Below are 72,089 nucleotides of genomic sequence, written 5' to 3' on the forward strand. Positions count from 1 at the left end.
GGTCCAAGTGAACAAAGTCAGAGTGACTGATGTGATGCTCAACCAAATCCTATGTCTTTGAGCGTAGACAATGAGAGCAAATCTTATCCAGAGTTGGATGAGTCAGCTTTACTTGTAGCCCAAGTCAAGCTGCCGCGTGTGTTTGAAATCTGACCGTTGGACATATGTCAGTTCCTTAATGACCCAGTGTCATTTCAGACAAATCAGGCCGGGTTGCCTCCTGGCTATAAATAGCCCACCCCCTACACCATAAATTGGTGGCTGCTTAGAGTTAGTGCACGGCTTTTGTCGTTTGAGAGCAACCCACCTCCGAAGCATTTGAGAGAGAGATCCTTGCGAGGACAAAGCCCAAAACACCCAGAGCCCAAAGAGTGTTTGGCATCACTAAAGTCTTTCTGTCCGTGTGATCTGAAGACTTGTTACACTTGAGGACTGTGAATCCTCCAGCCGGTTGGGAGTCGCGTTCTGAGTATCCAAGAGTCATTGTGGATTGCCGGTGAACGAAGTCTGTGAAGGTTTGGAAGTCTACCTTGAATACTTACTAGAGTGATTGGGCGAGGACTAAGTGTCCTTAGCTCAAGGGGAATAAGGTGAAGACGCGGTCTTCTGAGTTAAATCTCAGCCTCCCTAACCAGACGTACAGTTGTCACAGCAACTGGAACTGGTCCAACAAATCCCTGTCCTCACCAAGGAACTGGTTCTATCTCTTACTTCTCTTTACTTTCAGTTTGTCTTCATGAACTCATTGCATGCTTGCATTATCTGTTTGACTTCACTGTGTGACGACTATTGTTGTTTGGCTTCATACTATCTTCCACCTTGATTCATACTACCTAGCTGCTAATAGTCTTCGTGCTTTAACTTCATTGAATACCTGACTATGGCCTGTCTAGTGTAGTCTACCTTCCGCTGCATGTCAATAGGTTCATTTCTATTGTTTGTCTTCGAAACTCCCATGTTTTGAAGACTTCCATAAAAATCGCCTATTCACCCCGCCCCCCCTATAGTCGATAACTAGCACTTTCACTAACCCATGAAAAATTAACTGAGCTTTCAACGCAATGCCCAAGTACATAACGTGTGTACTACTAGTAATAAATCAACTAGTTGGTCTTCACATGAATTTTCTCTTTCTTGGCTTCAACTTCCGATGCTTAGCTTGCTTTGCCAAAGTCCTTGCTTTCCGATGAATACGTGTCTTGGATGTGCTTTTCGCCGATTGATTTGCCTGCATTCGTGTCATAGACAAGAGGCCACTGCCTCCAGGGACTCGGTCCTGATTTTTTTTTCCAAACATATCCCGTGCCTCACACACTACTGGAATCAGCTAATTTGCCATCTGCCAGCTCTTTGCCGTCTGCTAGCTGACGGCAAAGAAGCTCTTTGCCATCAGCTACCCAAAAGCAAACGGCAAAGAAATGGCAGACGACAAAACAGGTCTTTGCCATCTGCGAGCTCTTTGCCGTCTCTGCTAGCAGACGGCAAAGAGACATAAAGGCGGACGGCAAAGAGAGAGGTGGCCCCCACCCCCCGCCCGTTTGGAAAAAACTTAACGCCCCACCTCTTTGCCGTCTGCTAGCAGACGGCAAAGAGACATGAAGGCGGACGGCAAAGATTGGCGGACGGCAAAGAGGAGAGTACCTAACGGCCCCTACCCCCCCCCCCCCCCCGCGCCCGTTACTCTCCCTCTCTCCTCCCCGACGAGCCCCGCCACCACATCCCACCCCACCGCCGCCGCCCGCCGCCGCCCCGCCACACGGCGCCGCCCCGTCGCCCCCTCCGCCCCGTCGCCCCCCCACCCACCGCCCGGCGCAGCCCCGTCGTCCCCTCCGCCCCATCGCCCCCCACCCCTCCGCCCCGTCGCCCCCTCCGCCCCGTCGCCCCCCACCCCTCCGCCCCGTCGCCCCCTCCGCCCCGTCGCCCCCCACCCCTCCGCCCGGCCAGCGCCACCCCGCCGCCCCAGAGTTGTGGCCCCGTCGCCACCATCGCCCGGCCAGCGCCCCTCCGTCGACGAGCAACCCCACCGCCCGGCGCCCCTGGGCCCTGCCAGCGTGCCACAGGCCTCCCACCCCTGCCGCAGGTGAGCCCCGGTCGCACCCCTCTTCTCCTTTTTTCTGTTTTTTCTGTTTTTTAGTTTAGATTACTTTTAGTTTAGTTTTATATTTAGTTTAGTTTAGATTACTTTTAGTTTGGTTTTATATTTAGTTTAGTTTAGATTACTTTTAGTTTGGTCTTAGGTTTAGTTTAGTTTTAGGTTTATGTTTAGTAATGAAAAAAACTAAGAATAATTAGAAGAAGAGGAGGAGAAGAAGAATAGCTAGGTTTAGGTGTAGTTTTTTCCTGTTTTGTTTTAGGTTACTTAATGCTAGGTTTAAGAAGAGGAAAAAGGAGAAGAAGAATAAGAAGAAGAAGAAGAAGAAGAAGAAGAGGAGGAGGAGGAGGAGGAGAAGAAAGAAGAAGAAGAAGAAGAAGAAGAAGAAGAAGAAGAAGAAGAAGAAGAAGAAGAAGAAGAAGAAGAAGAAGAAGAAGAAGAAGAAGAAGAAGAAGAAGAAGAAGAAGAAGAAGAAGAAGAAGAAGAAGAAGAAGAAGAAGAAAGAGGAGAGGAGGAGGAGGAGGAGGAGGAGGAGAAAGCTAGAGGAGAGGAGGAGAAGACCCCGACCACCGACACCCCGACACCTGACACCCCGACCACCGACACCCCGACCCCGACGACCGACACCCCCACCCCGACGCGACACCCCGACACGACACCCCGACACGACACCCCGGCACGACACCCCGACACGACACGACACGACACCCCGACACGACACGACACCCCGACCCCGACACGACACCCCGACACGACACCCCGACCCCGACACCCTGACACCACACCCACCCTTACCCCGACCACCGACACCCCGACACCACACCCCGACCCACACCCCGACCCCGACCCCGACACCCTGATAGGGTCATATATTTGTGAATTATTAGTTAGGTCATATATTTTTTGATTTTGTTATGAAAACATCATATATAATTGTGTTGATCGGGTAGATTTAAATGTGCAGTTGTTTCATCGCTGCGAGGTTTGGTGGTCGACGACCTCGCCGTGCGTTTGACGAGCTCTGCCCCTTCGTTCGTGGGTGAGCACAAATGACATGTCCTCCTCCACCGTTAATTATTTGCTCTGTTCCGGTGTTCGTGCCGATGAAACTTGATAGCTAGCTATATATGTGTCTTGAATCATCAGTATGCGTAACCAATATGTGTCTCCCATTCGAAAGCGTCATAGTTATAAATATGCATGCATTTGCATATTTATAACCTTGATTCTTTCGAATTGTCCAACGCTATCCATGGACAGCCCGAGTATGTTTAGATTAGGTTCGTTTTCCCATATGCTTTGCTCCGGGTCTGACGCATAAGTTTCGTCAGTGCCTCCCCTATTGTTCTCCGGGTACACATCCTCTCTATTTATTGCAGAGACGTGTATCAGGAGAACAGCGGGGAGGTGCTGCCGAAATTTTGCGTAGGATCCGGAGCATAGCATGGGAAAATGAACCCAATCTAAACATGGCACAAAACGGGCAAAAGAACCGAACTAGATGCAGATGGGAATCTGATGATTGTACACACATCGGATGGTCTTGCGTGGAAAAAGTTTGATGAATTACATGCTGACAAAGCGGCAGATCCGAGGCATCCTCGAGTCGGCATCAGCACGGATGGGTTCAGTGTGTTTGGTATGACGGCAGCCCAATACAGTTGTTGGCCCGTATTTGTCTTTCCACTCAATCTCCCCCCCGGATAGATTATGCAAAGAAAGAACATTTTCCTGACATTGATAATTCCAGGTCCCAACTATCCGAGGAAAAATATGAATGTGTACATGCAGCCGCTTAAGGACGAATTGCAAGAAGCCTGGGATAATGGGTTCAAGACATACGACGCCTATAGCAAACGGAACTTCATAATGCGTGTCTGGTACATGTACTCGACGCATGACTTGCCGGCGTATGCGCTATTCGTTGGCTGGTGTGTGCATGGAAGGTTCCCGTGCCCCACATGCAAGGGAGCTCTTGAGTTTCGTTGGCTTCAGGCCGGTCGCAAGTTTTCTTGCTTCGACATGCATAGACAGTTCCTGAATCCTCGCCATAAGTTCAGGAAAGACAAGAAGAACTTCATCAGAGGTAGAGTTGTCAAAAACTCTGCACCACCTGCATTGACAGGCCAACAGACCCTGGATCAGTTAAACGCTCTCGAGCCAGATCCAGAGCGTCCAGGGTACTTCAAGGGGTATAATTCTAAGCACGCCTGGACTCACAAAACATGCTTATGGGATCTGCCTTACTTCAAAGACCTCCTTTGCCCACACAACATCGACGTGATGCACACTGAGAAGAATATCGCCGAGGCACTTTTTGGTACATTGTTCGGCATAGATGGGAAGTCAAAGGATAATACTAAGGCTAGAGTCGATCTGGAGGCGCTATGTGATAGGCCATTACAAAACATGAAAGAACCGAAAGGAAAGCAGAACTGGACGAAGCCAAAGGCATGGTTCAATCTTGGAAGGCCAGCTATGAGGGAAATTATCTTGTGGGTGAAAATGCAGTTGATGTTCCCCGATGGGTATGCAGCGAATCTAAAGAGGGGAGCCAGTCTTGATAAATTGAAGATACTTGGTCTCAAGAGTCATGATTGGCACATATGGATTGAGCGAGTAATGCCGGTGATGTTGCATGGCTTCATCCCTGAGGATGAATGGCTAGTACTGGCAGAACTCAGCTATTTCTTCTGTGTTCTTTGTGCGAAAGAACTATCGCCTGGCGTGCTAGAAGAAATGGAAGAGTTGGCGCCGGAGTTGATCTGCAAGTTAGAGAAGATCTTTCCACCGGGCTTCTTTAATCCAATGCAACATTTGATTTTGCATCTCCCGACCGAGGCAAAATTGGGGGGGGGGGCGTGCAAAATCGTTGGTGCTACCCAACTAAGAGGATGCAGAAGACGCTTTGACAAAAATGTAAAAATAAACGTAGAATTGAAGCATCGATGGCTGAGGCATTCATCACTGAGGAGGCGGCAAACTTCGTGACAGCACACTACGAAGCCAAAAATCGTCATTTGCATAATCCGAAGCCTCGGTACAATGCTGACGACCCTAAAAAGGGTGGATCCAACCTCAGCCTATTCAAAGGGAATCTCGCACCAGCCAGTGTTTCAAATCCAGTATCTTTGGTAACGAACAATGGCGGACCATTTCATTGTATATCTTCAACAACCTGATAGAAGTGCGGCCGTACATCGAGTAAGTTCTCGGTACATTGTTTCGCAACTTCTATTTCCTTTGAACTGCTCTTATTCCTGGATATTTCATACAGTCGATACGTCGCCTTACTCTCATATGGAGCGGTGATCCAAAAGGATTCTGTCGAAGAGTATGAGCTTCTCGCAAAGCAAGGAGGCGGCTATCCCGGTTTCATCTCTTGGTTCAAACAAACGGTAATTTCTATTAGACAATTTCATTTCATTCGCTAATTTGTGCGTAATGCAACAATCCTTTCATATTAAACTTGTAGGCTAATTCAGAGTCTATGGACGCCGAATTGAGACAAGTCGCTAATGGTTTTGACTATAAGGTCCGTTCATTTGACAAATACGACATCAACGGGTATCGCTTTCGTACCTATGGCAAAGAGCTATCTATGGCCGACCGAAAGTCTACAAATTGTTGTGTATCTGCTATCGGCGAAGGAGGTACCGAGTATTATGGGAGAGTTGAAGCAATTTATGAACTTCTATTCTATGGTGAAAACCCGCCGAATGTCGTAGTCTTCAAATGTTATTGGTTTCAGCCGAAGGAGACTAGAAGGACTCATGAACATATAGGGCTAGTTGAAATCAACCAAAGCACCCATTTAGATGTTCCTGATGTCTATATTACGGCTCAACAGGCGACCCAAGTATTCTATCTACCGTGGGCCTACCAATCTAATCCAAATCTGAAAGGTTGGGATGTCGTTTATGAAGTGCCGCCACGTGCTAGACTATCTCCCCCAAAGGAAGAGGATTATGAACCTCACATTAACCCAGACACATATGAAGGAGAATTCTTCCAAGAGACACGTCTTTCCAAAAAGCGTTTCAAGAACCGCTATACTTCACCCCAAAACATTGAAGTAGACAGCGACAGTGAATCCGACATCACCCCAGAGGAGGAACAAGAAGAGCCGGAACAAGAAGAGGTTACTGCTGCGGATGACCTGTCATTGCTTGACCGATTACGTCAAGGTGGCCTTCCACATGTTGATGCCACTGAACCCTATGAGCCCGTCATTGATTATAGTGATGATGATGATTATGCATTTATTGATGATACTGATCGAGATTATTAGTAGTGTCAGGTATTAAAATTTTTATGTTGTACTTGATGATGATACACTTAAGTGATACACATATTATTATTCATGTCGGTCTTTTTTTTATGTTGTACTAATTTCGTTTACTGTTTGTCATGGAAGGTGTTGAAAGATGGTGGGCGCTGGTCGGGAGCGCGCCAAGGCCCCTTCTTCGTCGGCGCGTGGTCTGAGGTCTTCCATTCCAGACGCACCTCTCCGCCGAGCGTTGCTGGACAGTATGGCGACACCGACGGGCCCTTCTTCATCGACCGCGGTGCCCAGCAGGGGACGAGGTAGGAAGAGAGGAGGTGGGGCACGTGGTCGCGGGAGAGGAGGTAGGGTGACTGCTACGGCGCCTTCCTCGCCGCCACCCCCAGCTGTTTCACCCGAGCACGTGACTGCTAGGGTGGACTCGTCCGAGGAGGAGGCTACACGGACTTCGGTCCACGAGCCTCCGGTCCACGGGTCTTGGGCCCACGAGCCTCGGGTCGACTGGCCTTCGGCCCACGAGAGTTCGGCCCACGAGACCCCGGAGGAGCACACGTCCGGAAGGGGTACCTGGCCGGATCAGCCCAAGGAGCCGAGTTAGCTCTAAAACGATCCATTTTACCTAAGTTAGCTCTAAAACGATCTGTACTTAGCTTACTTATGTCAAAAATTGCATAATTAGCTTAGTTAGCTCATAAATGATCCATTTTACCTAAGTTAGCTCTAAAATGACCCATTTTACCTTGGTTAGCTTATAAATGATCCAGTTCATCCAAGTTAGCTCAAAAATGGCCCATTTTACCTAGATTAGCTCCTAAATGATCCATTTTACCTACGTTAGCTTTAAAATGACCCATTTCACCTAGGTTAACTCCAAAATGACCCATCTTACCTAGGTTATCTCATAAACGATCCATTTCAACTAATTTAGCTCATAAACGATCCATTTCACCAAGTTAGCTCAAAAACGATCCATTTCACCTAAATTAGCTCTTAAATGATCCATTTCACCTAAGTTAGCTCAAAAAGATCCATTTCAACTAAATTAGCTCATAAATGATCCATTTCACCTAAGTTAGCTCAAAAACGATCCATTTCAACTAAGTTAGCTCATAAATGATCCATTTCACCTAAGTTAGCTAAAAAACGATCCATTTCACCTTAGTTACCTCAAAAACGATCCATTTGACCTTAGTTAGCTCATAAACGACCCATTTCAACTAAGTTAGCTCATAAATGATCCATTTCACCTTAGCTAGCTCATAAACGACCCATTTCAACTTAGTTAGCTCATATATGATCCATTTCACGTAAGTTAGCTCATAAATGGCATACTCTTCTTGTTCTAGTCTTCTTCTTGTTCTACTCTTCTTGTTCTAGTCTTCTTCTTGTTCTACTCTTCTTGTTCTAGTCTTCTTATTCTAGTCACCTATTTCTAACTTTCTTATTTTGCCATTTTGCAGATTTCATTCACTTCATGGAAGCTAGCTTGCTATGGAGTGCTTGTTTATGTATGGATGGAACTTGTTTATGTATGAATTGATGGATGGAACTTGCTTATGTAATATGTATGGATGGAACTTGCTTATGTATGAATGGATTGAACTTGCTTATGTATGAATGTATGGAACTTATGTGCTGGATATATGTGATATGAATGCCTGTGAAATATATCTATATATGTCATATATATTTGCTGTGAAAATTGCTGGATTTAATAAAAAACAGAAAAAAGAGCCAATATGCAGGCTCTTTGCCGTCTGCCACCGACGGCAACGGACTCTTTTCCGTCTGCCGCGGACGGTAAAGAAGCCACATGGCATCCAGTTGTGCTTCCTGGGAGCTGACCCATTTGGTCAGTTTGCCTACAGTGGCAGACGGCAAAGAGTAAACAATTTTTCCGTCAGCGGCGGACGGCAAAGGCCTGCCATGTAGTGACGTGTAGATGACATCATACGGCGGACAGCAAAGACACTAGAAAGTTTGCCGTCTGCCGCGGACGGCAAAGGCCTGCCGTTAGCCACTTAACAGACTGACAGCGCAATTATTGCCGTCCGCTCTCTTTGCCGTCCGCCGCAGACGGCAAAGGGCCTTTGCCGTCAGCCGCCCGGAAGTAGACGGCAAAGTAGATCTTTACCGTAGCCTACTTTGCCGGAGCCTTTTGCCGTCCGCGGCTGACGGCAAAGGCCTTTGCCATTCGCCCTTCATGCATTTGCCGTCCGCCGTGGCAGACGGCAAAATAGCTGATTCCTGTAGTGACATCTGGCTTCCAGCATATTCCGCTTCGAGCATCCTGTCCATGGCCTGCACAACGCACCAAGTGCACAGCTCCACAGGGTCGCACGCCTCCGCGCGCAACTGCCTGACTACGGGGGTGTTTGTTTCCAGGGACTTTTTGGGGTAGGGACTAGAAAAAGTCCCTCTTAAAGACTTTTTAACCAAACAGGAGGGACTACTAGGGACTAAAAGTTGCTTTTTGGGACTAAATGAAGAAGACTCTCAAGGAGAGTCTTTTTTGGGACTTCTCCAACAATGCCCCTCCCTGCACCCATTGCCCCGCCGCCCCATGGTGTTGTTTGGTTGTTATTTTTCTGTATACTATGGGTAATATGGTCATTTAATGACCTCTAGGGAGGGACTAGGGACTTTTTAGTCCTTGGAAACAAACAGGGAGGGACTTTTTAGGGACTAGGGACTTTTTAGTTGGGACTAGAAAAAGTCCTAGGACTTATGAACCAAACAGGGCCTACACAGATCGATTCGATCTGCCCCAGCCGCTGATTGCACAATCACTGCCGCCGCCACATACACGCTCCCAACCGTAGCGATCAGGTCTCGCCGAAAGAACGCGCCGCCACCGATGCTTACGCCTTTTATTGCTATACCAAAAAACGCCAACCTGTCAGATCGGCCCTTGTCCACACACGCCGCTCTATGGCAACATCTTTCGTACGAACAATGTTGATCCACGCCGAGCGCTTTTCTTCCTATGAATCGAATCAACGCCTCTGCAAAACTTCAGTCTTCAACCATAGCTCTGATACCACTTGTTAGAATAAATCCGAGGCATACCTTCGATCATCCGAGGACCAAGCAATCACACAAGCACGACACCAAGATTCGTTAACGAGGTTCACCGATATGGCTACATCCCCGGGGCCTGACAATGGGCGCTCCTCCCCACGACACCGCTACAATACCGCACCCGGTCACCCTGGACACTCGCACAAGCCGCTGGCTTCCCCTGCGTTCCGGTGCTATTATGTTGGCATAGGTTACATCGTGTGTCTACCCCCGCTATATATGAGAGGCCTAGGATACAAGTGTCCTACTTGGACACGACTCCATATCCTATCTAAACACAATGCTACTCAGAGTCCAACTGTAACCTACCTTGTACACAATATTCGAAACAACCCCAACGGTGTCGGTACTCCATTAGACTATGGGGTATGATCAAGGGCTGGCTCAAGCTCGACTACCTCGACATCTCATCCTGGATCACGATGCACTCCATCAAGGACTGGTGGCTCAACATGTCGGCCACCAACATGCCCAACCGAAAGGCGATGGCCTCCCTTACTATGCTGACCTGCTGGACCCTATGGTGCGAGAGAAATGCATGGGTTTTTCGTCACAAGTCGACACTTCCATCTGTGTTGCTTTCAAACATTCAGAACAATGCCAACCTTTGGGTAACCGCGGGCGCAAAGCACTTGGGTCAGATCATGCCGGGAGAGTAGTGGCCTTGTAATATTTCCTTTCGCTTTTCTTGTAAAAGCAACTCTAAACTCCTTCTTGATTAATGGATGAGGCAAATCTTTTGCCTCTATTTCAGAAAAAAAAAACCGTCTGGATGTAGTGCTTGGTTCCAAAGAACTCGACACCAATGTCCTTCTCGCCTGCGATGAACTTTGCAGGGACCGTGATCTTCGCACCGTGCCAGGGCGTGATAAGCCTCCAGTTCCTGCGTTGCACGTGAATTAGTGATGAGCTAGATAAAATATAAAGCATAGAAAGAAGAGAAGTACTAGTGAAGTTGAGTGGCCTGGTGAAGCCAGACCTCCGAAACTTTTCTGCGTGCTCACCTGAGTCGCCACAAGCTTTCAGATCATCGTCAGCTTTCATTCAGGGAACGAGTGCCAGCTTTGCATTCACAACAGAATTTGCTCATAATTTGCACAAGAGAACAAACGAGGCAAACTAGAGGACATGATATCTCTAGGATAGAAAACTGAACAATGTGCATCTGATTCATCTAAATTTCCAGGAAATAACATGATATTTTCCATGTACGAAAATCAACACTAGAGAACATGGGCAAATGACCAAGTCGACATGTGAATTGTGTGCGACTATGCGGGAAACATCTTGCCTATCCTGGCCGGCGTGGTACATGTTATATAGATGGGGTGCGAGCCCAGGTACGCATACAGGTTGTTGAGGAGTACATCTTGGAGGAGAAGAATACAAGAGATAAGAGATAAGAGGAGATTAAGATCACATGAGTATCCTGCCTAACTACTCCTCCTTCGGTTGACATATCCTCCTTGCTGTACACGCCAAGGGCCTGCACACACAATATTATGTCACGTTTAATACCCTCCCTTAATCACAACTTCATCAAGTTGAGATTATGCTTGAAGTCTTCAAAACTACTTGTGGGTAGAGCCTTGGTAAAACCATCTGCAACTTGGCCTTTGGAGTGAATAAACCGAATGTCTAAGAGCTTATTTGCAACTCTTTCTCGGACAAAATGAAAATCTATCTCAATGTGTTTTGTTCTAGCATGAAAGACTGGATTTGCTGATAGATAGGTAGCACCTAGATTGTCACACCATAAGCATGGAGGTCTAGTGCTTTTCATGCCTAGTTCCTTCAAAATAGACTGCACCAATATGATCTCTGTTGTTGCATTGGCCAACGCCTTGTATTCTGCTTCTGTGCTGGACCTGGAAATTGTGGCTTGCTCCCTTGCACACCAAGATATCAAGTTAGGTCCAAAGAATACTGCAAAACCACCAGTTGAGCGTCTGTCATCCAGACATCCTGCCCAGTCTGAGTCAGAGAAAGCACTGATAAGTGTAGAGGATGACTTGCTGAAATTTAGGCCAATGCTCAAGGTATTTTTCACATATCTTACTATACGCTTTGCAGCAGTTAAGTGAACTGTAGTAGGTGCATGGAGGAACTGACATACTTTGTTAACAGCAAATGAAATGTCTGGTCTGGTGAGTGTCAAGTACTGAAGTGCACCTACTAAGCTTCTGTATTTTGTACTATCTTCTGAGTCCAGAAGTTCTCCTTCAGCAAGAGATAAATTTTCTGTGCTAGATAAAGGAGTGGATGCAGGCTTACAACTTTGCAAACTAGACCTTTTTACTAGATCTGTTGCATAGTTTTCTTGAGAGAGGTGAAGGCCATCCTTGTGCTGCTTGACCTCAATCCCAAGAAAATAGTGTAGATCCCCTAGATCCTTGAGAGCAAATTCTGCACTCAAATCCTTCAACAGTCCTGTTATTGCTTCATCAGATGAGTTCGTCACAATGATATCATCAACATATATGAGAACAAATATTGATGTATTTGACTTGTTATAAATAAATAACGAAGTGTCAGACTTTGAAGGAACAAAACCAAGTGCTTGCATCTTTTTACTGAGACGAGAATACCATGCTCTTGGAGCCTGTTTCAGTCCATACAAGGCTTTGTCAAGTTTGCACACATGAGAAGGTGCACGTGCATTCACAAACCCAGGAGGTTGTTTCATGTAAAACTCTTCTTCCAGAACACCATGGAGGAACGCGTTCTGTACATCTAGCTGTCGTAGACTCCATCCCCTGGACACAACAATAGACAAAACAAGACGGATGGTGGCAGCTTTAACAACTGGACTAAACGTGTCCTCATAGTCAATACCATATCGTTGTTTACAGCCCTTTGCAACAAGTCTAGCCTTGTAGCAATCAATGGTTCCATCAGCTTTCCTTTTTATCCTGAAGACCCACTTACAGTCAATAAGATTTTTACCTTGTTGTGGGGGAACCAGATCATGGTGATGCATAGCAACGAGAGGGGAGAGTGTTGTCCACGTACCCTCGTAGACCGACAGCGGAAGCGTTATCACAACGCGGTTGATGTAGTCGTACGTCTTCACGATCCGACCGATCAAGTACCGAACGTACGGCACCTCCAAGTTCTACACACGTTCAGCTCAATGACGTCCCTCGAACTCCGATCCAGCCGAGTGTTGAGGGAGAGTTTCGTCAGCACGACGGCGTGGTGACGATGATGATGTTCCACCGACGCAGGGCTTCGCCTAAGCTCCGCGACGGTATTATCGAGGTGTAATCTGGTGGAGGGGGGCACTGCACACGGCTAAAATATCGTATATCAAAGTGTGTCCCTGGGGTGCCCCCTTGCCCCCGTATATAAAGGAGCAAGGGAGGAGGAGGCCGGCCCTAGGAGGGGGCGCACCAAGTGTGGAGTCCTACTAGGACTCCCTAGTCCTAGTAGGATTCCACCTCCCATATGGAATAGGAAAAGAGGAAGGGAAAAAGAGAAGGAAGGAAGGGGGCGCCCCCTTTCCCTAGTCCAATTCGGACCACACCAAGGGGAGGGGTGCGGCCACCCTTGAGGCCCTTTTCCTTCTTTCTCGTATGGCCCAATAAGGCCCAATACGTATTCCCGTAACTCTCCGGTACTCCGAAAAATACCCGAATCACTCGGAACCTTTCCGAAGTCGGAATATAGTCGTCCAATATATCGATCTTTACGTCTCGGCCATTTCGAGACTCCTCGTCATGTCCCCGATCTCATCCGGGACTCCGAACTCCTTCGGCACATCAACATACATAAACTCATAATAAAACTGTCATCGTAACGTTAAGCGTGCGGACCCTTTGGGTTCGAGAACTATGTAGACATGACCGAGACGCCTCTCCGGTCAATAACCAATAGCGGGACCTGGATGCCCATATTGGCTCCCACATATTCTACGAAGATCTTTATCGGTCAGACCGCATAACAACATACGTTGTTCCTTTTGTCATCGGTATGTTACTTGCCCGAGATTCGATCGTCGGTATCTCGATACCTAGTTCAATCTCGTTACCGGCAAGTCTCTTTACTCGTTCCGTAATACATCATCCCGCAACTAACTCATTAGTCACAATGCTTGCAAGGCTTATAGTGATGTGCATTACCGAGTGGGCCCAGAGATACCTCTCCGACAATCGGAGTGACAAATCCTAATCTCGAAATACGCCAACCCAACAAGTACCTTTGGAGACACCTGTAGAGCACCTTTATAATCACCCAGTTACGTTGTGACGTTTGGTAGCACACAAAGTGTTCCTCCGGTAAACGGGAGTTGCATAATCTCATAGTCATAGGAACATGTATAAGTCATGAAGAAAGCAATAGCAACATACTAAACGATCGGGTGCTAAGCTAACGTAATGGGTCAAGTCAATCACGTCATTCTCCTAATGAGGTGATCTCGTTAATCAAATGACAACTCATGTCTATGGCTAGGAAACATAACCATCTTTGATTAACGAGCTAGTCAAGTAGAGGCATACTAGTGACACTCTGTTTGTCTATGTATTCACACATGTATTATGTTTCCGGTTAATACAATTCTAGCATGAATAATAAACATTTATCATGATATAAGGAAATATATAATACTTTATTATTGCCTCTAGGGCATATTTCCTTCAGTCTCCCACTTGCACTAGAGTCAATAATCTAGTTCACATCACCATGTGATTAACACCCATAGTTCACATCTCTATGTGACCAACACTCAAAGGGTTTACTAGAGTCAATAATCTAGTTCACATCGCTATGTGATTAACACCCATAGTTCAGATCTCTATGTGACCAACACTCAAAGGGTTTACTAGAGTCAATAATCTAGTTCACATCGCTATGTGATTAACACCCAAAGAGTACTAAGGTGTGATCATGTTTTGATTGTGAGATAATTTTAGTCAACGGGTCTGTCACATTCAGATCCGTAAGTATTTTGCAAATATCTATGTCTACAATGCTCTTCACGGAGCTACTCTAGCTAATTGCTCCCACTTTCAATATGTATCTAGACCGAGACTTAGAGTCATCTAGATTTAGTGTCAAAACTTGCATCGACGTAACCCTTTACGACGAACCTTTTGTCACTTCCATAATCGAGAAACATATCCTTATTCCACTAAGGATAACTTTGACCGCTGTCCAGTGATCTACTCCTAGATCACTATTGTACTCCCTTGCCAAAATCAGTGTAGGGTATACAATAGATCTGGTACACAGCATGGCATACTTTATAGAACCTATGGCCAAGGCATAGGGAATGACTTTCATTCTCTTTCTATCTTCTGCCGTGGTCGGGCTTTGAGTCTTACTCAATTTCACACCTTGTAACACAGGAAAGAACTCTTTCTTTGACTGTTCTATTTTGAACTACTTCAAAATCTTGTTAAGGTATGTACTCATTGAAAAAACTTATCAAGCGTCTTGATCTATCTCTATAGATCTTGATGCTCAATATGTGAGCAACTTCACCGAGGTCTTTCTTTGAAAAACTCCTTTCAAACACTCCTTTATGCTTTGCAGAATAATTCTACATTATTTCCGATCAACAATATGTCATTCACATATACTTATCAGAAATGTTGTAGTGCTCCCACTCACTTTCTTGTAAATACAGGCTTCACCGCAAGTCTGTATAAAACTATATCCTTTGATCAACTTATCAAAGTGTATATTCCAACTCCGAGATGCTTGCACCAGTCCATAGATGGATCGCTGGAGCTTGCATATTTTGTTAGCACTTTTAGGATTGACAAAACCTCCTGGTTGCATCATATACAACTCTTCTTTAATAAATCCATTAAGGAATGCAGTTTTGTTTATCCATTTGCCATATTTCATAAAATGCGGCAATTGCTAACATGATTCAGACAGACTTAAGCATAGATACGAGTGAGAAACTCTCATCGTAGTCAACACCTTGAACTTGTCGAAAAACCTTTTTGCGACAATTCTAGCTTTGTAGATAGTAACACTACTATGAGCGTCCGTCTTCCTCTTGACGATCCGTATATTCTCAATTGCTTGCCGATCATCGGGCAAGTCAACCAAAGTCCACACTTTGTTCTCATACATGGATCTCATCTCAGATTTCATGGCCTCAAGCCATTTTGCGGAATCTGGGCTCACCATCGCTTCTTCATAGTTCGTAGGTTCGTCATGGTCTAGTAACATGACCTCCAGAACAGGATTGCCGTACCACTCTGGTGCGGATCTTGATCTAGTTGACCTACGAGGTTCAGTAATAACTTGATCTGAAGTTTCATGATCATCATCATTAACTTCCTCACTAATTGGTGTAGGAGTCATAGAAACAGATTTCTGTGATGAACTACTTTCCAATAAGGGAGCAGGTACAGTTACCTCATCAAGTTCTACTTTCCTCCCACTCACTTCTTTTGAGAGAAACTCCTTCTCTAGAAAGGATCCATTTTTAGCAACGAATGTCTTGCCTTCGGATCTGTGATAGAAGGTGTACCCAACTGTCTCCTATGGGTATCCTATGAAGACACATTTCTCCGATTTGGGTTTGAGCTTATCAGGATGAAACTTTTCCACATAAGCATCGCAACCCCAAAATTTTAAGAAACGACAACTTTGGTTTCTTGCCAAACCACAGTTCATAAGGCGTCGTCTCAACGGATTTTGATGGTACCCTATTTAACGTGAATGTAGCTGTCTCTAATGCATAACCCCAAAAATGATAGTGGTAGATCGGTAAGAGACATCATATATCGCACCATATCTAATAAAGTATGGTTACGATGTTCAGACACACCATTACACTGTGGTGTTCCAGGTGGCGTGAGTAGTGAAACTATTTCACATTGTTTTAACTGAAGGCCAAACTCGTAACTCAAATACTCTTCTCTACGATCAGATCGTAGAAACTTTATTTTTCTTGTTACGATGATTTTCCACTTCACTCTGAAATTATATGAACGTTTCAAATGTTTCATACTTATGTTTCATTAAGTAGATATACCCATATCTGCTCAAATCATCTGTGAAGGTCAGAAAATAATGATACCTGCTATGAGCCTCAATATTCATCGGACCACATACATCTGTATGTATGATTTCCAACAATCTGTTGCTCTCTCCATAGTTCCGGAGAACGGCGTTTCAGTCATCTTGCCCATGAGGCACGGTTCGCAAGCATCAAGTGATTCATAATCAAGTGATTCCAAAATCCCATCAGTATGGAGTTTCTTCATGCGCTTTACACCAATATGACCTAAACGGCAGTGCCACAAATAAGTTGCACTATCATTATTAATTTTGCATCTTTTGGCTTCAATATTATGAATATGTGTATCACTACGATCGAGATCCAACAAACCATTTTCGTTGGTGTGTATGACCATAGAAGGTTTTTATTCATGTAAATAGAACAACAATTGTTCTCTCACTTAAATGAATAACCGTATTGCAATAAACATGATCAAATCATATTCATGCTCAACGCAAACACCAAATAACACTTATTTAGTTTCAACACTAATCCCGAAAGTATAGGGAGTGTGCGATGATGATCATATCAATGTTGGAACTACTTCCTACACACATCGTCACCTCGCCTTTTACTAGTCTCTGTTTATACTGCAACTCCCGTTTCGAGTTACCACTCTTTAGCAACAGAACCAGTATCAAATACCGAGGGGTTGCTATAAACACTAGTAAAGTACACATCAATAACATGTATATCCAATATACCTTTGTTCACTTTGTCATCCTTCTTATCCACCAAATAGTTGGGGTAGTTCCGCTTCCAGTGACCAGTCCCTTTGCAGTAGAAGCACTTAGTCTCAAGCTTAGGACCAGACTTAGGCTTCTTCACTTGAGAAGCAACTTGCTTGCCGTTCCTCTTGAAGTTCCCCTTCTTCCCTTTGCCCTTTTCTTGAAACTAGTGGTCTCGTCAACCATCAACACTTGATGTTTTTCTTGATTTCTACCTTCGTCGATTTCAGCATCACGAAGAGCTCGGGAATTACTTTCGTCATCCCTTGCATACTATAGTTCATCACGAAGTTCTACTAACTTGGTGATGGTGACTAGAGAATTCTGTCAATCACTATTTTATCTGGAAGATAAACTCCCACTTGATTCAAGCGATTGTAGTACCCAGACAATCTGAGCACATGCTCACTAGTTGAGCGATTCTCCTCCATCTTTTAGCTATAGAACTTGTTGGAGATTTCATATCTCTCAACTCGGGTATTTGCTTGAAATATTAACTTCAACTCCTGGAACATCTCATATGGTCCATGACGTTCAAAACGTCTTTGAAGTCCCGATTCTAAGCCGTTAAGCATGGTGCACTAAACTATCAAGTAGTCATCATATTGAGCTAGCCAAACGTTCATAACGTCTGCATCTGCTCCTGCAATAGGTCTGTCACCTAGCGGTGCATCAAGGACATAATTTTTCTGTGCAGCAATGAGGATAATCCTCAGATCACGGATCCAATCCGCATCTTTGCTACTAACATCTTTCAACATAATTTTTCTCTAGGAACATATCAAAAATAAACACAGGGAAGCAACAACGCGAGCTATTGATCTATAACATAATTTGCAAAATACTATCAGGACTAAGTTCATGATAAATTTAAGTTCAATTAATCATATTACTTAAGAACTCCCACTTAGATTGATATCCCTCTAATCATCTAAGTGATTACGTGATCCAAATCAACTAAACCATGTCCGATCATCACGTGAGATGGAGTAGTTTCAATGGTGAACATCACTATGTTGATCATATCTACTATATGATTCATGCTCGACCTTTCGGTCTCTGTGTTCCGAGGCCATATCTGTACATATGCTAGGCTCGTCAAGTTTAACCTGAGTATTCCGCGTGTGCAACTGTTTTGCACCCGTTGTATTTGAACGTAGAGCCTATCACACCCGATCATCATGTGGTGTCTCAGCACGAAGAACTTTCGCAACGGTGCATACTCAGGGAGAACACTTTTATCTTGAAATTTTAGTGAGAGATCATCTTATAATGCTACCGTCAATCAAAGCAAGATAAGATGCATAAAGGATTAACATCACATGCAATCAATATAAGTGATATGATATGGCCATCATCATCTTGTGCTTGTGATCTCCATCTCCGAAGCACTGTGTTCGTGATCTCCATCTCCGAAGTACCGTGCTCGTGATCTCCATCTCCGAAGCACCGTCATGATCACCATCGTTACCGGCGCGACACCTTGATCTCCATCGTAGTATCGTTGTCGTCTCACCAACTAATTGCTTTTACGACTATCGCTACCGCTTAGTGATAAAGTAAAACTATTACATGGCGATTGCATCTCATACAATAAAGCGACAACCATATGGCTCCTGCCAGTTGCCGATAACTCGGTTACAAAAACATGATCATCTCATACAACAAATTATATCACATCATGTCTTGACCATATCACATCACAGCATGCCCTGCAAAAACAAGTTAGACGTCCTCTACTTTGTTGTTGCATGTTTTACGTGGCTGCTACGGGCTTAGCAAGAACCGTTCTTACCTACGCATCAAAACCACAACGATAGTTTGTCAAGTTGGTGCTGTTTTAACCTTCGCAAGGACCGGGCGTAGCCACACTCGGTTCAACTAAAGTGAGAGAGACAGACACCTGCCAGTCACCTTTAAGCAACGAGTGCTCCGAACGGTGAAACTAGTCTCGCGTAAGCGTACGTGTAATGTCGGTCCGGGCCGCTTCATCTCACAATACCGCTGAACCAAAGTATGACATGCTGGTAAGCAGTATGACTTATATCGCCCACAACTCACTTGTGTTCTACTCGTGCATAGCATCAACGCGTAAAACCAGGCTCGGATGCCACTGTTGGGGAACGTAGTAATTTCAAAAAAATTCCTACGCACACGCAAGATCATGGTGATGCATAGCAACGAGAGGGGAGAGTGTTGTCCACGTACCCTCGTAGACCGACAGCGGAAGCGTTATCACAACGCGGTTGATGTAGTCGTACGTCTTCACGATCCGACCGATCAAGTACCGAACGTACGGCACCTCCAAGTTCTACACACGTTCAGCTCGATGACGTCACTCGAACTCCGATCCAGCCGAGTGTTGAGGGAGAGTTTCGTCAGCACGATGACGTGGTGATGATGATGATGTTTCACCGACGCAGGGCTTCGCCTAAGCTCCGCGACGGTATTATCGAGGTGTAATCTGGTGGAGGGGGGCACCGCACACGGCTAAAATATCGTATATCAAAGTGTGTCCCTGGGGTGCCCCCTTGCCCCCGTATATAAAGGAGCAAGGGAGGAGGAGGCCGGCCCTAGGAGGGGGCGCACCAAGTGTGGAGTCCTACTAGGACTCCCTAGTCCTAGTAGGATTCCACCTCCCATATGGAATAGGAAAAGAGGAAGGGAAAAAGAGAAGGAAGGAAGGGGGCGCCCCCTTTCCCTAGTCCAATTCGGACCAGACCAAGGGGAGGGGTGCGGCCACCCTTGAGGCCCTTTTCCTTCTTTCCCGTATGGCCCAATAAGGCCCAATACGTATTCCCGTAACTCTCCGGTACTCCGAAAAATACCCGAATCACTCGGAACCTTTCCGAAGTCGGAATATAGTCGTCCAATATATCGATCTTTACATCTCGGCCATTTCGAGACTCCTCGTCATGTCCCCGATCTCATCCGGGACTCCGAACTCCTTCGGCACATCAACATACATAAACTCATAATAAAACTGTCATCGTAACGTTAAGCGTGCGGACCCTTTGGGTTCGAGAACTATGTAGACATGACCGAGACGCCTCTCCGGTCAATAACCAATAGCGGGACCTGGATGCCCATATTGGCTCCCACATATTCTACGAAGATCTTTATCGGTCAGACCGCATAACAACATACGTTGTTCCCTTTGTCATCGGTATGTTACTTGCCCGAGATTCGATCGTCGGTATCTCGATACCTAGTTCAATCTCGTTACCGGCAAGTCTCTTTACTCGTTCCGTAATACATCATCCCGCAACTAACTCATTAGTCACAATGCTTGCAAGGCTTATAGTGATGTGCATTACCGAGTGGGCCCAGAGATACCTCTCCGACAATCGGAGTGACAAATCCTAATCTCGAAATACGCCAACCCAACAAGTACCTTTGGAGACACCTGTAGAGCACCTTTATAATCACCCAGTTACGTTGTGACGTTTGGTAGCACACAAAGTGTTCCTCCGGTAAACGGGAGTTGCATAATCTCATAGTCATAGGAACATGTATAAGTCATGAAGAAAGCAATAGCAACATACTAAACGATCGGGTGCTAAGCTAACGTAATGGGTCAAGTCAATCACGTCATTCTCCTAATGAGGTGATCCCGTTAATCAAATGACAACTCATGTCTATGGCTAGGAAACATAACCATCTTTGATTAACGAGCTAGTCAAGTAGAGGCATACTAGTGACACTCTGTTTGTCTATGTATTCACACATGTATTATGTTTCCGGTTAATACAATTCTAGCATGAATAATAAACATTTATCATGATATAAGGAAATATATAATACTTTATTATTGCCTCTAGGGCATATTTCCTTCAACGCGTTCGCTGTCGAGGCTGGATCTTTTGCGGCCACCGACTGTTGCGCGAAGGGTGTTTGGCCAACAGAAGATCTGGGCCGGAGCGCATCATCATGGCCCCATGATCGCCTGGGCCCATCATTGGCAGGATCTGGCCCCGCATTTGTCTGGCGAACTGTAGCGTGCCGCTTGTAAACCCGCGGCTGGGCCTCAAGCCGCGCGCGGCTCGAGCCAGCGTCGGCCTGCCACCTGGTGGGTGGCGATTCGCGCGTGCGAGGAGAGGCGCCGCGGCCCGCCAGGGTCTGCCGCGTGGCTGGCGCAGAGTTGCCCGCGCGCCCACCTTCGGCTGTCGCGCCCGCACGCCCGCCTGCGCCTGTCGCGGCAGATTCACTGCCAGGCGCGGATCCCGGAGGAGATCGGCTGCGCTGCAGCTCCTGACCAGATCCCGAGGAAGATTTGTCCCCCAGGCCAGGGCACATGAAATACCGATCTGCTGCACTATTTTCTTTGCCATTTTCTGCAATTTTTGCACTGCTGTTTTCTGCATCATCACAAGGCTCGTGAAGGTTGTTAAGAGGGTTAGTCAACATATGATCATCACAATTATTAATGGCCCCTTGATCATAGCCAGAGAGATGAGATGGTAGAAGCAAGATTTCTTTGCGTAGGAGGGCACCGGCGTTAGGATGGAGATCCGCAAAGGGGAACTTGGTCTCATCGAAAACAACATCGCGAGAGATGTATACCCGACCAGTAGAGATGTCAAGGCACTTGACACCTTTGTGTTGAGCACTATACCCAAGAAAAGCACATTGCTTTGATCTAAACATGAGCTTACGATTGTTATAAGGACGGAGATTTGGCCAACAAGCACAGCCAAAGACACGAGGAGATGTGTAGTCTGGTTTGACGTGGAGGAGACGCTCTATGGGAGTTTCATTGTTGATGATACGCCTAGGTAACATGTTGATGATGTGAATGGCTGTAAGAAATGCCTCATCCCAAAATTTGAGAGGCATGGAGAGGCACCTGCTAGGAGAGCCAAACCGACTTCAACTATATGCCTATGCTTGCGTTCGGCTGACCCGTTTTGTTGTTGAGCGTGTGGGCAAGATACATGGTCAGATATGCCTATATTTTGGAAGAAGGAATTGAGTTTCTCGTATTCCCCCCACCCCCAATCGGATTGGACAGCTATGATCTTACTGTCAAACTTTCTTTCAACGAGTGCTTGAAAGTTTTGAAAAACTTGAAACACATCGGACCTTTTCTTAAGAAGGTAGATCCATGAGAATTTGCTGTAGTCATCGATAAAACTCACATAATATGTGTGTCTGCCGACAGAGGAGGGAGCAGGGCCCCACACATCACAAAAATCAATTGCGAAGGTTTGCGAAGGTAATTGATGACTCTTAGCACACTGACATGAATCAAAAATAGTTTCAATATTGCACTCACCAACAAACGGGAGCTTATTTTTCCTAAGCAATTTTTTAACCAAAGAAAAAGAGGCATGTCCTAAACGATCGTGCCATCGTATGGACGAAAGCTTGATAGCACCACAAGCTTGCTTATTGAATCTTCTAAACTCCGGAATCAATGGGTAGAGCCCTCGAACACATCTACCTCAATAGAGGATTTTGTTCGTTGCCTGATCCTTGATCAAAAAGAAATAAGGATGAAACTCGAGAAAAACATGATTGTCAATAGCAATTCTATGAACGGAAAAAAGATTTTTGTGGGCACTAGGAACATGCAAGATTCTTTTGAGATGAATTTTTCGACTAGGGGTATTAAAAATTGAATGGCTAATGTGACGTATACCCATACCTTCACCACTGGCCGTGTGGATTTGATCTTTGCCACGGTATTTCTCCTTCATGGTGACCTTCTCGAGCTCGTTGGTGATGTGGTTGGTGGCACCACTGTCGACGTACCAATTTGTGTCAACTCCATAGGAGCCATCGGCCGCCGCGGCAACCTTTTCTTCATCTTGCGAGGAGTCATCATCCTCCTCGTAGCGGTACCAGCAGTCCTTCGTCGTATGACCAGGCTTGCCGCAGATTTGGCAGCGAGGCATGTCCGGACAGGATTTGTTGGAGCCGCCACCGCGACGTCCTTTGGAGCTGCCGGAGCGTCCGCCGCCGCGAGGGTTGTTGGAGTAGCCACCACCGCCGGATCCAGACCTCCCCTTGCCACGGGGAGAGCCACGCGAACGAGGGCCGCCGCCGCGGCCCCTGGAAGCAGAGTTGGCCGACGACCTGATGCCGCCACTGGAGCCATGGTACTGTGCCATGCGCTGGTCAAAGTTACTAAGCATGGCAAAAAGCTCGTCAAGGGTTACCGGAGTAGCTCGGGCGTCCAAAGCATAGACCAGGGGCTGGTAATCTTGGTCTAGCCCGTGGATGATGTAGGACATGAGCTCGTCATCCTGGATGGACTTGTCGGCCGCGGCGAGTTCATCGGCAAGACCTCGCATGGCGGCGAAGTAGGAGGCTACCGATTGATTTCCCTTCTGCGCGTTGATCAGCGTTGTGCAGATGTTGTTGACGTGGCTGAGTGACTGCGACAAGAACATGCTTGCCAGTGCCACCCAGAGTTCCCGCACCATGGTGATCGTAGTCACCGTGACGAGCACCTCCTTGGAGAGGTTTTGGATCAGGCATCCAAGAACCTGTTGGTCCTCCCTCACCCAGATCGGATGAAGAGGATTCGGCCCAGAGGTCTCCTTCCCGGCGGCGTCCTTGGTGACAAGGACTTTGACCGGTTCGGTTGCCGTGCCGTCGACGTAGTGGAAGACGCCGGCGCCCCGCAGCTGCGGCGTGATCTGTGTTCGCCACAGAACATAGTTGGTGCGGGAGAGCTTCTCCAGGACTCCACCGCTGAGCGTCGGCTGGAAGGAGGCAGAGGAAGACATGGTTGCTGCGCACTTTTGGTGGAGATGGACTAGCTAGATTGATGGAGGAAGATTGCTCTAATACCATGTGCGACTATGCGGGAAACGTCTTGCCTATCCTGGCCGACGTGGTACGTGTTATATAGATCGGGTGTGAGCCCAGATACGCGTACAAGTTGTTGAGGAGTACATCTTGGAGGAGAAGAATACAAGAGATAAGAGATAAGAGGAGATTAAGATTACACGAGTATCCTGCCTAACTACTCCTCCTTCGGTTGACATATCCTCCTTGCTGTACACGCCAAGGGCCTGCGCACACAATATTATGTCACGTTTAACAAATTGTTCCGTAACAACACAATAGGTGCTGCACTACAAGCACCGCCAGTAGCACCACATGCCACTTCCATTTTGAAAACTTCATCTATAACAGAAAATATATATCCCCACAAAAAAAACAGAAAAAATATATGTGTTCACAATCACATCACCCTGCAAAAGAATTACTCTACCAACCAGCAGCAGTTACAAGATGGTAGAGTCTTTTTTGGAACTACAGGCCATGATACTTATGCCCATCTGAGCTGGAGGGACACCTATATGCACTGAATTTGCTGCTAATCGGAAAACGTGGAGGAGGCCCCAGCAGGGGCGCCGCCAAAGCATAGTATGTAAAGAACAGTTATATTGCTACAACCTGTTTGGGTGCTACCAGATTCCTCAAGATGCACACAATCATGAAATTATTACAGGGTGATTTAGCCCCACAACGCAAAAGTTATTTAGCCACGCAATACAAAAGGGGAAATAAAGTGAAGTATTCAAACAATCGGTGCCCGAAGTAAATAAAAACACATGGAAATAAAAGGCAACAAAACATGCAATTGAAGATCATCAAAGCGCTGTAATTCTAAGTGAAGGTCTCCACCTGGGGCGTCAGAAGAGCTCCAAGGACCACCATCCTCGATCGTCAACATGCCATCTGGATCGCATACAGGAGATGCTAAATCATACTTATCATCTCACTGAAGTGTTTCCCAAATGCCTCGAGCCGAATGTTTCCTAGATAAACTGCAAGTAGATAAACTATTGTCAAATACAATGTTGTCTAACAGAGCTAATCCGGTTTACCTCGGAGTTAACTTTGCTGCATTTATTATCCTTTGAATTAGAAGGCAAGATTAGACAACAAACAACACTTACCAGACAATGTACAAGTGAAACATGATAAATTTTATACAAAACTAGTCACTAAAACATACGAGCGATTTTTAGTACATATACCTTTTCCTTGATGTGAGCTAGTTTCATCTGGTTCTCTTCTAACTTACACCATCTATATAATTCAGGGCAGTTCGAAATATAAAGTTCTTGGAGGTTGGTGAGTATGCTCTCCGGTAAAGAAATGATGCCCTTGCAATAAGTGATTTTAAGTGTCTTAAGCAAGGTGAGTTCTCCTAACCATTGCGGTGGTGATGTCGACGTATTGCAAAAGTGCAGGTGGAGCGATTGCAGCTGTCTAAGCTGCCTCATGTTCTCATGCAATTCCTGTAGGTGACGGATGGATATTAAGTTCAGCTGCCGAAGAGATGTGAGCTCACCTAACCACTCTGGCAATTTTTCCAGGCTACGAAATTCCAGTGATTCAAGGGAGGTGAAGGCTCGGGAGATCTGTGGTGAGATGGTCAGATCATTGCAATCGGAGATAGTTAAATCACTAAGACGATGTAGGTGGTGAAGCAATCTCCACTGGTGCAAAGGCAACTCAGAGTATTCAACTTCTAGCTTACTCACAGAAGAAGATGAGGAGGAAGCAGCTGCGCTTGACGCACACTCTCCCCATGACGATAGCACATTGTCAGCACGTGATATACGCCAGATACTCAAGTTTAGCCAACGTGAGCTCATTTGCACCATCCTCGCCTATAGAGCATGCTGTGTTGAACTCTTCCAGGTTATGCATGTTGCTGAGAACAATCTTTCGTAGGTTGGGTAGTGGGACGAGTGTTGTTGGTAGGCTGCGGCAAAGCACACCCCACATCTCCAAACTCACAAGATTAGGAAGATATTTGTTTATATGCATAAACCAGTGCGGAAACATGACATCCTTGTAACGTGTTATCTTGAAATTCTTTACAGAGCTTGGTGGCACTAGCTCTGTTAGCAACTCCATGTGTTCCACAGAACTCACACCTCCGCTCCACTGCAATGACAATTCTTTAATTCTCTGTTTTTCCATCAACCTTATACTGCGTGCCTCTTCCACGGACCTCACATTTTCAAGATCGGCGATCCCCAAAACATCAGGATTTGTATGCTTAAGCCAGACAAGACTGCTGCTAGATTCACTATCAACCACACGCACAGGAAACCCTCCCTTTTGCGGGAACAACAAGCCAAAAAGCCTTGGAATATCCACTTTCCCCACATTTTCTGGAAGGCTAGCAATGTACTGGCAGCCGGAGAGGTTCAGCTTCTTGAGCCTGCTGAAACTTTCAGGTACACAGAAACCATAGTTATTAAAAGACATGTCCAGCTGCTCCAGATTAGGAAGGGTACCGATACAGTCAATGAAACTTTGGTTTGCTGATGGGATGTCCAATAAATAATAACCCTTGCAATGAGATATATTCAAATACCGGAGTTCCGTGAGTTTGCTGATGACCTCTGGCGGCCCTATGGGTCTTCCGCGACCTGATAAATTCAAATATTGGAGTTCATAAAGGGAACCCAGGGCTTTCGGTATCAATATAGACTCCGGTGATGCTTGGTATTCAGAAGATTCAGTAAACTCGGGGTTCCATGAAACATCGAGATACCTCAACTGTTTCAGTTGACCCATAGAATCAGGCAGCTTTTGTGCACAACATCTGCTTAAATCCAGGACAAGGAGGCATTTAGCCGGTGAAAAAGCTTCACCATTAAGCTGCAAGTAAGCACGGTCGAGAAAATGCAGTGCCCTTATCTTGGCGAGTGGAGTCACTGATGACTTAAATAGCTTGGCAAGTGGATTCATTGATGACATAAATAGCTTGGTGAGTGGATTCATTGATGACTTGAATAGCTTTCTATGATCTGTCAGCCATGCATATTGGCAGGCAGGACTCTCTACAATAATTTTATCAGCCAGAAATGATCTTGCGAGATCGTGCACCAGGTCATGCATGATCAAGAATCCATTATCGACGTCCATATAAGTCTGCATTAATAGTATGCACAGTATCAGACTTCAGAATTCGAAACAGCCTTCATGTTATTACGTATTTAACAGATTTCATTAACAACTAGACAAAAAAGGTAACCGAAAAAACATGCACACGTGAAGTCTAAAAATATAATGAGAACGGAAGGAGTAGAAGAGATGGATTTTCTGCTCTAGAGCACGGTAAATCCACACCTAAGGCAGTTCACAATGCTTTCTATATTTTCTCAACGAACCGACTAATCTCAAGGCCCCTACCTGACAAGTAAACTTCTTAACTGCGGAGCCGACAAGAGGCACAACCAGAGCTATGACAAAGGCAAAGCCGGTCCCTCGCTGACATAAACATGTGAACATTTGGCTTGTAGTCTTGAAATAATAATAATAGTAGATGATTATGCAGTCTTAGTTTCATATATTATATTTCAACTACATGATCGATAGTTCTAAAACAGACACATTAGTAAAACATTAGGTATCAATGATGTGTCAATTGCTGAATATCAGTATTTTGAGAACAGAAGTAGTATGTTGGGAGAGCTCCAATTTATGTAATAAGATTATTCCAACACAATGTAATGGTGTTGTCAACATTGCTACGAGAATATGCACCATATGATCTGCATAAGTTGAAGAAAACAAAAGATTATCCCCACAGAGGTATGCAGTAAGCAACCCATTAATTGTGACTTAAGATGTTAAAACGAAGTACCCGCAAAAAAAAAAGATATTAAAACGAAGGACATGTCTAAAAGCTGCCTAACGTATTCATTACTGTGGTAACTCACCCATTGTGACCTTGGATGTTCAAGGAAGCACATGCCAAAAAGATGACGAATATATTTATGACTGGTTTGTATATCAGAGAATGTCCTTGACGGCTCAACAAGTCCAAGAGCAATCCATTGGTGAGCTAGATCTTCTTTAGCTATCTTGTGACCTTTTGGAAAGGTTGCACAATAAGCAAAGCATAACTTCAAGTATTTATCCATAACGTGATAGCTTAGCAGCAAGGATGCATGAACATGATGAGTTGATTCTCCTGAGGCAAGCACGTCCCAGATCTCACTGTTGTTCACCGACACCCATTCATCAAATTCCATAGCATACAACATATACCCAATAGACTGGGCTGCTAAAGCCACACCTCCACACTTCTTTGCAATTTCCTTTCCGATCAATTCTAACTGCGCTCTTTCAGCTCTATTTTCAAATGAACTTTTATTTTTTATGATAGTCCAACAAATTTCATCTGTTAAGGGAGCTAGCTTATATGGCTTCACTGTGCCAGTGTGAATTTTATGTGCAACAGATTCTTCTCGTGTGGTTACTACCACCACCAATTTGCCGCCTTCACCCAGATTTAGCATACTCTCCAACTTTTTTAACTGAGGGGATTCCCTCTCCCACAGGTCATCTAAGATGATTAGAACCCTCTTACCAGAAAGGAGCTTTTGTAGGCTATTTTCTATCATCGGAAGGTCAGTATGCATACTCTTGCTACCGGATAGTTGTGTTATTATAGAATTCCCAATTTTCTTTAAATCAAATGTCTGGGACACATAGGTCCAAACCCGAGAGTACTCTTTGAACTGGAAATCATTGAAAACAAATTGTGCCATGGTTGTCTTCCCAATGCCTCCAATACCATATATCGAAAGGAAGGTGATCTCTTGTGTGGTACTCCCAGATAAATGAGCCATAATTTCCTGTTTTTCCATTTCCCTCCCTACGACTTCTGCTCCTATCTTTGCTGATGTTTCCCGGTGATCCCTGTTTTCAAGCAGACTAGGGGCATTTTCTTGCATGACAGTGAAATGGGTACGTTCTTTTGCAATCCCCTTCAAGTTCCCTCCCGTCTTCTTCCTCTTCTTGGCCCTCTCCAGCCCGGGAACACTGATTTGAGAGCAACGCTGCAAGGCAATAAATTTGATTTTAGTTCATCTTGACGTTTAAAGTAATGAAACACAATTTAACTTTCCTGTGAATAAGATAGGACATACGATTAGTACTTAGAAATCAAACAGACCAGGGGTGTGCTTCAGTACACCATCGGAAAAATGGCAAAAAAAGGGTAATTTCGCCCTTTGATATTAATTGTCAACCTTTTTACATAATACTAATAGTTAGCTTTTTAGTGGAAGAACTAATCCTTATTTTTATTTCTATTTTGAGGGGAACCGTGAGGGGAAGTATTAATCGTTAGCTAATCAATACTACATACACCAGCATGGCCCATTTCCAAATTCAAAGTCCAGAATCGAAAATCACATCCATCTTTGTTCCATTGGACTCTTGGCAAACCTTCAGGAAAAATACTCTGTCCAGTCATTTTAATGTGTAAGTACATGGAAAGATCAGACGAATTATCACGATTAAGATCCGGATAGATATGCTTTTATTCAGTAAGCTAAGTTATATAGAAGGTTTTGATTAACAAAACGTGAAAACCAGCAGGAAAAAGCTATACTATATGCCAGGTGAAAATGACGTGCACCTTAGAAAAAAGGCAGCATTTCCTGAAATTAAAAATGTGCTTCACATAGACTTGCCTGCTGAGACTCACCACCTTCACCGATTCAATTAAGTTCCCAACTGAATGCAACAGAGTGCCCCAAGGACAGATCCGCCCATGTTGGTTTAAGCCCACAGATTGACCATGCTATGGCAACTAGATTGAACTTGGTGGAAGATCATGGGCAAAACACAACGCACAGACACGGCAGGCATGTTGCTATTACATGGGTCACTCCTTTATTTATAGCAACCAAGTTACAATGACTCAATGATCAACAAGGTATGCTAATCCATCACAGAATAGTACTCCTTATACACGACCAAAGCCACGTGCAACTATGGCGTAGCTAAAACTAACATATGGCATCCAAGCCAAACAAAATATGGAAACCTCACGTTTTCTGACTCAAACTTAGCTAGGCAACTTTGGGTTATTTCCAACAGCCTCCTTGTTCCGATCACCCTATCCTCTAAGCCTGTCGGGTGCCTCATAGGAGTCCGATGCCACAGTCACTCTCGCGCTGCAAGGCACGATTTTGAACTTGCGCACTCTAATTCTTACGTTCCTGGAATTAGACGAAACTAAAATGAAATTTCTTCTACAAAGATTAAAGAGCGAGGAATCAAAAAAGATACAGAGAGTAAGTTTTGCATCTGAAAAACAAAATGACTGGGAAAGGAGAAGGATTTGCAAACTGTCCAACAGCTAGTCCATGTGCAGAAACAACTGTCTTATGCCAATTGTAAATAAGTGCTCTAACTTGCGTTTCGTTTGCATCAAGTACGCAGATAATACCTGTCTCTTGGGAATATGAGTTTCTGTCTTATTCAGGGTATCTAGGATATCTGCTACAGAGGGCCTATTGTCTCTTTCTGAATCCACACAACGCATTGCTAATTCGATACACGTTTTCACCTGACGTAATTCCTCTGATCGGTTATTCGATGTGGCTTCAATCATTGTACAATTGGTAAGTACCTACAAAACCGGAATACAGAAATATAACTTGAGGTGGGCAATACAAAAGTATGACGTACGGGTATATATTGTGCAGGGGGATTTCTCTTTATGGGTACTAAGTCAAAAGTGTTACATATGCTCCCATATATAAGCTATATTATTGTCCAAAAGCGTCACATATGACATTCCATATAACTAGTTTAGCTAGAGAATACTGGATGCATCTAACAGAAAAATGTTATAATGTGAAGGGTTACCTTGTACTTGCTCAAAAATGCAGATCGAAAGGATCTTGTCAATTGGAAGAAAAAAATAAAAAGGGAATAGATATGTGCTTACCATCTTTGTTCACGAAGCAAGTTCCATATGGGTTCCGTATAAATAAAGTGGATATCCAGTACCGGTTGTTATTGAACAGGTGGACCTAACATTTTCCCTTTTCGAAAACAATAAAAGAAACAGCTTTGTATATCTAGCTTATAAATTTTTGTTATAACTAAACAAATAAGTTATTAACTCATTGATTGGACAATATAATGCATAAAGTATAGACATCAAACATATATATGCTGGTTTGTTATATGAACTCGAGTGCCAAAACTGACAATATTTTTTCTTACCTGCTGCATTAATTGTGCCACATCATGCATTTCAAAAGAATTGGAGTAACCTGCAGGTCCTGCCATTATCTCGATCATTACAACACCGAAACCGAAGACGTCATTCTTAGGTGAGATTTTGCCTTCATTAAGGAATTCTGGTGGCATGTACTTCCTGCGTAACACCAAGGACACAATCAGTGTAGACACTGGCGGAGCTTTCTTAGGGCGAAATGTGCTGCCACCCCCCCCCCCCCCCCGGGGGGGGGGGGGGGGATTCAGCCCAAGCTCTGCCACTGAGTGTATATTCCATTTGTTCGATTAGAAAAGAAAGAAAAATCAAAATGAGGCATTTCACGGGCAACTTACCGGGTTCCTATGATTCTTTGTGTGATATGTGTGTGTGATGGAGTGAATAGCCTTTACAATCCAAAATCCGCCACTTTAGGCTCCATGGAACTGTCTAGTAATATATTGGTCGGCTTCAAATCAAGATGACAAATTTGTGGTTTGCATTCGTGAAGGAAATTTAAACCTTCACAGATCCCCTTTATAATATTGTAATGTGTGCTCCAATTAGGTGCGAAAGATTGTGCTACACAAGTTGACAAAGAGAATATTACACAAATGAGAGTTTACGAATTCAGTTTTTCTTAAACGCATAAGAAAATCATCTTGCTGATGTTAAGTTCTCATACCACAAAGATGCTTGTCTAGGCTTCCACACTGCAAGTACTCAAAGCAGAGGACTCTATATATGTGTTGGCTAAATTGATTTGCACCATTGTGTTCAATTAGTTCATTCTGTATTTCATAACAATAGCCAAGTAACTGTACGATATTTGGATGCTTAACCTTCAAAAGGTTACCAACTTCATTGATATATTGTTGGTCATCAAGTCCTAGCACCGTATCAACATGAAGCAACTTCACAGCAATCTCTCTCCTATTGTAAACTCCCTGCTTGACATAAGTATTATACATAAATATTTGTTTATGACTGGGTCATTTGTTGTTAGTTCTGGTATATTTGTTGAAACACAAAATTTCAAGTAAATAAGCCATACCTTGTAAACGTCTCCATACCCACCCCTTCCTATTCTTGAGTCCGCTGAGAATCCATTTGTAATCTTTTTTAAGATATGTAACGGTATATAATAATTCTCTGCAGTCATGTTATGTCAGCTAGCTTGGACCTTCTATACATACACAAAAGAAAAGTGTGAAAAAATATGACTCGTGTAGATTTAAATACAAGAGAACAAATTTTCGAATGATGGCAAGGAAAACAAAATCGGCGTGAGAAGAAATAGTTTAACACGGCATGGTCCTAGCATTCTGACCCTCGGTGACAGTTTTACTATGGACTTAGTGCCATAGGTGAGATCAAGTTCTTGGGGGGCCAGCCCGAAATCTCCAGCAGGAAGCAGCACCGTCCAATTCCTCTCGGTCGGTGACGAGGTGGGCGAGGGTACCATCCCTAAGCAGCCTTAGCTATAGGTAGTAGTAGATCCAGCAGTTTCATTCTAAGGACCTCTGGTACTACAGATCTGAACTCCCTGAACTCTAAACTAAATAAATAAATCAGCGGATTAATTAGTTGTCCTCAATCTGCAGTGCAGGGTTAAAAGTACAAATTTCCATAGGGATTAGGGGGTAGCTTAGCTGGACTAATTTCCATAGGGATTAGGGGGTAGCTTAGCTGGACTAATTTCCATAGGGATTAAGGTAAAAACAAGTAAACAACCTACAAGATAGAATCTGCAGCTCAATTAGTGAATCTGCAGTGCAGGGTCAAAAGTACAAATTAACCGTGCCACTCGCTAGCTGAACCTGCTGGGGCTGGTTCTCAGATATAAGGCAAGCAGAAGAGACTGCAGTAGCAGCACGCAGACCGTTCCTACCTAGGGGAAGGAGAAGAATAGAAATTACTTACCCATGGTGGTGCTTGTGAGGCGGGGCGGCCGGAGTTGGAGTCAGCCCGGCTCGGCTCGGCTCGGCGGTGATACGGGTGGGGAAAGGAGGGGGAGGAGAGTCAGAGGAGGAAGAAAGGGGAAGGCTCAGGCGGTCAGGCCACCAGGCCAGGGGAGACGAACAGGAAAAAAAAATCTCCAATTTACAAATATTTTTTCGACAAAGCTCCAATTTACAAATAGGGAAACACTTATCATCAACCGGCAGATAACTGGCCGCGTCCGTCATCTTCCCTGCGTGACACGCCTACCGCATACCATCCTTCAATAAACTCGCTTTTGCAATAGGAGCTATGCTTCCGAAACATACGCAGTGTTGCAATACTCTATAACGGGTCTACGTTTTACAATAAAACTTCTCTTGCGAATTATTTCTGCAACAAGACCTTAGTTAAAAAAAATTACAACAAAACCTCAGTTGCAAAAAGTATAAAAAACTGACGTTGCAAAAAAAATCCGCAACAAGACCGATGTTGCAGAAATAAGTCCGCAACGAAACATGCGTTACAGAAATAATTCTGCAACTTTGTTGCAGAAAATAAGTCTGCAACAAGTCATGCGTTGCAGAAATAATTCCGCAACAAGACCTGTGTTGCAGAAATAATTCCGCAACAAGACCTATGTTGCAGAATGGAGGCACGTTCGGCCGTGTGATGCGGTAAATCCGACGGCTCGCGACCCGGCTGATCTTTTAAAAAGATCAGCCGGCGGACGCGTAGCACGCCCCTTACAAATAAGCTTCATACGTGGTTTTGAAGAAGATGCAACCTTCTTAAAAAAAAAGCCCACCAGGGTTCGAGTCTCGACTCAGGTGCTTGATGCTCACGGAGTTTTCTTCTATAAAAAAAGTCAACGGGCTAGTCTAGTCCTAGTTTTTTTCGAAAAGGGGGACTCCCCGGCCTCTGCATCAGAACGATGCATACGGCCACATTTATAAATAAATAAAGCAGTTCAACAAGGTCTTGTTGTCTGAAAACAAATAAAAGGCTGGCTCATAAAGAGCCACAAAGCCAAAACAAAAAGCCCAAAAGCAACAACCGGCTGGCAAACTAATCGCCTATCCTATTACATGACCGCCATCCAAACCAGTTGAAGATATCCCGCGCTATCATCTCCCACCGGACAGATCCAGTAACCAAACACTCCCTGGCCTCCGTCGGAGTGAGTAAGGACCACATACAGATTAGCGCAGTAGCCCGGAATAAAACCTGCAAAAAATGAATAGTTGTTATTCTGTTAAAAGCCAAATCATTTCTGCAGTTCCAAATTGCCCATAACAACGCACATGCTCCTACGCGAATTTGTCTAGCTGTTTCGGACTCTATCCCAACAAGCCACGTTCCAAATAACGAACTGACCGAATTCGGAGGAGTAATGTTAAAGGCAATTTGCACCGTGCGCCACAACACTCTTGCCAACGGGCAATCAAAGAAAGATGCTTGATAGTTTCGTCCCGATCACAGAAACTACACCTAGTAGATCATGTCCAGTTGCGCTTAACCAAATTATCTTTTGTTAAGATGACTTGTTTATGTACAAACCACATAAACACTTTGATTTTCAAAGGAACCTTGACTTTCCAAACATGTTTGGAACTAGGAATAACACTAGAGTTGATGACATCAATATACGACTTGACAGTGAACTCTCCAGACCTAGTAAGCTTCCAACACAACTGATCGGGCTGATGAGTGAGCTGAACCTCCATCAGTCTACTCACCAGATGAAGCCATGCTTCCCACTGGTCGCCAATAAGCACCCTCCTAAACTGAATATTAAAGGGAGTGGACTGCAAAATCGTTGCAACCAGAGCATCACGTCGCTGCACAATACGATACAGGGACGGATACTGAAGCGCCAACGGCGTTTCACCCAGCCAAGTATCCTCCCAGAAGCGAGTGTTGTTGTCATTACCGACAATAAACTTTGTTCTATTAAAGAAAGCAGCTTTGACTCTCATAAGCCCCTTCCAAAACGGCGAGTCAGTCGGTCTCACTGTCGCCTGCGACAAAGTCTTAGAGTGGAGATACTTGCTACGGAGAATCTGCGCCCAAGTTGCCTGCGACAAAGTCTAGTCCTAGTTGGTCTCGTTTTTTTAAGAAGATGCAACCTTTGACCCACGGCCCCCCCACACAAAACATATAGTACTCCATAGCTTTGACCGTTTTACTGTACAAAAACCCTGGTGATAATAAAAAATGTAAAATTCTGAAAAATTATTTCTCGGCACAAATATGTGCATTTGGTGTTTCGGTCTAAATAAAAAAATTGAGGGAAATTCAATCTAAATATTTTAATTGATATAAAAGATCATAGCCAATTTCGATTCGTTTGGTGGGAAGAGGGAGATAACACCACGGGTACGCAGCCGCCACCTCCCCTAAGAAAACCCTTTGCCTCTCGGCGGCGCCGCCATCGGTCCGCCTCGTCTCCGGTGGCCTTAGGGTCATGGCGGGGTGGTGGATCCCGGCCCTTTCCGGCGGGAGGGCTCTGTTTTCAGATGTTCCTTCGAGTTTTCTTAGGATTTGTGTCATGCTCAGGTACACGGGTCTTCCACAATTTCTTCCAGGTCTTCTCATGATCATGGCTTGAGGAAGCTTCCGTTCGGCCCTCTAGCCAACTTTCCCTACAGCTCTTCGTTTCACAGATCATACGGTAAGCATTCCTGACTGAAAACACTTCCCTCTTCTCATATCTCCACGCCCAGAAGTCGGGCTGCATCAGATGCGATAACGGAATTGAATGAATAAATTCGATGTCCATTGGCAAAAAATATTTGTTCAGAACCTTCATGTTCCACGTCCTCGTTGCCTGGCAAACCAACTCTGGAGGATATGATTTAGTAGCACTGATTGGTCTCATGTTGAAATCCTGGGGTATCAAATGTCATCCCATACCCTCGCAGTGCTGTGGTCGCCTATTCTTCTGATCAAGCCTTGCTGGAGCATGTCTCTTCCTTCACACAAAGATCTCCAGATCTACGAGGGATTGGCTCCCACTTGTGCAGAAAGAATATCGGTCATCGGGAAGTAAACCGACTTCAGGATCCTTGCACTCAATGAGTCTCGCTCGATGAGGACGCGCCACACCTGCTTTGCCAGTAATGCAAGATTGAAAATCTCGAAATCCCTAAAGCCAATTCCTCCCTTATACTTATGCATCGCCGTACTCTCCCATGACCCCCCACGTTGCCTTTCTTTCTCCCTTCTTACCCCCCCCCCCCCCCCGCCCCCACCCCAGCAAAACTTCCTCACCATGGAGGTCAAATGCTCGCAAAGTCCTTAGGGTAATTTGAACAATGCCATGGAATATGTGGGAATAGCCTGCACTACTGATTTGATCAGAATTTCTTTTCCTCCACTGGACAAAAACATCTCCATCCACCCCTGTAGCCGTTTCCAAACTCTATCCTTCAAATAAGCGAAGGTCCCGTTCTTTGATCGTCCAACATCGGCAGGCAGCCCTAAATATTTATCCTTAATAGATTCATTGTTTACCTTAAGAATTTGCTTGACATTCTCCCTTATAGCCGCCAGACAACCTTTCCCAAAGAAAATTGATGACTTGTTGTTATTGAGCCCCGAAGCATTACAATATCTTGACAAGGCACCCTTGAGATTTGATACTTCATTGCTTAATGTTTTACAAAACAAGAGGCAATCATCATTAAACAAATAACTGATCAACTTTGGGGGTTGTCCTCTCGGGGAGATCCTATTCGACGCTTCAGGCGCCGGGGAATCTCCCTGGCGCCCACGCGCCGATGATGGTGGGCCGGCCCATGTACACATTGACATTTGAGGAAAAAAGGAAAAAAAAAAGAAAAAATCCGCCAAAAACCAAAAAGCATGAATTCAAAAAAATAATGGATTTTGAAAAAAAATCATAAACTTGAAAAAAAGATCACTAATTTGAAAAAGTTCATTGATTTTGAAAAAAAATCGTCGAATTATAAGAAAAGTTCATCAAATTTGAAAAAAAAAATCATCAATATTGTAGAATTTTTTGTAAAATGTATCGATTTAAAAAAAGTTCATCAAATTCTGAAAAAAAACACAAATTTGAAAAAGTTCATCGTTTAAAAAAGCTTCCCGATTTTGGGAAAAGTTCACAAAATTTAAGTAAAAAAAGTTAAACGGGCTGCCCCAGCCTTGAGGGCTTCAGGCGCCCGTTTGCAAAATGCACAGTAACGGGCGCCTGAAGCACCAAATACGGAATCACTAATTGAGAAGCACTCTTGCCAAATATCACTCCCACCCTTCTCAGGTTGCGACAAGTGGCGCACGACAACATGGGAGTTTTTCTACTTTTTTCGTAGATCCATTTATTCAAAATATTTTATCTCTTAAATCATGCATCTAAATCTCGAACCGTTTTCATTGGATTCCTCATGCCGAAATCTTCAAAACTAAATCCCATGTTGATAGGTTTTGACGAACTTTTCTTTTCACCAAAAAAAAGTCAAAAAAATCAGACACAAACTAAACAAGGAGCACTTTTTTCCTTTCCAAAAACTGTTTCTGAGAGGCATCGCCGTGCCTCTCACGGAAAGGAAAAAAACACATTTTTTTCGTTTCCGAGAGGCACGTCCGTGCCTCTCGCGGAAACAAAACCATGCCTCTCATGAAAGAAGAAAAAAAAAGAGGAAACATGTTTTTTCGTTTCCGAGAGGCACGGCTGTGCCTCTCGCGGAAGCAAAACCGTATCTCTCGCGGAAACAAAACCGTACCTCTCACGGTAGAAAAAAACATGTTTTCTACGACAGGCACGGCCATGCCTCTTGCAGAAGCAAAAGATAAAAACCATTTTTTTCACGAAAAAAAGAACCTGATGGAAAACCCAGAAAAAACTATTTAAAAATTCAAAAACGCGTTCAAAAAAATAAAATAATTAAAAGGGAGCGCCCAGAGTGAGACATCGGCCATACTCTCATTCTGAATCCCTTCAATTTCCCCTAGTTTCAGTTTCTTCTTTGAAAGTGTGTTATATCGACTAGAGGGGGGGTGAATAGGCGATTTTTATGAATTCTTCACTGAGGAATTTGCGGGTGAGGAAATTCCTTAGCGAAGAACTACTTGCAGCGGAATAAGTACTCAAGAGTAAGCATATCAGAACATAGGCATGGTTGTCATGATGAAATGAAGACAAACACAGAGTACAGAAAGCGTAAACACAGGATAGCACAGGATGAAGACAAACAGACAGAAGAAATTGAACTGAGGAAATTGAGAAAGTCTTCAATCGAAGTCTTCAAACACAGATATGACAAGCTCACAACACAGTAATAAGGAAATGAAAGAGTTGAGGAAATAGAACCAGTAAGCTTGGTGAAGACAATGATTTGGTAGACCAGTTCCAACTGCTGTCTCAGTTGTACATCTGGTTGGAGCGGCTAGGTATTTAAACCTGAGGACACACAGTCCCGAACACACAGTCCTCACCGTATTCTCCTTGAACTAAGGTCACACAGACCTCGTCCAATCACTCGTGGTAAGTCTTCAGGTGACTTCCGAACCTTCACAAACTCAGTCACTCGGCGATCCACAATTCCTCTTGGATGCTCTAGACCATGACGCCTAACCGTCTGGAAGAAGCACAGTCTTCAAAGGTAACAAGTGTCGGATCCATGCAGGATCAATCTCTTCAGTGATGCTCAATCACTTTGGGTTGTAGGTGTTTGGGTTTGGGTTTTCCTCACTTGATGATTTTCGCTCAAAGTCCTTGGAGGATGGGATGCTCTCAAATGACAAATGTCAGTTTCTCTCGGAGCAGCCAACCAGCTAGTCGTTGTAGGGGGCGGCTATTTATAGCCTAGGGAGCAGCCCGACATGATAAGACATGAATGCCCTTCAATGATATGACCGTTAGGTGGATAAGATATTTTGGAACAGCTGGCGCATAGCACAACAACGGTCGGAAATATGAGGCTCAAATTGCTCAGGGCTATCATGTTCCTCACTGTGTAGGCAATCCGCACTGGCGAATTCCTAACTCCTCAGTCAGAACAAATTCCTCAGAGACCAGAAGAGCTTCGTCTCTATCACTGAAGAATATGACTGAACTGTATGAGATTTCCAATGGCTTCACTCGAAGGGATTGGTAGGTGTAGGATTTTGAGTTGAGCATCACATGGAAATTTTTCCTTAGTATTTTCTCGACCCCCTTTAACAGTACGGTGTTTCCTATGACTCAAGAAAGAGAAAATGGAACTACGAAAACGAAAGTCTTCACGCTTCATGTTCCTCAAATGAATACCAAGTCTTCAAGGTCACACCAATTTCTTCACTTTCAAAGTCTTCAGAAATCCAAAGTCTTCAGTCGAAGAACTTCATTTTTAGGGGTCGACTTTCTCTGTAAATATCAAACTCCTCATAGACTTATAGACCTGTGTACACTCATAAACACATTAGTCCCTTAACCTATAAGTCTTCAATACACCAAAATCACTAAGGGGCACTAGATGCACTTACATTCTTCTAATGGTTGTGTCCGTCTAAGGTGGCTATTTGAGCGATTTAAGTATCGTGGTTGTCTTGAGCTCTGGATTGATGGACGGAAACCCGGGGCTGGGTTCGATTTCAACTCGGAGATAGCCGGGTCTATAGTAAGAGCCGCTTTGTGAACAACATCGGATGACATAGCCAGGGGTCTATAGAAGTCTTTCTCTCTTCTGAGATATTATTGGTCAGTGCAGCGAGGGGCAACCATCATTTCTATTGCTCTGTAAAGAAAAGATAGGACAAGGGTCTTGCTCACCCAATGGAGATAAAGCACGGGATCCATTAAGTGTAGGAGATATGCCCTAGAGGCAATAATAAATGATATTATTTATCTCCGAGTTCATATTATGTTTATGTTCCATGCTATAACTGCAATGATTCTCGAGTCTGCAATATCCACGAGGCTCGGAGGAAGACTCATATGCACGTGTGGAATAATAAACGGTAAGAAGTATTCCTAGTCTGGCCTCTAAGACTAGCTCAAGTGTTGCATGATGGTTCTCTTTTCCTGATCATGGGCATGTCTATGCCAGCAACTTTGAGGGCACAATGTTAAGAGAACATTTGTGTTGAATCGACCCGGATTGATGTTATGCTATGAGATACATTCGTCACAAGTTAATGGTTTATAACACAGAGATAGTTAATGTTTGCATAATTCCTTAGACCATGAGAGTATCGAGTTTCTTCATGCTTGCTTCATGAACTTTGGGGTTTGTTAAACGTCATCCGTAACTGGATGGCTATTACGGCGGCTTACGGGTTCATGGGAAATTATGTTACGTAACTTGATAGCTCGAGATTGGGATTTGCTCCTCCGACGATGGAGAGATATACTCGGGCCCTCTCGGTGTTACGGTGTCCATCATCGTCTGGCCAGACACTTTGTGATTTGATCACGGGGATGCCGGAACACGAAACGAGAAAAGAGAACAAAACTGGTAACGAGGTAACTAGCATAGTGGACAAGTTGTTGATCCACGGGAATGCCAACATGTCTCACCTCGGGTATTTGTAACATATCGCGAAGCAACAGGAATAGCACACGGCAACTGGAGGTTCACTCGAATATTTATTCGTGTGGGTATAGGGGTCAATATGGGTGTCCACGGCTCCGATGTTGATCATTGATCGGAAGGGGTTCCGGGTCATGTCTATACTTCACCGAACCTATAAGGTCACACGCTTAAGGGTCATCTATCTGCTGAATACTAGACAGGGAGTCTGAGAGAAAATCACCGAAAAAGTTTTGGACACCGAAAAGTTTCGGACAGCGGAATCGTACCGCAGAGAGAGGTTATCGGATAAGTTTTGATGACACCGAAAAGTTGTTTCGGGATACACCATTAAGTCAAATTGGTTTCGGCACATGCCTGATAATTCTTGGAGGATGCCAGAATCATTCTAGAAGCTTTTTGGAATTTTCTGAGATAAAAACTGGAAATGTTCCGGAGCTGCCGGAGCCACTTCAGATGCGTTTCGTAGATGAAAATCACTAAAACCGGAATTGTTTCGGAACGCGTTGAAAATCATTTTAGTGGGTACTGGAAATGTTCTTAGCCCACATAAATATTTTCAGTTCGATCAGACGCTGAAAAATGTCGTCGTGAATAGTGAAAATCAGCTTTATGGTTACTTTATGGAAAGCCACCTTTTGGGGCTTTGCTCCAAAAGATCTTGGGGATGATATGGATGGATAGGAGCCATTTTTGGGCCCCTCATGGGGGTGTGGCCGGCCACATGGGGTATCCCCCCTTGGGGACCCTCTTGTTCATTGGTTTCACTCCTAGGTCCTTGTGGAAGGACTTCATTCATGTGCATTTTGGGTTTTTGTGTGAAACTACCCTACCCCTTGGGATTTCCTATAAATAGAGGTGGAGGGGCAGACCTCCACACTCATCCCTTCTCACATACAAGTGCCATGCAATGATCTGGCTTCTCTCTCCCTCCCCGCGAAATAGTTTCGTAGAGCCGAAAGGTTGTCTGGGTTCCGGCAGGAACTAGTTCTGGACGGCGAAGCCCTGCCGGATAGATGACACCGTATGTGTGCAACTCTGTAGAGAGATCGTAGTTTCGGTCTTAGTTCGTGAGTGTCTCCCGAAGGGCTGTCCGTGTGACCGTCCGAGTTTCGAAGGTCCTCCCGAAGGGCTGTCCGAGTGACTGTTCGAGTTTCGAAGGTCCTCCCGAAGGGCTGTCCGCGACACCGTCCGGGTGGGGCTGTTCGACCGCCTCCCGGAGGGCTGTCTGAGTAGCAGATGAGGGTATACATCCCCGCGGTTGGGAGGTTGTAAATCCTAGCTGCGGGGATCTGCACCGCCGATCGTCATCGACTCTACTTCCCGCTGCGCTACGAGTCGGTAACGAAAAAGATCAAACCATGTATGCAGTCTCCATAGTGGTCCTGGGCTGGTGCGTAAGTTGGAAAATTTTTGTTTTTTGCTGCGTTACCCTACAGTGGCATCAAGAGCCGTGCTATGCGTAGATGCAGGTTTCGATCTAGAATACATGGAGATGTATGGGTATTGCATAATATAATTAGGTAGTAGATGAGATCTATTGCTGAAAATTATTTATGCGGGTGACAGATGAAATTTGTTACCCGACGTTCTTGTTGCTTCCCTAGAATTTGTGTTTGCTCAATCTCGAGATAGCATGGTGGAATTTGACAAAGTTCTAGCAATCCGTGATCCTGATTGATCATGGAAATGCTATCAGTTCTTTGGGTTCTGCCGTAGTCAAAAGAAAGATGAAATTCGCAGATGAAAGGGCATTGCAGATATGATCTGCACGGGGGTCATGCGTATGACGAAGTTTAGTATGGGGCTCGAGATTTAATTATCTCGTGTTTCATACACCCTGAGATGTTAATCTAGCAACTTGAATAATCATACTTGATGATAAAACGTTGGTAGCTGCGGTTTAAGTCAAAACCTTAGAAGCCACGTAAAATAAAATTTTGCATAAACCAATTAGAGGCGTCTAACTTGGTTTTGCAGGATGTGCATGTATGTGGTATAGCAATGCTCATATTCAATTTGATTATGTATGAGATGACTATATGATGTAATTAACATGACTTCCGTGTCATGATTCGGCATGATGGCTGGAGCCATATGATTGTCACTTTAATGACCTGCGTGTCAACCTTAAGTAATGCACTTATTTTATTAGCTATAGAGATAGCAATATTATCTGGCGCATCGACAGGGTGGTGGCAATCTTCGTGAAGGTGAACACCGACACGAATGCCGAAGACGAAGAAATGAAAGACTTCTCCATCAGAAAGGGCTATACCATATCATGCTATTATGAATTGCCTGAGATGTTTATCCCTTATGATGCACCCTTCTTGATTGCGCGGTAGTCGCTTTTTATTAGGGTGATCTCTCACTTAAAATATCAAAGTAGTTAGTGTTCACCCAAGTGTAGCACCGTCTGAAATTCGTATCTTTTCGTGGTGCGCCATGTACACATGAGCACGAATGAATCGAGAGGAATGAGGCGGGTGAGGTCAGACCTCGCAGCAAGATCACTTGGTTGTCTTTGACGTTCAAGCAGGAGAGTCCTGAGCTCGGAACACGCCCATCGAAAGATGAACAAGAATCACATAGAGATGTGATCGGCAAGTTGGCCTACCGATTGAAATTCGTGTCATCAATGATGAACCCGTCAATGGCATCGAATAGAAATATGGATCTTGAATCACTCTAAATCAATAATGAGAGATATTGATTTGAGTGGGAGTGCACTGTTGAATTAACATGTTTAATTGTCAGTGCAATTAATTATGAACAATGTCTAAGTGTTTCTTGCAAAATAGTTGTAGAATAATGGCTCGCGATTCCACTTTCCCTGTTAAAATTGAATAGCTGTTAAATATTTGGTTAAAACTTTACGATTGGTAACGTAATATGAGGATTGTCCTCAAAAGTGCCGAGAAGGACTTTGTCCTATCGCATGCTTTCCGTATCCTCCCGCTAATGCTATGGATCATGTGACTCTCGTCCTTCGATCCAAAAGCTAGAATTCTGTTACGGTCAAGTGGAATATGTTTGCTTCCATGAAACCCAAACTTTGAAAGTTGGGATAGTTATAAGATATTCATGGAACTGAAAATTATTTTCAGATACAAACAAAGCAATGTTTGTTTGCAAGTATTAGTAAAAGTGTTTACTATTCATTTGACTGTTGGGAAAGGGATCCAAAAGAACGCCTGTCATATAATGAAAGGTGAATAAAACAACAACTTAAAGAGAAAGGAAGTGTCCAAAGGGTGTTAGTATGACTTACACGCCTAGGAAGTCCGGGGCTAACGCCACTCTTAAGTTGGGTGCTTCTTTTGTGAGTAGGAGAAATACTAAAAGTTAAACTGTTAGAAGTATAAAGGCAGAAAGAAAGATGACTGGAATATCCAGCTCATGTATGAATGTCATACAAGTTTTTGATGTATAGTAGGCTGGTCAAAGATATAGTTCTTGGGAATTATGGTTAAACATGTTAATCACTAATCTTGGGTATTGTGAGTTAATCACAAAGATACCCGCTCGATTGCATTCTGTTACGAATCAATGTAAGAGCTACTATGGCCTAAAAAGACTAGCCAGAGATGAGGTTAAGGTATACATAGGGAACATAGTAAATGTTACTATACCTTCCATCGGTGTATTGCCATCTGTGTTTATTTTCATAATTCATTTAGAGTTTTACAAACTCTAGCCCATTGCATAAGGTATCTTGCAAGAAGGTTGTTCATAAGAGAACTTTTTATGTTCGATGTTATGAATAACACAAGGGCCATACTTTCATTATGAATGAGATGTATGTTATGAATATTGATAATAATACAATACCTCCGGGTTTACTTTCATAATTCATTTTAGAGTTTCATACACTCTAGCCCATTGCACAATGTTTGTTGCAAAAGAGTTGTTCATAAAAAAACAATTGTTGTTAAGTATTATGAATAACATGAAGGGCCATGCTTCCATCCAAGATGGGATGTATGTTATGAATATTGATGGTAATATGATACATCCATAACACTGACGCTAAATGTTGCAAGACTAAAAGAATACCACACAAGTGTGGCACTACATTTGGTCACATTGGAGAAACCCGCATGGAAAATTCCATTATGATGGATTTTGAAGTCTTTTTGGTTTTGAATCATCTGACACTTGCAACTTTCCTCCAAAAAGTGAAGTGACTAAAATACCGTTCACAGGCCATAAGGAACGAACAACAAACTTATTAGTGATCATACATTTGATGTGTGTAATCCGATAAGTGTTGTTAGTGGTGGATTTATTTATCTTGAGAAATGACTCAAGTAGATATATGGATATTTACTTGATGAGACGTAAGTCTGGATCTTTTGAAATCATTCGAAAGGTTTTCAAAAATGAAGTAGAAGTTATTGTAACAAGAAAATTATGTTTCTGCAATTTGATTGCACAAAGGAATATTTGAGTTACATGTTTAGCGAATGTCTGATGAGTTGTGAAAGGGTTTTCATAACTTGCACCTCCCGGAACACCACTGCAAGTGAAAAGTCTGTGGAGATGTAATCTAACCATTTATGACATGGTAAGGTCAAAGAAGACATAAATAAATTTGCCAGTATCCCTTTTAAAGTGATGCTTCAGAGACTGCAGCTTTTACACTGAAAAGAGCTACATCGGGTCTGTTGAAATGAAGCCATGGTATGGTACGCCCAACCATGTTATATCTTTTCTTAATATTTGGAATATGGGGCTTGTGTAAAAGGTTACAAACCTATTCCAAATCAGACAAGTGCTACTTTGTAGGTTATACCAAAATGTTGGGTATTCCTCCGTCACTATACCGAGGCAAATAGTTTTGCCGCGAAACGGTGTGCTTTTAAAGAGAATGGTTCTTTCAAAAAGGTGAGTGGGAGAATAGTGCAACTCGACGAGATAAACAGTATCTTCGTCATCAGATCAAAGGAAAGAGACCTTGGAAGTAATTCCAGAGTTTCCTACTGCAACTGATACGGAAGTCTCTACAATAAAATGTATGAACTTCGGTCAAAGTTGTAGCTAAACCACGTAGGCAAGGCTCGTGCAAACCTCTCAAGTGCGCAAACGAGATATTGTTGTTAGACAACATTATACCTACGATACACAAGGAAGCGTTGATGGGCCCTGACTCCGGAATTGGCTAAATGCCAATACAACCCGAGTTAGTTTCCATATAAGTGATTCAAGATTAAGACCTTGATACACCTTTCGGAAGACTTAGAGTCTAACGAATATTTATGGAACTTAAAACTGATACGGATAAAAATGTTTTATCCATAAAGCTCGACTAGTTGAAATAACAAGTTCAAGAGTTGACTACGATGAGGTTGTTTTCATCGTAGCGATGCTTAAAGTCGGTTCGGGTTGAACTAGCAATTAATACATATTTCAATCATGAGATATGAAACATGGATGACAATAGGATTTCCATCTGATGGAAATGAAACCAAGGACTTGCATGTGTTATAGTCCAAGGCATTTTGTCTATCCCGAGGATGCTAGTAAGGGTGCAAACTTCAGAGTTCCAGCGATGGACAGAAGAGAGCAAAATGGAGTTGGAATCTTCGTGCTTTGATGAAATGGTCAAAGGGGTTTGACTTCATCAATGGGTAACGAAGATGCTTGTAATTCAAGAAAGTAAGTGGGAGCGTAATAATATTTCTAAAAACCTTGTGTGCTTGACACATTGTTAATTGGAAATAAATTTCTTGACACGAATTAGGACTTCATTTGAAAATAGTTTTTTGATGAAGTGCTTAGGCTAAATAGCCTCAATATTAGGCATAATGATCTATGGAGATAGATTTACCTAATAGGGCTAAGCAATGAATACATATTGACAAGGTGCTAAAACCTTTTAGCATTTAAAACCGCCAGGGAGTGATTCTTGCCGGAGTCACATGGAAGAGTTTTTTGCAAGACTCGGTGTCCCAAAACACTGATGAGCAAAATACATGATGCAGATTCCACACACTTTTGTGTTTGGATTAATCATGTATTCCATGGTATGTAAAACAACCAGATACGTCCGATACTCCCAAGGTGTTGCGAGTATGGATACTAATGTGATCAAAGTACTGATCATGGGACAACAGTGAAAGATGTCATTGAGTACTAGAGTAAGTATTGATGATATGTTTTCTCGCAAGCGGAGATCATGAAGAGTTCATTGTAAAATGTTACATCGATGTAATCTTCATCTTTTCTCCATGCGATTTTCGATTTAAGTTAAGGGTTTTGTGTAATACACAATATGGTGGCACGTTAGTTGGAAATTGTTCCAAACAAGTTACTGTGTTGAATTCTATAACAGAGGCGAAGTATGTGGCCGCTTTAGAAGCGACAAAGACAAAGATGTTGAATCATATAGTTCATTCATGAACTTAGTATGGTTTCAAGAAGGCTTTGGTCAATGGGACACTATTGCAGATAGTTGCTCCATAACTCAGTCTGAGGAATCAGGTTTCGACCAATGATTCACATATATACAAAGCCAAGTCCACACAAAATATGAATTTTGTGAAAGCATGAAAATGTGAGGATATGCAGAGATACACATGGAGCTGAAGTTGTCAGATCCGATGGACATCAGGCTATACCACATGCGAAGCATTTTTTACACCAGTATGCCATAGGTGTAAAGTGCATTAGCATTAACTAGATTATTGACTCTAGTGCAAGTGGGAGTCTGTAGGAGATATGCCCTAGAGGCAATAATAAATGATATTATTTATCTCCGAGTTCATATTATGTTTATGTTCCATGCTATAACTGCAATGATTCTCGAGTCTGCAATATCCACGAGGCTCGGAGGAAGACTCATATGCACGTGTGGAATAATAAACGGTAAGAAGTATTCCTAGTCTGGCCTCTAAGACTAACTCAAGTGTTGCATGATGGTTCTCTTTTCCTGATCATGGGCATATCTATGCCAGCAACTTTGAGGGCACAATGTTAAGAGAACATTTGTGTTGAATCGACCCGGATTGATGTTATGCTATGAGATACATTCGTCACAAGTTAATGGTTTATAACACAGAGATATTTAATGTTTGCATAATTCCTTAGACCATGAGAGTATCGAGTTTCTTCATGCTTGCTTCATGAACTTTGGGGTTTGTTAAACGTCATCCGTAACTGGATGGCTATTACGGCGGCTTACGGGTTCATGGGAAAGTATGTTAAGTAACTTGATAGCTCGAGATTGGGATTTGCTCCTCCGACGATGGAGAGATATACTCGGGCCCTCTCGGTGTTACGGTGTCCATCATCGTCTGGCCAGACACTTTGTGATTTGATCACGAGGATGGCGGAACACGAAACGAGAAAAGAGTACAAAACCGGTAACGAGGTAACTAGCATAGTGGACAAGTTGTTGATCCACGAGAATGCCAACATGTCTCACCTCGGGTATTTGTAACATATCGCGAAGCAACAGGAATAGCACACGGCAACTGGAGGTTCACTCGAATATTTATTCGTGTGGGTATAGGGGTCAATATGGGTGTCCACGGCTTCGATGTTGATCATTGATCGGAAGGGGTTCCGGGTCATGTCTATACTTCACCGAACCTATAGGGTCACACGCTTAAGGGTCATCTATCTGCTGAATACTAGACAGGGAGTCTGAGAGAAAATCACCGAAAAAGTTTCGGACACCGAAAAGTTTCGGACAGCGGAATCGTACCGCAGAGAGAGGTCATCGGATAAGTTTCGATGATACCGAAAAGTTGTTTCGGGATACACCATTAAGTCAAATTGGTTTCGGCACATGCCTGATAATTCTTGGAGGATGCCAGAATCATTCTGGAAGCTTTTTGGAATTTTCTGAGATAAAAACCGGAAATGTTCCGGAGCTGCCGGAGCCACTTCAGATGCGTTTCGCAGATGAAAATGACTAAAACCGGAAATGTTTCGGAACGCGTTGAAAATCATTTTAGTGGGTACTGGAAATGTTCTTAGCCCACATAAATATTTTCAGTTCGATCAGACGCTGAAAAATGTCATCGTGAATAGTGAAAATCAGCTTTATGGTTACTTTATGGAAAGCCACCTTTTGGGGCTTTGCTCCAAAAGATCTTGGGGATGACATGGATGGATAGGAGCCATTTTTTTGGCCCCGGTCCTTGTGGAAGGACTTCATTCATGTGCATTTTGGGTTTTTGTGTGAAACTACCCTACCCCTTGGGATTTCCTATAAATAGAGGTGGAGGGGCAGCCCTCCACACTCATCCCTTCTCACATACAAGTGCCATGCAATGATCTGGCTTCTCTCTCCCTCCCCGCGAAATAGTTTCGTAGAGCCGAAAGGCTGTCTGGGTTCCGGCAGGAACTAGTTCTGGACAGCGAAGCCCTGCCGGATAGATGACACCGTATGTGTGCAACTCTGTAGAGAGATCGTAGTTTCGGTCTTAGTTCATGAGTGCCTCCTGAAGGGCTATCCGTGTGACCGTCCGAGTTTCGAAGGTCCTCCCGAAGGGCTGTCCGAGTGACTGTTCGAGTTTCGAAGGTCCTCCCGAAGGGCTGTCCGCGACACCGTCCGGGTGGGGCTGTTCGACCGCCTCCCGGAGGGCGGTCTGAGTAGCAGATGATGGTATACATCCTCGCGGTTGGGAGGTTGTAAATCCTAGCTGCGGGGATCTGCACCGCCGATCATCATCGACTCTACTTCCCGCTGCGCTACGAGTCGGTAACGAAAAAGATCAAACCATGTATGCAGTCTCCATAGTGGTCCTGGGCTGGTGCGTAGGTTGAATTTTTTTTGTTTTCTGCTGCGTTACCCTACAGTGGCATCAAGAGCCGTGCTATGCATAGATGCAGGTTTCGATCTACAATACATGGAGATGTATGGGTATTGCATAATATAATTAGGTAGTAGATGAGATCTATTGCTGAAAATTATTTATGCGGGTGACAGATGAAATTTGTTACCCGACGTTCTTGTTGCTTCCCTAGAATTTGCGTGTGCTCAATCTCGAGACAGCATGGTGGAATTTGACAAAGTTCTGGCAATCCGGGATCCTGATTGATCATGGAAGTGCTATCAGTTCTTTGGGTTCTGCCGTAGTCAAAAGAAAGATGAAATTCGCAGATGAAAGGGCATTGCAGATATGATCTGCACGGGGGTCATGCGTATGACAAAGTTTAGTATGGGGCTCGAGATTTAATTATCTCGTGTTTCATACACCCCGAGATGTTAATCTAGCAACTTGAATAATCATACTTGATGATAAAACGTTGGTAGCTGCGGTTTAAGTCAAAACCTTAGAAGCCACGTAAAATAAAATTTTGCATAAACCAATTAGAGGCGTCTAACTTGGTTTTGCAGGATGTGCATGTGATGTGGTATAGCAATGCTCATATTCAATTTGATTATGTATGAGATGACTATATGATGTAATTAACATGACCTGCGTGTCATGATTCGGCATGATGGCTGGAGCCATATTATTGTCACTTTAATGACCTGCGTGTCAACCTTAAGTAATGCACTTATTTTATTAGCTATAGAGATAGCAATATTATCTGGTGCATCGATAGGGTGGTGGCAATCTTCGTGAAGGTGAACACCGACGCGAATGCCGAAGACGAAGAAATGAAAGACTTCTCCGTCAGAAAGGGCTATACCATATCATGCTATTATGAATTGCCTGAGATGTTTATCCCTTATGATGCACCCTTCTTGATTGCGCGGTAGTCGCTTTTTATTAGGGTGATCTCTCACTTAAAATATCAAAGTAGTTAGTGTTCACCCAAGTGTAGCACCGTCTGAAATTCGTATCTTTTCGGGGTGCGCCATGTACACATGAGCACGAACGAATCGAGAGGAATGAGGCGGGTGAGGTCAGACCTCGCAGCAAGATCACTTGGTTGTCTTTGACGTTCAGGCAGGAGAGTCCTGAGCTCGGAACACGCCCATCAAAAGATGAACAAGAATCACATAGAGATGTGATCGGCAAGTTGGCCTACCGATTGAAATTCGTGTCATCAATGATGAACCCGTCAATGGCATCGAATAGAAATATGTGTTGGGGATCGTTGCAGAATTTTAAAATTTTCTACGCATCACCAAGATCCATCTATGCAGTTTACTAGCAACGAGAGGGAAGGAGTGCATCTACATACCCTTGTAGATCGCGAGCGGAAGCGTTCAAGTGAACGGGGTTGATGGAGTCGTACTCGTCGTGATCCAAATCACCGATGACCGAGCGCCGAACGGACGGCACCTCCGCGTTCAACACACGTACGGAGCAGTGACGTCTCCTCCTTCTTGATCCAGCAAGGGGGAAGGAGAGGTTGATGGACATCCAGCAGCACGACGGCGTGGTGGTGGAAGTAGCGGGGGATCCCGGCAGGGCTTCGCCAAGCGCAAACGGGAGGGAGAAGTGTCACGGGAGGGAGAGGGAGGCGCCAGGGGCTAGGGTACTGCTGCCCTCCCTCCCCCCACTATATATAGGGGTCCTGGGGGGCGCCGGCCCCCTGGAGATCCCATCTGAGGGGGGGGGGGGCGGCGGCCAAGGGGTTGTTGGAAATATGCCCTAGAGGCAATAATAAAATGGTTATTATTATATTTCCTTGTTCATGATAATTGTCTATTGTTCATCCTATAATTGTGTTATCCGGAAATCGTAATACATGTGTGAATACATAGCCCACAACGTGTCCCTAGTAAGCCTCTAGTTGACTAGCTCGTTGATCAACAGATAGTCATGGTTTCCTGACTATGGACATTGGATGTCATTGATAACGGGATCACATCATTAGGAGAATGATGTGATGGACAAGACCCAATCCTAAGCATAGCCCAAAGATCGTGTAGTTCGTTTGCTAGAGCTTTTCCAATGTCAAGTATCTTTTCCTTAGACCATGAGATCGTGTAACTCCCGGATGCCGTAGGAGTGCTTTGGGTGTACCAAATGTCACAACGTAACTGGGTGAATATAAAGGTACACTACAGGTATCTCTGAAAGTGTCTTTTGGGTTGACACGGATCAAGACTGGGATTTGTCACTCCGTATGACGCAGAGGTATCTCTGGGCCCACTCGGTAATGCATCATCATAATGAGCTCAATGTGACTAAGGAGTTAGCCACGGGATCATGCATTACGGTACGAGTAAAGAGACTTGCTGGTAACGAGATTGAACAAGGTATTGGGATACCGACGATCGAATCTCGGGCAAGTAACATACCGATTGACAAAGGGAATTGTATACGGGATTGATTGAATCCTCGACATCGTGGTTCATCCGATGAGATCATCGTGGAACATGTGGGAGCCAACATGGGTATCCAGATCCCGCTGTTGGTTATTGACTGGAGAGGCGTCTCGGTCATGTCTGCATGTCTCCCGAACCCGTAGGGTCTACACACTTAAGGTTCGGTGACGCTAGGGTTGTAGAGATATTAGTATGCGGAAACCCGAAAGTTGTTCGGAATCCCGGATGAGATCCCGGACGTCACGAGGAGTTCCGGAATGGTCCGGAGGTGAAGTATTATATATAGGAACTCAAGTTTCAGCCACCGGGAAAGTTTCGGGGGTTATCGGTACTGTACCGGGACCACCGGAAGGGTCCCAGGGGTCCACTGGATGGGGCCACCTATCCCGGAGGTCCCCATGGGCTGAAGTGGGAAGGGAACCAGCCCTTAGTGGGCTGGGGCGCCCCCCCTTGGGCCTCCACCTGCGCCTAGGGTTGGAAACCCTAGGGCTGGGGGGCGCCCCACTTGCCTTGGGGGGCAAGCCACCCCCTTGGCCGCCCCCCCCCCCTCAGATGGGATCTCCAGGGGGGCTGGCGCCCCCCCAGGGCCCCTATATATAGTGGGGGGAAGGGAGGGCAGCAATATAACAGCCCCTGGCGCCTCCCTCTCCCTCCCGTGACACATCTCCCTCCCGCTTGCGCTCGAAGCCCTGCCGGGATCCCCGCTACTTCCACCACCAGGCCGTCGTGCTGCTGGATCTCCATCAACCTCTCCTTCCCCCTTGCTGGATCAAGAAGGAGGAGACGTCACTGCTCCGTACGTGTGTTGAACGCGGAGGTGCCGTGCGTTCGGCGCTCGGTCATCGGTGATTTGGATCACGACGAGTACGACTCCATCAACTCCGTTCACTTGAACGCTTCCGCTCGCGATCTACAAGGGTATGTAGATGCACTCCTTCCCTCTCGTTGCTAGTAAACTCCATAGATGGATCTTGGTGATGCGTAGAAAATTTTAAATTTCTGCTACGATCCCCAACAGTGGTATCAGAGGCAGGTTTATGCGTAGTTACTATGCACGAGTAGAACACAAGATTGTTGTGGGCGTAGATGTTGTCAATTTTTCTTGCCACTACTAGTCTTATCTTGTTTCGGCGGCATCGTGGGATGAAGCGGCCCGGACCGACCTTACACGTACGCTTACGTGAGACAGGTTCCACCGACTGACATGCACTAGTTGCATAAGGTGGCTAGCGGGTGTCTGTCTCTCCCACTTTAGTCGGAACGGATTCGATGAAAAGGGTCCTTATGAAGGGTAAATAGAAATTGGCTTATCACGTTGTGGTTTTACGTAGGTAAGAAACGTTCTTGCTAGAAACCTATAGAAGCCACGTAAAAACTTGCAACAACAATTAGAGGACGTCTAACTTGTTTTTGCAGCATGTGCCTTGTGATGTGATATGGCCAAAAGGATGTGATGAATGAGATATATGTGATGTATGAGATTGATCATGTTCTTGTAATAGGAATCACGACTTGCATGTCGATGAGTATGACAACCGGCAGGAGCCATAGGAGTTGTCTTTATTTTTTGTATGACCTGCGTGTCATTGAATAACGCCATGTAAATTACTTTACTTTATTGCTAAACGCGTTAGCCATAGAAGTAGAAGTAATCGTTGGCGTGACAACTTCATGAAGACACGATGATGGAGATCATGGTGTCATGCCGGTGACGAAGATGATCATGGCGCCCCGAAGATGGAGATCAAAGGAGCAAAATGATATTGGCCATATCATGTCACTATTTGATTGCATGTGATGTTTATCATGTTTTACATCTTATTTGCTTAGAACGACGGTAGTAAGTAAGATGATCCCTTATAATAATTTCAAGAAAGTGTTCCCCCTAACTGTGCACCGTTGCGAAGGTTCGTTGTTTCGAAGCACCACGTGATGATCGGGGGTGATAGATTCTAACGTTCGCATACAACGGGTGTTGACGAGCCTAGCATGTACAGACATGGCCTCAGAACACACGCAATACACTTAGGTTGACTTGACGAGCCTAGCATGTACAGACATGGCCTCGGAACACGGAAGACCGAAAGGTCGAGCATGAGTCGTATAGAAGATACGATCAACATGAAGATGTTCACCGATCTTGACTAGTCCGTCTCACGTGATGATCGGACACGGCCTAGTTAACTCGGATCATGTTTCACTTAGATGACTAGAGGGATGTCTATCTGAGTGGGAGTTCATTGAATAATTTGATTAGATGAACTTAATTATCATGAACTTAGTCTAAAATCTTTACAATATGTCTTGTAGATCAAATGGCCCACGTTGCCCTCAACTTCAACGCGTTCCTAGAGAAAACCAAGCTGAAAGATGATGGCAGCAACTATACGGACTGGGTCCGGAACCTGAGGATCATCCTCATAGCTGCTAAGAAAGATTATGTCCTAGAAGCACCGCTAGGTGAAGCACCCATCCTAGAGAACCAAGACGTTATGAACGCTTGGCAGTCTCGTGCTAATGATTACTCCCTCGTTCAGTGCGGCATGCTTTACAGCTTAGAACCGGGGCTCCAAAAGCGTTTTGAGAAACACGGAGCATATGAGATGTTCGAAGAGCTGAAAATGGTTTTCCAAGCTCATGCCCGGGTCGAGAGATATGAAGTCTCCGACAAGTTCTTCAGTTGTAAAATGGAGGAAAATAGTTCTGTCAGTGAGCACATACTCAGAATGTCTGGGTTACACAACCGCTTGTCTCAGCTGGGAGTTAATCTCCTGGATGACGCGGTCATTGACAGAATCCTTCAGTCGCTTCCACCCAGCTACAAGAGCTTTGTGATGAACTTCAATATGCAGGGGATGGAAAAGACCATTCCTGAGGTATATTCAATGCTGAAATCAGCGGAGGTAGAGATCAAAAAGGAACATCAAGTGTTGATGGTGAATAAAACCACTAAGTTCAAGAAAGGCAAGGGTAAGAAGAACTTCAAGAAAGACGGCAAGGGAGTTGCCGCGCCCGGTAAGCCAGTTACCGGGAAGAAGCCAAGAAATGGACCCAAGCCTGAGACTGAGTGCTTTTATTGCAAGGGAAGTGGTCACTGGAAGCGGAACTGCCCCAAATACTTAGCGGACAAGAAGGCCGGCAACACCAAAGGTATATGTGATATACATGTAATTGATGTGTACCTTACCAGTACTCGTAGTAGCTCCTGGGTATTTGATACCGGTGCGGTTGCTCATATTTGTAACTCAAAACAGGAGCTGCGGAATAAACGGAGACTGGCGAAGGACGAGGTGACGATGCGCGTCGGGAATGGTTCCAAGGTCGATGTGATCGCCGTCGGCACGCTACCTCTACATTTACCTATGGGATTAGTTTTAAACCTCAATAATTGTTATTTAGTGCCAGCTTTGAGCATGAACATTGTATCTGGATCTCGTTTAATGCGAGATGGCTACTCATTTAAATCCGAGAATAATGGTTGTTCTATTTATATGAGAGATATGTTTTATGGTCATGCCCCGCTGGTCAATGGTTTATTCTTAATGAATCTCGAACGTGATGTTACACATATTCATAGTGTGAATACCAAAAGATGTAAAGTTGATAACGATAGTCCCACATACTTGTGGCATTGCCGCCTTGGTCACATTGGTGTCAAGCGCATGAAGAAGCTCCATGCTGATGGACTTTTAGAGTCTCTCGATTATGAATCATTTGACACATGCGAACCATGCCTCATGGGCAAGATGACCAAGACTCCGTTCTCCGGAACGATGGAACGAGCAACCAACTTATTGGAAATCATACATACTGATGTGTGCGGTCCAATGAGTGTTGAGGCTCGCGGTGGCTATCGTTATGTTCTCACTCTCACTGATGACTTAAGTAGATATGGGTATGTCTACCTAATGAAACACAAGTCTGAAACCTTTGAAAAGTTCAAGGAATTTCAGAGTGAGGTTGAGAATCAACGTGACAGGAAAATAAAGTTCTTACGATCAGATTGTGGAGGAGAATATTTAAGTCACGAATTTGGTACGCACTTAAGGAAATGTGGAATCGTTTCACAACTCACGCCGCCTGGAACACCTCAGCAAAATGGTGTGTCCGAACATCGTAATCGCACTCTATTGGATATGGTGCGATCTATGATGTCTCTTACCGATCTACCGCTCTCATTTTGGGGCTATGCTTTAGAGACTGCCGCATTCACTTTAAATAGGGCTCCGTCGAAATCCGTTGAGACGACACCGTATGAATTGTGGTTTGGGAAGAAACCTAAGCTGTCGTTTCTAAAAGTTTGGGGATGCGATGCTTATGTCAAGAAACTTCAACCTGAAAAGCTTGAACCCAAATCAGAAAAATGCGTCTTCATAGGATACCCTAAGGAAACTATTGGGTATACCTTCTACCTCAGATCCGAAGGCAAGATCTTCGTTGCCAAGAACGGGTCCTTTCTGGAGAAAGAGTTTCTCTCGAAAGAAATAAGTGGGAGGAAAGTGGAACTTGATGAGGTGATAGTCACCCCTTCCGAACCGGAAAGTAGCGATGCGCGGGAAGATGTTCCTGTGGTGCCTACACCGACTGAGGAGGAAGTTAATGATGATGATCATGAAGCTTCGGATCAAGTTACTGCTGAACTTCGTAGGTCCACAAGGACACGTTCCGCACCAGAGTGGTACGGCAACCCTGTCCTGGAAATCATGTTGTTAGACAACGGTGAACCTTCGAACTATGAAGAAGCGATGGCGGGCCCGGATTCCAACAAATGGCTTGAAGCCATGCAATCCGAGATAGGATCCATGTATGAAAACGAAGTATGGACTTTGACTGACTTGCCCGATGATCGGCGAGCCATAGAAAATAAATGGATCTTTAAGAAGAAGACAGACGCGGATGGTAATGTGACCATCTATAAGGCTTGACTTGTCGCTAAGGGTTATCGACAAGTTCAAGGGGTTGACTACGATGAGACTTTCTCACCCGTAGCGAAGCTAAAGTCCGTCCGAATCATGTTAGCAATTGCCGCATTCTATGATTATGAGATATGGCAAATGGACGTCAAAACGGCATTCCTTAACGATTTCCTTAAGGAAGAATTGTATATGATGCAGCCGGAAGGTTTTGTCGATCCTAAGAATGCTGGCAAAGTATGCAAGCTCCAGCGCTCAATCTATGGGCTGGTGCAAGCATCTCGGAGTTGGAACATTCGCTTTGATGAGATGATCAAAGCGTTTGGGTTTACACAGACTTATGGAGAAGCCTTTGTTTACAAGAAAGTGAGTGGGAGCTCTGTAGCATTTCTCATATTATATGTGGATGACATACTATTGATGGGAAATGATATAGAATTCTTGGAAAGTATAAATGCCTATTTGAATAAGTGTTTTTCAATGAAGGACCTTGGAGAAGCTGCTTATATATTAGGCATCAAGATCTATATACGTACCTTGACAAGATATTGAAGAAGTTCAATATGGATCAGTCCAAGAAGGGGTTCTTGCCTGTATTGCAAGGTGTGCAATTGAGCACGGCTCAATGCCCGACCACGGCAGAAGATAGAGCAAAGATGAGTGTCATCCCCTATGCCTCGGCCATAGGGTCTATTATGTATGCCATGCTGTGTACCAGACCTGATGTAAACCTTGCCGTAAGTTTGGTAGGAAGGTACCAAAGTAATCCCGGCATGGAACACTAGACAACAGACAAGAACATCCTGAAGTACCTGAAAAGGACTAAGGATATGTTTCTCGTTTATGGAGGTGAGGAAGAGCTCGTCGTAAAGGGTTACGACGATGCTAGCTTCGACACAGATCTGGATGACTCTAAGTCACAAACCGGATACGTGTATATTTTGAATGGAGGGGCAGTAAGCTGGTGCGGTTGCAAGCAAAGCGTCGTGGCGGGATCTACATGTGAAGCGGAGTACATGGCGGCCTCAGAGGCAGCACAGGAAGCAATCTGGATGAAGGAGTTCATTACCAACCTAGGGGTGATTCCCAATGCGTCGGGCCCGATGACTCTCTTCTGTGACAACACTGGAGCTATTGCCCTTGCCAAGGAGCCCAGGTTTCACAGGAAGACCAGGCATATCAAGCATAGCTTCAACTCCATTCGTGAAAGTGTTCAAAATGGAGACATAGATATTTGTAAAGTACACACGGACCTGAATGTACCAGATCCGTTGACTAAACCTCTCCCTAGAGCAAAACATGATCAACACCAGAACTCCATTGGTGTTCGATTCATCACAATGTAACTAGATTATTGACTCTAGTGCAAGTGGGAGACTGGTGGAAATATGCCCTAGAGGCAATAATAAAATGGATATTATTATATTTCCTTGTTCATGATAATTGTCTATTGTTCATGCTATAATTGTGTTATCCGGAAATCGTAATACATGTGTGAATACATAGACCACAACGTGTCCCTAGTAAGCCTCTAGTTGACTAGCTCGTTGATCAACAGATAGTCATGGTTTCCTGACTATGGACATTGGATGTCATTGATCACGGGATCACATCATTAGGAGAATGATGTGATGGACAAGACCCACTCCTAAGCATAGCCGAAAGATCGTGTAGGTCGTTTGCTAGAGCTTTTCCAATGTTAAGTATCTTTTCCTTAGACCATGAGATCGTGTAACTCCCGGATGCCGTACGAGTGCTTTGGGTGTACCAAACGTCACAACGTAACTGGGTGACTATAAAGGTACACTACAGGTATCTCTGAAAGTGTCTGTTGGGTTGACACGGATCGAGACTGGGATTTGTCACTCCATATGACGGAGAGGTATCTCTGGGCCCACTCGGTAATGCATCATCATAATGAGCTCAATGTGACTAAGGAGTTAGCCACGGGATCATGCATTACGGTACGAGTAAAGAGACTTGCCGGTAACGAGATTGAACAAGGTATTGGGATACCGACGATCGAATCTCGGGCAAGTAACATACCGATTGACAAAGGGAATTGTATACGGGATTGATTGAATCCTCGACATCGTGGTTCATCCGATGAGATCATCGTGGAACATGTGGGAGCCAACATGGGTATCCAGATCCCGCTATTGGTTATTGACCGGAGAGTCATCTCGGTCATGTCTGCATGTCTCCCGAACCCGTAGGGTCTACACACTTAAGGTTCGGTGACGCTAGGGTTGTAGAGATATTAGTATGCGGAAACCCGAAAGTTGTTCGGAGTCCCGGATGAGATCCCGGACATCACGAGGAGTTCCGGAATGGTCCGGAGGTGAAGAATTATATATAGGAAGTTCAGTTTCGGCCACCGGGAAAGTTTCGGGGGTTATCGGTATTGTACCGGGACCACCGGAAGGGTCCCGGGGGTCCACCGGGTGGGGCCACCTATCCCGGAGGGCCCCATGGGCTGAAGTGGGAGGGTAAACACTACAGGTATAATAGCGCAGCGCCTAGGTTGGAAACCCTAGGGGTGGGGGGGAGGCCCAAGGGGGGGGGGCGCACCAGCCCACCAGGGGCTGTTTACCCTCCCACTTCAGCCCATGGGGCCCTCCGGGATAGGTGGCCCCACCCGGTGGACCCCCGGGACCCTTCCGGTTGTCCCGGTACAATACCGATAACCCCCAAAACTTTCCCGGTGGCCGAAACTGAACTTCCTATATATAATTCTTCACCTCCGGACCATTCCGGAACTCCTCGTGATGTCCGGGATCTCATCCGGGACTCCGAACAACTTTCGGGTTTCCGCATACTAATATCTCTACAACCCTAGCGTCACCGAACCTTAAGTGTGTAGACCCTACGGGTTCGGGAGACATGCAGACATGACCGAGATGACTCTCCGGTCAATAACCAATAGCGGGATATGGATACCCATGTTGGCTCCCACATGTTCCACGATGATCTCATCGGATGAACCACGATGTCGAGGATTCAATCAATCCCGTATAAATTCCCTTTGTCAATCGGTATGTTACTTGCCCGAGATTCGATCGTCGGTATCCCAATACCTTGTTCAATCTCGTTACCGGCAAGTCTCTTTACTCGTACCGTAATGCATGATCCCGTGGCTAACTCCTTAGTCACATTGAGCTCATTATGATGATGCATTACCGAGTGGGCCCAGAGATACCTCTCCGTCATATGGAGTGACAAATCCCAGTCTCGATCCGTGTCAACCCAACAGACACTTTCAGAGATACATGTAGTGTACCTTTATAGTCACCCAGTTACGTTGTGACGTTTGGTACACCCAAAGCACTCCTACGGCATCCGGGAGTTACACGATCTCATGGTCTAAGGAAAAGATACTTGACATTGGAAAAGCTCTAGCAAACGAACTACACGATCTTTGCGCTATGCTTAGGATTGGGTCTTGTCCATCACATCATTCTCCTAATGATGTGATCCCGTTATCAATGACATCCAATGTCCATAGTCAGGAAACCATGACTATCAGTTGATCAACGAGCTAGTCAACTAGAGGCTCACTAGGGACATGTTGTGGTCTATGTATTCACACATGTATTACGATTTCCGGATAACACAATTATAGCATGAACAATAGACAATTATCATGAACAAGGAAATATAATAATAACCATTTTATTATTGCCTCTAGGGCATATTTCCAACAGTCTCCCACTTGCACTAGAGTCAATAATCTAGTTACATTGTGATGAATCGAACACCCATAGAGTTCTGGTGTTGATCATGTTTTGCTCTAGGGAGAGGTTTAGTCAACGGATCTGCTACATTCAGGTCCATATGTACTTTACAAATATCTATGTCTCCATTTTGAACACTTTCACGAATGGAGTTGAAGCGACGCTTGATATGCCTGGTCTTCCTGTGAAACCTGGGCTCCTTGGCAAGGGCAATAGCTCCAGTGTTGTCACAGAAGAGAGTCATCGGGCCCGACGCATTGGGAATCACCCCTAGGTCAGTAATGAACTCCTTCATCCAGATTGCTTCTTGCGCTGCCTCTGAGGCCGCCATGTACTCCGCTTCACATGTAGATCCCGCCACGACGCTTTGCTTGTAACTGCACTACCTTACCGCCCCTCCATTCAAAATATACCTGTATCCGGTTTGTGACTTAGAGTCATCCAGATCTGTGTCGAAGCTAGCGTCGACGTAACCCTTTACGACGAGCTCTTCGTCACCTCCATATACGAGAAACATATCCTTAGTCCTTTTCAGGTACTTCAGGACATTCCTGACCGCTGTCCAGTGTTCCATGCCGGGATTACTTTGGTACCTTCCTACCAAACTTACGGCAAGGTTTACATCAGGTCTGGTACACAGCATGGCATACATAATAGACCCTATGGCCGAGGCATAGGGGATGACACTCATCTTTTCTCTATCTTCTGCCGTGGTCGGGCATTGAGCCGTGCTCAATTGCACACCTTGCAATACAGGCAAGAACCCCTTCTTGGACTGATCCATATTGAACTTCTTCAATATCTTGTCAAGGTACGTATATAGATCTTGATGCCTAATATATAAGCAGCTTCTCCAAGGTCCTTCATTGAAAAACACTTATTCAAATAGGCCTTTATACGTTCCAAGAATTCTATATCATTTCCCATCAATAGTATGTCATCCACATATAATATGAGAAATGCTACAAAGCTCCCACTCACTTTCTTGTAAACAAAGGCTTCTCCATAAGTCTGTGTAAACCCAAACGCTTTGATCATCTCATCAAAGCGAATGTTCCAACTCCGAGATGCTTGCACCAGCCCATAGATTGAGCGCTGGAGCTTGCATACTTTGTCAGCATTCTTAGGATCGACAAAACCTTCCGGCTGCATCATATACAATTCTTCCTTAAGAAAGTCGTTAAGGAATGCCGTTTTGACGTCCATTTGCCATATCTCATAATCATAGAATGCGGCAATTGCTAATATGATTCGGACGGACTTCAGCTTCGCTACGGGTGAGAAAGTCTCATCGTAGTCAACCCCTTGAACTTGTCGATAACCCTTAGCGACAAGTCGAGCCTTATAGATGGTCACATTACCATCCGCGTCTGTCTTCTTCTTAAAGATCCATTTGTTTTCTATGGCTCGCCGATCATCGGGCAAGTCAGTCAAAGTCCATACTTCGTTTTCATACATGGATCCTATCTCGGATCTCATGGCTTCTAGCCATTTGTCGGAATCTAGGCCCGCCATTGCTTCTTCATAGTTCGAAGGTTCACCGTTGTCTAACAACATGATCTCCAGGACAGGGTTGCCGTACCACTCTTGTGCGGAACGTGTCCTTGTGGACCTACGAAGTTCAGCAGTAACTTGATCCGAAGCTTCATGATCATCATCATTAACTTCCTCCCCAGTCGGTGTAGGCACCACAGGAACATTTTCCCGCGCTGCGCTACTTTCCGGTTCGAAGGGGTGACTATCACCTCATCAAGTTCCACTTTCCTCCCACATATTTCTTTCGAGAGAAACTCTTTCTCCAGAAAAGACCCATTCTTGGCAACGTAGATTTTGCCTTCGGATCTGAGGTAGAAGGTATACCCAATGGTTTCCTTAGGGTATCCTATGAAGACGCATTTCTCCGACTTGGGTTCGAGCTTTTCAGGTTGAAGTTTCTTGACATAAGTATCGCATCCCCAAACTTTTAGAAACGACAGCTTAGGTTTCTTCCCAAACCATAATTCATACGGTGTCGTCTCAACGGATTTCGACGGAGCCCTATTTAAAGTGAATGCGGCAGTCTCTAAGGCATAGCCCCAAAATGAGAGCGGTAGATCGGTAAGAGATATCATAGATCGCACCATATCCAATAGAGTGCAATTACGACGTTCGGACACTCCATTTCGCTGAGGTGTTCCAGGCGGCGTGAGTTGTGAAACTATTCCACATTTTCTTAAGTGTGTGCCAAATTCGTGACTGAAATATTCTCCTCCACGATCTGATCGTAAGAACTTTATTTTCCTGTCACGTTGATTCTCAACCTCACTCTGAAATTCCTTGAACTTTTCAAAGGTTTCAGACTTGTGTTTCATTAGGTAAACATACCCATATCTACTCAAGTCATCAGTGAGAGTTAGAACATAACGATAGCCACCGCGAGCCTCAACACTCATTGGACCGCACACATCAGTATGTATGATTTCCAATAAGTTGGTTGCTCGCTCCATTGTTCCGGAGAACAGAGTCTTGGTCATCTTACCCATGAGGCATAGTTCGCAGGTGTCAAATGAATCGTAATCAAGAGACTCCAAAAGTCCATCTGCATGGAGCTTCTTCATGCGCTTGACACCAATGTGACCAAGGTGGCAGTGCCACAAGTATGTGGGACTATCGTTATCAACTTTACATCTTTTGGTATTCACACTATGAATATGTGTAACATCACGTTCGAGATTCATTAAGAATAAACCATTGACCAGCGGGGCATGACCATAAAACATATCTCTCATATAAATAGAACAACCATTATTCTCGGATTTAAATGAGTAGCCATCTCGGATTTAAATGAGTAGCCATCTCGCATTAAACGAGATCCTGATACAATGTTCATGCTCAAAGCTGGCACTAAATAACAATTATTGAGGTTTAAAACTAATCCCGTAGGTAAATGTAGAGGTAGCGTGCCGACGGCGATCACATCGACCTTGGAACCATTCCCGACGCGCATCGTCACCTCGTCCTTCGCCAGTCTCCGCTTATTCCGCAGCTCTTGTTTTGAGTTACAAATATGAGCAACCGCACCGGTATCAAATACCCAGGAGCTACTACGAGTACTGGTAAGGTACACATCAATTACATGTATATCACATATACCTTTAGTGTTGCCGGCCTTCTTGTCCGCTAAGTATTTGGGGCAGTTCCGCTTCCAGTGACCACTTCCCTTGCAATAAAAGCACTTAGTCTCAGGCTTGGGTCCATTCTTTGGCTTCTTCCCAGCAACTGGCTTACCGGGCGCGGCAACTCCCTTGCCGTCCTTCTTGAATTTCTTTTTACCCTTGCCTTTCTTGAACTTAGTGGTTTTATTCACCATCAACACTTGATGTTCCTTTTTGATCTCCACCTCCGCTGATTTCAGCATTGAATATACCTCAGGAATGGTCTTTTCCATCCCCTGCATATTGAAGTTCATCACAAAGCTCTTGTAGCTCGGTGGAAGCGACTGAAGGATTCTGTCAATGACTGCGTCATCCGGGAGATTAACTCCCAGCTGAGACAAGCGGTTGTGTAACCCAGACATTTCGAGTATGTGCTCACTGACAGAACTATTTTCCTCCATTTTACAACTGAAGAACTTGTCGGAGACTTCATATCTCTCGACCCGGGCATGAGCTTGGAAAACCATTTTCAGCTCTTCGAACATCTCATATGCTCCGTGTTTCTCAAAACGCTTTTGGAGCCCCGGTTCTAAGCTGTAAAGCATGCCGCACTGAACGAGGGAGTAATCATCAGCACGTGATTGCCAAGCGTTCATAACGTCTTGGTTCTCTGGGATGGGTGCTTCACCTAGCGGTGCTTCTAGGACATAATCTTTATTGGCAGCTATGAGGATGATCCTCAGGTTCCGGACCCAGTCCGTATAGTTGCTGCCATCATCTTTCAGCTTGGTTTTCTCTAGGAACGCGTTGAAGTTGAGGGCAACGTGGGCCATTTGATCTACAAGACATATTGTAAAGATTTTAGACTAAGTTCATGATAATTAAGTTCATCTAATCAAATTATTTAATGAACTCCCACTCAGATAGACATCCCTCTAGTCATCTAAGTGAAACATGATCCGAGTTAACTAGGCCGTGTCCGATCATCACGTGAGACGGACTAGTCAACATCGGTGAACATCTTCATGTTGATCGTATCTTCTATACGACTCATGCTCGACCTTTCGGTCTTCCGTGTTCCGAGGCCATGTCTGTACATGCTAGGCTCGTCAAGTCAACCTAAGTGTATTGCATGTGTTCCGAGGCCATGTCTGTACATGCTAGGCTCGTCAACACCCGTTGTATGCGAACATTAGAATCTATCACACCCGATCATCGCATGGTGCTTCGAAACAACGAACCTTCGCAACGGTGCACAGTTAGGGGGGACACTTTCTTGAAATTATTATAAGGGATCATCTTACTTACTACCGTCGTTCTAAGCAAATAAGATGTAAAACATGATAAACATCACATGCAATCAAATAGTGACATGATATGGCCAATATCATTTTGCTCCTTTGATCTCCATCTTCGGGGCGCCATGATCATCTTCGTCACCGGCATGACACCATGATCTCCATCATCGTGTCTTCATGAAGTTGTCACGCCAACGATTACTTCTACTTCTATGGCTAACGCGTTTAGCAATAAAGTAAAGTAATTTACATGGCGTTATTCAATGACACGCAGGTCATACAAAAAATAAAGACAACTCCTATGGCTCCTGCCAGTTGTCATACTCATCGACATGCAAGTCGTGATTCCTATTACAAGAACATGATCAATCTCATACATCACATATATCTCATTCATCACATCCTTTTGGCCATATCACATCACAAGGCACATGCTACAAAAACAAGTTAGACATGATATGCCAATTTCTATTTACCCTTCATAAGGACCCTTTTCATCGAATCCGTTTCGACTAAAGTGGGAGAGACAGACACCCGCTAGCCACCTTATGCAACTAGTGCATGTCAGTCGGTGGAACCTGTCTCACGTAAGCGTACGTGTAAGGTCGGTCCGGGCCGCTTCATCCCACAATGCCGCCGAAACAAGATAAGACTAGTAGTGGCAAGAAAAATTGACAACATCTACGCCCACAACTGCTTTGTGTTCTACTCGTGCATAGAAACTACGCATAGGCCTGGCTCATGATGCCACTGTTGGAGATCGTTGCAGAATTTTAAAATTTTCTACGCATCACCAAGATCCATCTATGGAGTTTACTAGCAACGAGAGGGAAGGAGTGCATCTACATACCCTTGTAGATCGCGAGCGGAAGCGTTCAAGTGAACGGGGTTGATGGAGTCGTACTCGTCGTGATCCAAATCACCGATGACCGAGCGCCGAACGGACGGCGCCTCCGCGTTCAACACACGTACGGAGCAGCGACGTCTCCTCCTTCTTGATCCAGCAAGGGGTAAGGAGAGGTTTATGGAGATCCAGCAGCACGACGGCGTGGTGGTGGAAGTAGCGGGGGATCCCGGCAGGGCTTCGCCAAGCGCAAACGGGAGGGAGAGGTGTCACGGGAGGGAGAGGGAGGCGCCAGGGGCTAGGGTACTGCTGCCCTCCCTCCCCCCCACTATATATAGGGGTCCTGGGGGGCGCCGGCCCCCCTGGAGATCCCATCTGAGGGAGGGGGGCGGCGGCCAAGGGGTGGCTTCCCCCCCAAGCCAAGTGGGGGGCGCCCCCACCCCTAGGGTTTCCAACCCTAGGCGCAGGGGGAGGCCCAAGGGGGGGCGCACCAGCCCACCAGGGGCTGGTTCCCTTCCCACTTCAGCCCATGGGGCCCTCCGGGATAGGTGGCCCCACCCGGTGGACCCCCGGGACCCTTCCGGTGGTCCCGGTACAATACCGATAACCCCCGAAACTTTCCCGGTGGCCGAAACTGGACTTCCTATATATAATTCTTCACCTCCGGACCATTCCAGAACTCCTCGTGACGTCCGGGATCTCATCCGGGACTCCGAACAACTTTCGGGTTTCCGCATACTAATATCTCTACAACCCTAGCGTCACCGAACCTTAAGTGTGTAGACCCTACGGGTTCGGGAGACATGCAGACATGACCGAGACGACTCTCCGGTCAATAACCAACAGCGGGATCTGGATACCCATGTTGGCTCCCACATGTTCCACGATGATCTCATCGGATGAACCACGATGTCGAGGATTCAATCAATCCCGTATAAATTGCCTTTGTCAATCGGTATGTTACTTGCCCGAGATTCGATCGTCGGTATCCCAATACCTTGTTCAATCTCGTTACCGGCAAGTCTCTTTACTCGTACCGTAATGCATGATCCCGTGGCTAGCTCCTTAGTCACATTGAGCTCATTATGATGATGCATTACCGAGTGGGCCCAGAGATACCTCTCCGTCATATGGAGTGACAAATCCCAGTCTCGATCTGTGTCAACCCAATACACTTTCAGAGATACCTATAGTGTACCTTTATAGTCACCCAGTTACGTTGTGACGTTTGGTACACCCAAAGCACTCCTACGGCATCCGGGAGTTACACGATCTCATGGTCTAAGGAAAAGATACTTGACATTGGAAAAGCTCTAGCAAACGAACTACACGATCTTTGCGCTATGCTTAGGATTGGGTCTTGTCCATCACATCATTCTCCTAATGATGTGATCCCGTTATCAATGACATCCAATGTCCATAGTCAGGAAACCATGACTATCAGTTGATCAACGAGCTAGTCAACTAGAGGCTCACTAGGGACATGTTGTGGTCTATGTATTCACACATGTATTACGATTTCCGGATAACACAATTATAGCATGAACAATAGACAATTATCATGAACAAGGAAATATAATAATAACCATTTTATTATTGCCTCTAGGGCATATTTCCAACAATATGGATCTTGAATCACTCTAAATCAATTATGAGAGATATTGATTTGAGTGAGAGCGCACTGTTGAATTAACATGTTTAATTGTCAGTGCAATTAATTATGAACAATGTCTAAGTGTTTCTTGCAAAATAGTTGTAGAATAATGGCTCGCGATTCCACTTTCCCTGTTAAAATTGAATAGTTGTTAAATATTTGGTTAAAACTTTACGATTGGTAACGTAATATGAGGATTGTCCTCAAAAGTGCCGAGAAGGACTTTGTCCTATCGCATGCTTTCCGTATCCTCCCGCTAATGCTATGGATCATGTGACTCTCGTCCTTCGATCCAAAAGCTAGAATTCTGTTACGGTCAAGTGGAATATGTTTGCTTTCATGAAACCCAAACTTCGAAAGTTGGGATAGTTATATGATATTCATGGAACTGAAAATTATTTTCAGACACAAACAAAGGAATGTTTGTTTGCAAGTATTAGTAAAAGTGTTTACTATGCATTTGACTGTTGGGAGACGGATCCAAAAGAACGCCTGTCATATAATGAAAGGTGAATAAAACAACAACTTAAAGAGAAAGGAAGTGTCCAAAGGGTGTTAGTATGACTTACACGCCTAGGAAGTCCGGGGCTAACGCCACTCTTAAGTTGGGTGCTTCTTTTGTGAGTAGGAGAAATACTAAAAGTTAAACTGTTAGAAGTATAAAGGCAGAAAGAAAGATGACTGGAATATCCAGCTCATGTATGAATGTCATACAAGTTTTTGATGTATAGTAGGCTGGTCAAAGATATAGTTCTTGGGAATTATGGTTAAACATGTTAATCACTAATTCTTGGGTATTGTGAGTTAATCACAAAGATACCCGCTCGATTGCATTCTATTACGAATCAATGTAAGAGCTACTATGGCCTAAAAAGACTAGCCAGAGATGAGGTTAAGGTATACATAGGGAACATAGTAAATGTTACTATACCTTCCATCGGTGTATTGCCATCTGTATTTATTTTCATAATTCATTTAGAGTTTTACAAACTCTAGCCCATTGCATAAGGTATCTTGCAAGAAGGTTGTTCATAAGAGAACTTTTTATGTTCGATGTTATGAATAACACAAGGGCCATACTTTCATTATGAATGAGATGTATGTTATGAATATTGATAATAATACAATACCTCCGGGTTTACTTTCATAATTCATTTTAGAGTTTCATACACTCTAGCCCATTGCACAATGTTTGTTGCAAAAGAGTTGTTCATAAAAAAACAATTGTTGTTAAGTATTATGAATAACATGAAGGGCCATGCTTCCATCCAAGATGGGATGTATGTTATGAATATTGATGGTAATATGATACATCCATAACACTGACGCTAAATGTCGCAAGACTAAAAGAATACCACACAAGTGTGGCACTACATTTGGTCACATTGGAGAAACCCGCATGGAAAATTCCATTATGATGGATTTTGAAGTCTTTTTGGTTTTGAATCATCTGACACTTGCAACTTTCCTCCAAAAAGTGAAGTGACTAAAATACCGTTCACAGGCCATAAGGAACGAACAACAAACTTATTAGTGATCATACATTTGATGTGTGTAATCCGATAAGTGTTGTTAGTGGTGGATTTATTTATCTTGAGAAATGACTCAAGTAGATATATGGATATTTACTTGATGAGACGTAAGACTGGATCTTTTGAAATCATTCGAAAGGTTTTCAAAAATGAAGTAGAAGTTATTGTAACAAGAAAATTATGTTTCTGCAATTTGATTGCACAAAGGAATATTTGAGTTACATGTTTAGCGAATGTCTGATGAGTTGTGAAAGGGTTTTCATAACTTGCACCTCCTGGAACACCACTGCAAGTGAAAAGTCTGTGGAGATGTAATCTAACCATTTATGACATGGTAAGGTCAAATAAGACATAAATAAATTTGCCATTATCCCTTTTAAAGTGATGCTTCAGAGACTGCAGCTTTTACACTGAAAAGAGCTACATCGGGTCTGTTGAAATGAAGCCATGGTATGGTACGCCCAACCATGTTATATCTTTTCTTAACATTTGGAATATGGGGCTTGTGTAAAAGGTTACAAACCTATTCCAAATCAGACAAGTGCTACTTTGTAGGTTATACCAAAATGTTGGGTATTCCTCCCTCACTATACCGAGGCAAATAGTTTTGCCGCGAAACGGTGTGCTTTTAAAGAGAATGGTTCTTTCAAAAAGATGAGTGGGAGAATAGTGCAACTCGACGATATAAACAGTATCTTCGTCATCAGATCAAAGGAAAGAGACCTTGGAAGTAATTCCAGAGTTTCCTACTGCGACTGATACGGAAGTCTCTACAATAAAATGTATGAACTTCGGTCGAACTTGTAGCTGAACCACGTAGGCAAGGCTCGTGCAAACCTCTCAGGTGCGCAAACGAGATATTGTTGTTAGACAACATTATACCTACGATACACAAGGAAGCGTTGATGGGCCCTGACTCCGGAATTGGCTAAATGCCAATACAACCCGAGTTAGTTTCCATATAAGTGATTCAAGATTAAGACCTTGATACACCTTTCGGAAGACTTAAGAGTCTAACGAATATTTATGGAACTTAAAACTGATACGGATAAAAATGTTTTATCCATAAAGCTCGACTTGTTGAAATAACAAGTTCAAGAGTTGACTACGATGAGGTTGTTTTCATCGTAGCGATGCTTAAAGTCGGTTCGGGTTGAACTAGCAATTAATACATATTTCAATCATGAGATATGAAACATGGATGACAATAGGATTTCCATCTGATGGAAATGAAACCAAGGACTTGCATGTGTTACAGTCCAAGGCATTTTGTCTATCCAGAGGATGCTAGTAAGGGTGCAAACTTCGGAGTTCCAGCGATGGACAGAAGAGAGCAAAATGGAGTTGGAATCTTCGTACTTTGATGAAATGGTCAAAGGGGTTTGACTTCATCAATGGGTAACGAAGATGCTTGTAATTCAAGAAAGTAAGTGGGAGCGTAATAATATTTCTAAAAACCTTGTGTGCTTGACACATTGTTAAATGGAAATAAATTTCTTGACACGAATTAGGACTTCATTTGAAAATAGTTTTTGATGAAGTGCTTAGGCTAAATAGCCTCAATATTAGGCATAATGATCTATGGAGATAGATTTACCTAATAGGGCTAAGCAATGAATACATATTGACAAGGTGCTAAAACCTTTTAGCATTTAAAAACGCCAGGGAGTGATTCTTGCCGGAGGCACATGGAAGAGTTTTTTGCAAGACTCGGTGTCCCAAAACACTGATGAGCAAAATACATGATGCAGATTCCACACACTTTTGTGTTTGGATTAATCATGTATTCCATGGTATGTAAAACAACCAGATACGTCCGATACTCCTAAGGTGTTGCGAGTATGGATACTATTGTGATCAAAGTACTGATCATGGGACAACAGTGAAAGATGTCATTGAGTACTAGAGTAAGTATTGATGATATGTTTTCTCGCAAGCGGAGATCATGAAGAGTTCATTGTAAAATGTTACATCGATATAATCTTCATCTTTTCTCCATGCAATTTTCGATTTAAGTTAAGGGTTTTGTGTAATACACAATATGGTGGCACGTTAGTTGGAAATTGTTCCAAACAAGTTACTGTGGCGAATTCTATAACAGAGGCGAAGTATGTGGCCGCTTTAGAAGCGACAAAGACAAAGATGTTGAATCATATAGTTCATTCATGAACTTAGTATGGTTCCAAGAAGGCTTTGGTCAATGGGACACTATTGCAGATAGTTGCTCCATAACTCAGTCTGAGGAATCAGGTTTCGACCAATGATTCACATATATACAAAGCCAAGTCCACACAAAATATGAATTTTGTGAAAGCATGAAAATGTGAGGATATGCAGAGATACACATGGAGCTGAAGTTGTCAGATCCGATGGACATCAGGCTATACCACATGCGAAGCATTTTTTACACCAGTATGCCATAGGTGTAAAGTGCATTAACATTAACTAGATTATTGACTCTAGTGCAAGTGGGAGTCTGTGGGAGATATGCCCTAGAGGCAATAATAAATGATATTATTTATCTCCGAGTTCATATTATGTTTATGTTCCATGCTATAACTGCAATGATTCTCGAGTCTGCAATATCCACGAGGCTCGGAGGAAGACTCATATGCACGTGTGGAATAATAAACGGAAAGAAGTATTCTTAGTCTGGCCTCTAAGACTAGCTCAAGTGTTGCATGATGGTTCTGTTTTCCTGATCATGGGCATGTCAATGCCAGCAACTTTGAGGGCACAATGTTAAGAGAACATTTGTGTTGAATCGCCCGGATTGATGTTATGGTATGAGATACATTCGTCACAAGTTAATGGTTTATAACACAGAGATAGTTAATGTTTGCATAATTCCTTAGACCATGAGAGTATCGAGTTTCTTCATGCTTGCTTCATGAACTTTGGGGTTTGTTAAACGTCATCCGTAACTGGATGGCTATTACGGCGGCTTACGGGTTCATGGGAAAGTATGTTAAGTAACTTGATAGCTCGAGATTAGGATTTGCTCCTCCGACGATGGAGAGATGTACCTGGGCCCTCTCGGTGTTACG

At 44.3% G+C, this 72,089-nt stretch overlaps 2 protein-coding genes across 4 annotated transcripts; both read right to left on the reverse strand.

Moving 5' to 3' along the window:
- Nucleotides 1-10,986: 10,986 nt before the first annotated feature.
- LOC141020609 (uncharacterized) lies at nucleotides 10,987-23,944 on the reverse strand. Its single transcript, XM_073501751.1, has 3 exons — nucleotides 22,858-23,944; nucleotides 21,088-21,568; nucleotides 10,987-12,370 (listed from the first exon to the last, which is right to left on the reverse strand). Exons 1-3 carry the CDS (start codon nucleotides 23,942-23,944, stop codon nucleotides 10,987-10,989), a joined length of 2,952 nt encoding a protein of 983 aa, XP_073357852.1.
- Nucleotides 23,945-24,018: 74 nt separating this feature from the next.
- LOC109766724 (probable disease resistance protein RF45) lies at nucleotides 24,019-31,937 on the reverse strand. Of its 3 annotated transcripts, XM_073501029.1 has the most exons (8): nucleotides 31,901-31,937; nucleotides 31,572-31,797; nucleotides 31,224-31,377; nucleotides 30,439-30,621; nucleotides 27,914-29,038; nucleotides 25,208-27,122; nucleotides 24,852-24,994; nucleotides 24,019-24,232 (listed from the first exon to the last, which is right to left on the reverse strand). In XM_073501029.1, exons 3-6 carry the CDS (start codon nucleotides 31,368-31,370, stop codon nucleotides 25,782-25,784), a joined length of 2,796 nt encoding a protein of 931 aa, XP_073357130.1. In that variant the 5' UTR covers nucleotides 31,371-31,377; nucleotides 31,572-31,797; nucleotides 31,901-31,937; the 3' UTR covers nucleotides 24,019-24,232; nucleotides 24,852-24,994; nucleotides 25,208-25,781. The 3 variants fall into 3 exon arrangements, with proteins under 3 accessions (XP_073357130.1, XP_073357131.1, XP_045085611.2); XM_073501030.1 differs by lacking the exon at nucleotides 31,901-31,937 and having other exon boundaries at nucleotides 30,559-30,621; nucleotides 31,572-31,860; XM_045229676.2 differs by lacking the exons at nucleotides 30,439-30,621; nucleotides 31,224-31,377; nucleotides 31,572-31,797; nucleotides 31,901-31,937 and adding an exon at nucleotides 29,678-30,034.
- Between the last annotated feature and the right edge of the window lie 40,152 nt (nucleotides 31,938-72,089).

This window comes from Aegilops tauschii, chromosome 6 (assembly GCF_002575655.3).
Source record: "Aegilops tauschii subsp. strangulata cultivar AL8/78 chromosome 6, Aet v6.0, whole genome shotgun sequence".
NCBI lineage: Eukaryota > Viridiplantae > Streptophyta > Magnoliopsida > Poales > Poaceae > Aegilops > Aegilops tauschii.

What these genes read in the sequence shown, in the direction of transcription:
- LOC141020609 (XM_073501751.1), bottom strand. Translation starts at nt 23,944, where the DNA reads ATGTCTTCCTCTGCCTCCTTCCAGCCGACGCTCAGCGGTGGAGTCCTG. An exon ending in CCACACGGCCAGTGGTGAAG is followed by an intron (nt 21,569 to 22,857) that starts GTATGGGTATAC and finishes GTGATGATGCAG; the next exon opens with AAAACAGCAGTGCAAAAATT. An exon ending in CAAACACCCTTCGCGCAACA is followed by an intron (nt 12,371 to 21,087) that starts GTCGGTGGCCGC and finishes GTGGGTCTTCAG; the next exon opens with GATAAAAAGGAAAGCTGATG.
- LOC109766724 (XM_073501029.1), bottom strand. Translation starts at nt 31,370, where the DNA reads ATGCCACCAGAATTCCTTAATGAAGGCAAAATCTCACCTAAGAATGAC. An exon ending in TGGCACAATTAATGCAGCAG is followed by an intron (nt 30,622 to 31,223) that starts GTAAGAAAAAAT and finishes CCGGTTTTGTAG; the next exon opens with GTACTTACCAATTGTACAAT. An exon ending in AACATCCAAGGTCACAATGG is followed by an intron (nt 27,123 to 27,913) that starts GTGAGTTACCAC and finishes CTATTAATGCAG; the next exon opens with ACTTATATGGACGTCGATAA.